Below are 70,121 nucleotides of genomic sequence, written 5' to 3' on the forward strand. Positions count from 1 at the left end.
TGGTGCAGAGGCCGACTCTGGGCACCTCAGATCCTCTGCTGTCCCAGCACAGCTGTGGTGACAGCTCCAAGTGAGGTCACTCCTGACCCTGACCCTATGGCCTCCTCTGGGACAGTGGGATACAGGTGGGGCCTGGGGGGCTGGGAGTGGCACCTGGTGGGCTGGGGGGCGGGGCGAGTCGTGTTCCCTAGTCTTTCAGGATTTCACCCGCCACCTAGGGTGCTTGACTCCAGGCCCAGACAGACTGTCTCAAGTCCCTGGACCCTGACCTCGCCTTCCTTCCCTCAAGCCTCTCTGCTCCAGGCCCCTTAAGCTGGGAGGGGAGCCCTAAATTTTCAGCAGGTCTCCCCGAAACACACACTTCTCCGTCCCAACTAATTCCTCCCTTGTCCTTTCGCACACGTTCCTGCAGCACCTCAGGCACACTCCTGCCTCCTTTGGGGCCTTTGCCTCATCACTTGCCCTTTATCTTGCCCGTGTGTTGTGTGTGTGTGTGTGTGTGTGTGTGTGTGTGTGTGTGTGTGTGTGTTTTAACGTTTTATTTTCTGAGAGAGCATAAGCAGGGGAGGGGCAGAGAAAGAGGGAGACACAGACTCAAAAGCAGGCTCCAGGCTCCGAGCTGTCAGCACAGAGCCCAGTGCGGGTCTGGAACCCACACTTGAGATCATGATCTGAGCCAAAATCGGACCCTCACCCGACTAACTCATGCAAGCACCCCTATCCTGTTTTTTTTTAATTCTTTCAATGTACTCCTGTTTCCCGAACCCCTGCCCACCTGCTCATTTACAGCCTCTTTCTCCTGCTAGGTGGGCGGCACCCTGGATGTTTTGCTCCAGCTGTAAGGCCTGGCAAGCAGAGGGCCCTCGGGAAATGTTTGTTGACTGAATGCAGGACGGAATGGAGGTGAGGAGAATTCTCCACCAGACAAGGGGCACTTTTAAGAGAGCCCTTTGGAAACTTTGATTAAAGCGTGGCCTAGATTTTTTCCTAGAGGCCAGGGAAGGCGGCCACTGCCCGGCCACGTGGTCTCGGGCAAGCTGAGTCCCTTCCCCGGGTCTCAGTTTCCCTTTCCGTGACAGACAAGGCCTCTCTGAGGCCGCCCTGGCAGTGGCCACGAGGGGCTCCGGCGGGGTGGGCGGTGCCTTTCCCAGCGGCGCAAGCCGCCCAGGCGTCCCGCCTACAAGTCCCAGAGCCACCCGCGCGCGGCCCCGCCCCGCCCCCCCCGCCCCCCCCCCCCCCCCCGCGCTCCCGGAGACCCGCCGGACAAAACCGGGAGGCACGCAGGACGGGAGCGCAGTTGCACACGGGGCGGCTGGCGTCTGTCTAGCACGTGCTGGCGCTGCGGGGGCCTGGGGTCCCGAGCCAGGGCGGGGACACAGGCTCCGAAAGGGGGAAAGCGCGGGGCTCCGGCGGGGCGTTTGTGCACCCCGGGCCAGGCGGGCTGGCTGCGTGCACCTCGCGCTCCTGCCCGGCCCCGGAAGGGGCCAGGGGGCCGCGGGCCATGTGTGTCTTACCGGGCGCTTGCCCGGGTGGGGTTTCGTTCACTCGTTCGTCCTGTGCCCCCTTATGCTTCCGCATCCCCGACCTCTCTGCCCATGGGGTGGCCGCACTTTCCCACTGCAAATAGGAGACCAACGTAACGACCCACCACCGCCCTAAGAGCTTACATTTCAGGCGGAGTAGAGAGAGGGCGAATGAATGAATGGTGAATATTAGGTTTTATATTCAGGTAAATTTTTCTGGTTAGGCTGTGAGAAGGGAGCAAAGAGGAGACAAGAGATGGCCAAGAGATAACTGTCCTTTAGAGTCAGGGAAGGCCTGTGGGAAATTGGTAAAAGCCAGAGCCACTGGAGGACAGGGAACAGAGAGAACAGAATGAAAAGGCTCAGAGCAACTAACGTTTATCCAATATGTATTTTTTTGTTTAGTTTTTATTTATTTTTGAGACAGCAAGAGAGAGAGACAGAGAGAGACAGAGGGTGAGCAGGGGAGGGGCCGAGCAAGAGGGAGACACAGAATCCAAAGCAGGCTCCAGGCTCCGAGCTGTCAGCACAGGACAGGACAAGGGGCTTGAACTCACAAATGGTGAGATCATGACCTGAGCTGAAATCGGCCGCTTAACCAACTGAGCCACCAAGGCGCCCCCACCCCCATATGTTTTTTAAAATTTTTTTAATGTTTATTTTTGAGACAGAGCACAGTGGGGGAGGGGCAAAGAGAGAAGGGACAGAGGATCCAAAGTGGGCTCTGTGCTGACAATCCGATGCAGGGCTTGAACTCATGAACTATGAGATTCCGATCTGAGCCAAAGTCAGACTCAACCAACTGACCACCCAGGTGCCCCGTACCTAATGAGTACTGGGCACTTTTATGTGGTCGATCCTCACACACCACTAATGATAAAGGTCATTTGTCCTTTTGGCATACCTGTTTGGGGTCAGGTCCTTGACTAGGTGACTTACTATTAGATGATTTAATCTTGGGGTGCCTGGGTGGCTCAGTCAGTGAAACGTCTGACTTCAGCTCAGGTCACAATCTCGTGGCTCGTGGGTTCAAGCCCCATGTCGGTCTCTGCACTGATAGCTCAGAGCCTAGGGCCTGCTTTGGATTCTGTGTCTCTCTCTCTCTCTCTCTCTCTCTGCCCCTCCCTTGCTCTCTCTCTCTCTTTCTCTCTCTCAAAAATAAATTTAAAAAAATTTAGATGATTTAACCTCAAAACAGCCTTTGTCATATGTAGGTACACCCAGTTTTAAGGCAGTGGGCACCGAGGCTCAGAGTGGCTTCCCCAGGGCCACCAAGTGAACGATGGCCAATCCATGATCCCCTTTTATTCTCCCCACAGCATTTAAGGAAGATTTGTCTCCCCACTTTGAGGGCTGGGCAGGTGAGACCTCAGAGAGGTTAAGAGAAGTGATTAAGTGGAAGTCTTAGGGGGAAGGCCCAGACTTTCAGGTCTGGAAACATTGGCCCTTGTCTGAGACCGTGCCTGGGCGTGTGCGCTTGTCATGGGTTGAGTTGCGTCTCCCCCAAAATATGTTCAAGTCCTAACCCCTGGTGCCCACGAGTGTGACCTGATTTGGAGGTAAGGTTTTCACAATCTAATCAACGTAAGAGAAAGTCACATCGGATTCGTATGGGGCCTAATACCGTGACTACTGTCCTTACAGGAAGCCCATGTGAAGGTGCAGGGAGAAGGCCGTGTGACAACAGTGGTGGAGACTGAAGAGATGTACGCACAGGCCAAGGAGCGCCGTGATCCCTGGAAGCACCAGAAGCGACGAGGAAGGCACGTGTGGAACAGATTCTCCCTTCTTCGTGCACTCGGAGGGGGTACGAGTCCTGCTGCCACCTTGAGTCTGGACCTCTGGCTCCAGAACCACGGGAGAATAACCTTCTATTGTCCTCAGCCACCCAGCGTGTGCTCCTTTGCTGCGGCAGCCCTGGGAGACTAACGCGATTGGAGAGAGGAGGAGGACAGAGCCCTGAGCAGGTGGAATCACACGGTTTGTCACGCTCGGGTCTCAGAACCGTCTTCAGAGCCACGCGGGGGTCCTGGGACTCCTGGCTGTCATTCCAGGCCCCGGGCCTGAGAAGCCGCCCTGTGCCTCCCTGGGCTTCAGCTGCTCAGCCGGGAAAGGTGGGGATCCAAGAAGGGATTCTTCTGCTTAAAACACCACCGGTTTATGTCCATTCCCGTCCTCACTGCCCAACCCCTACTGGGAACAGAACCGGCAGCCGCCTTCCCCGCGCCCCTCCCAGGTGTCTCCGGAGCCTGGGCTCTTTCCCACAGTGACAGCCAGGCTACGACCTCGCCATCCCCACCTGCGCCTCGGAGGCACCCGAGGATCGACTCAGATCTGTCTTTAGTTTTCTGCCCATCGCGGAAGGCGGTCAGCCCGGCGTTTGGATCAGTGGCCGCTGAGCTGAGTGCTCCCAGAGCCTGGGACTCAGGCTGCATCCAGGCCTCTCTTCTAGCATCCCTCAGAAGCCCGTGTCCCTGCCCCACGCCGTCCTACACCTGCATTTGCCTCTCTGTGGACCGGCGGTCTCCCCACTAGAGGTCACCTCCAAGAGGCCGCTGGCTGCTTTGTTCGCTGCCACGTGCCCAGGGCCCGGCACATGGAAAGCACACGATAAATGTGTGCCGAGGGGGGCGCCTGGCTGGCTCAGTCGGTTGAGCGTCTGACTCTTGATTTCAGATCAGGTCATGATCTCAGGGTTCATGAGTTCGAGCCCCGCGTCAGGCTCTGCCCTGAGCGCCCGGAGCCTTCTCATTCGTCATTCGTTCTCTCTCTCTCTCTCTCTAAGTAAGTAAATGAACTTAAAAAAAAATCCTTTAATAAATGTATGCCGACTGAGTGAGCAAACACACGAATGAATGAACAGAAGACTGGGATTGGAGGTGTTGGCGGGGGGGGGAGCCCCGAAGCCTGTCTATTCTAATGGAGACCCAAGCAACTCGGGCTTTCTGCGGATCCCAGCCAAGGTTGCCCCTCGTCTCCATGCCAGGCTGCAAGGTAGAAGCGTGCGGGCCACCTGCACCCACCCCACCCCCAACCAGAGGCCTGAGGAACCCTGAAAGAAAACATCAACACAGCAAATCGAAAAGGATTTGCTCAAGTCTCTCTGCGGGAGACTTGAGGCCCGCAGACTTGGACGCGTTAGCGGAGCCCCATCTACCCGCCGTTTCAGGTTTGCGAGGCTCCTTTCTGCTTCTCCTCGTCACGTGGTAAAAAGCCACCCCGTGTTCTTCGCGGAGGCAGTGGCAGGGCTGTGAGGAGAGAGCAGAGGGCAGGCCAGGAGGAGCCGGCCCTACGTTTGTGAGCCGTGCCCGTCGCACCCATCGCAAGCCTGCCGGCAGCCACCTCCCCGGGCCTCGGTTTCCTCGGCTGTGAAATGGACGTGATGGTAGCAGCTTCCTCGTGGGGCTCCTGCGGGGCCGGGAGACACAGAAAGTGCTGAGGTCAAACTCATACCGAGTAGGCGCTCAGTAAACGCAAACTCCTGCAGTTTTCGGGTTTTTACCAGCACCCCTCAGTTTCCAGCCGACACAGCAGCAGTCTGGGCCAGGTGGGGAGGTGGCGACCTTGTCAGCCCTCCCACACGTGCTCCTTCGGCGACTCCCGTTGCCTGTGGGACAGAGTCCCAAATCCCTTTGTTCGAGACCCCCCCCCCCCCCCCCCCCCCCCGCCAGTACAGAAAGGCGCCCCTCCCCGCTTCCCCCAGCCCTGTCCCCTCTCAGGGGCCCTCCCTTCTGTGTGGGCCTGGCCCTCCCCCCTCCCCCTGCAGTCTGCCAGGACCTGAGGCCTCTCCTCCGATAGATGGTTCCAAACAACAAATGGCTAGAAATGTCACGGAAAACAAGCACATTCAAAAAACGCTATTAACGTGTTTACAAATGAGCAAGTGATACAGGAACGTGTGTGCCCTTCCGTTGATGCGTAAAGTACCAAGAACGAGCGGTGGCTTGGACGATGCCAACGTTGTGGACGACCCGGCAAAATGGCCGGGACACCCGTGCTGTGCGTGTGGCTCAGAGCCGCTCAGGTTCAGGGTCATGGCGGCTGCTGAGGCTGCACGGCCTGTGGCCTGCGTCCACGGCTCGTCCGCGTCGGTCGGACTCTGCCGAGGAAGACTTTTTCCCTCGCCAAGTTCACAGGCCCTGAATTCTGTCCACGGGCCGGGTGGGTGTGGGGGCCCCAGGGAAGAACTCCTCTGCGTCAGTTCCTTCGGTCGTGGTAACGAGTTACGCACACTTCGTGGCTTCGGGTAACACAGACTTATTCTCGCATTCTGCTTACTCTGGAGGTCGGAGCCCAACAGGGGTCTCATGGGCCAGAGTCGAGGTGTCGGCAGGTCTGGCTCCTTCCGGAGGCTCTAGGGGATACATCCGTCTCCTTGCCCCTTTTCGGCTTCTGGAGGCTGCCGCCTTCCTTGGCCGGTGACCCCTTCCCTCATCTTCCAAGCCGGCTGCCGGGTGGGCTCTCCCATGCTGCATCACGGTGACACGCTCTCCCTCTGCCCCCGTCTTCCAGCTGCTGAGTGGAAGATGGTCCCCCCGCATCACCGGCATAATCGCCCCATCTCAAGGCCCAGAGCCCTGGTCACAGCTGCAAAGCCCCTTTTGCCACGTGCGGTAGCTCGGAAAGCAGCGGCCATCTGTGGGGCTAATGAGGGTGTTTCATCAGTAGACAACCTGGGGCGCTGCCTCCGTCCACCTTAGAAAAGTGGCCACTGCTGATCTGGAAACGTGGATCATAAGCAGGGCAATTCCCCCGCCGGAGGCTGCACGCTTTTTGCTTTTTGGCACTCCGCAGGCGAGCAGGCGTGTGTGCCGGGAATTTGCAGGAAGTCGCGTCCTGTAAATGGAAGCCTCTTTCCCCCCCCACCCCCACCCCCCACCCTGTGCGGCTAATCCCGGAGCTGCGAGAAACCCGTGAGAGCCAGTGCTCGGGAGAGGGCTGAGCCTCTCTGCAGTGGGAGTGAGGTGCCTGCCCCGGGGGCCGGGTTTTCCCAGTGAGCACTGGTCCCGGGACCCTGTCCCAGCAGGTGCAGCCCGGCAGGTGCATCAGAGGCTGGCTCTAGGAGCTGGGGGGTGGGGGGTGGCGGTGAAGGTACAGCACGGACGTGGAGTCTATTCTGGGGCGGTGGTGGGGGCAGGGGGTGCCGTGTCACACAGCTGGAAGGCAAACGGCTCCCTGGGAACACTGTCCTAGTCAGCTCGGGCTGCTGTGACTAAGGACCACAGACTGGGGGCCATGGATGACAGACATTTATTTCCTCACAGTTCTGGAGGCCAGAAGTTCAAGATGGAGGTGCTGGGGGGCTGGCAGGGTGATTTTTTGGGGGGAGGCCCCTGTCCTTGGCTTGCAGATGACTGTCTCCTCCCTGTGTCCTCACATGGTCTTTCCCGGGTGTCTGTGTCCTAATTTCTTCTTAGAAGGACAGCAGCCATATTGGATTAGGGTCCACCCCGGTGACCTTATTTATTTATTTACTTTTACTTTTTAATGTTTATTTATTTTTGAGAGAGGGAGACAGTGCGTGAGCACGGGAGGGGCAGAGAGAGAGGGAGACACAGAACCCAAAGCAGGCTCCGGGCTCCGAGCTGTCGGCACAGAGCCCGACGCGGGGCTCGAACTCACGGACCGCGAGATCATGACCTGAGCCGAAGTCGGACGTTCAACCGACCGAGCCACCCAGGCGGCCCCGTGGTGACCTCATTTAACTTCATCACCTCTGTAAAGACCCGGTCTTCCCGTACAGTCGCCTTTGATGCTCTGGGGGTTGGGACTAAACATAGGAATTTGGTGGTGGTAGGAGGAGGGGACACAGCTCAGGCCATAACAGGCACCTACTCTGCTTTTGCAGTTAACTCTCAATTGAACAGAATCATGCTTGGGGCCTCCCACGCTGGTCAAGGGGCCCCTGCTAAGTCCCACTGAGGCGGCCAAGAACAGGGGTCCTTGTCACACGAAGTCCCAGGAGATAAAGCGGCCCCTGGCACCGCGAAACACGCGACGAATCCGAAGACAAGGGGAAAGCCATGCAGGTTGTTCTCTCAGAAAAGTCCACTTCCATGGCACTTTGGCTTTAAAGGTCACCCCAGAATCAGAGGCGATGGCGGACGGGGCGCTGGAGGAAGGGGTGGGGCGCAGCCCTGCAGAGACGTGCGGCAGGGGCAGGCAGGGGCCCTCGGGCACAGTGTCACGGCCAGCCCCTCCGGGCCCCAGAGCAACGGTGACACCAGGGGCCATCTGTGCTGAGACTCCAAAGCCGGGGAGTGTGGCCTCTTGCTTCTGACCCGCGGTGGAGAAGAACCGGGGACGCAGGAAGCGATGCCCAGATGACCCAGAGGGCAGTGTGGGCTGGGCCCCGGGCAGTGCTGGTGGATGAGCTGCTTCTTAGCACTTTTGTTCTCTCCCCTCCGCTGCCTTCCCCCATCCCTCCCCCCGGGGAGAAACTCAAACTGGTAAAATAGCTACTTTTCTTGAGGGGCTGACTCATGTGTTAAGGAAGTATGCAACCAGCGTTTTATTTGCTTTGGAAACAGCCCTTCCCTTCGAGAGTCTTTGTCCGTATTAGCGACACAAAATTCACGACGACTTACACACGCCAGGCTGTAGAATGGTTCACTCTGCTTATGTGAGCCTCGTGGTGATGAAAAACTCTCAAAAAAAAAAAATACAACCCCAAAACCCAAAACTCTCAAAACTACAGCCGCCAGGCTCTCCTGCCTCCTCCCACCTTCTGCTGCTTGAGCTCCATGAAATCGGGGTACCCTCGCTTTGCAGGCGATCCCGCTGGGTCTCTGGGGGGTCAACCCAGCCCCTCTCTAGGGAACAGGGTGCTCTTACTGAAATTGCTTCCGATAGCCTGCAGCCAGGAGGCATTTCCCACCCACTAGCCCAGGTAGGTGGAGAGGGTTCAAAGGCACCAAAGTTAGCCTCCAAATGGCCCTTTTGGCCACCAGGGTCCATCTGGGAAGGAGATTTGCATTTCCTGCTCTTTCCTTCCCAAACCAGGGCAGAGGGATGCCAAAGGGTGAGTGGGTTCTCAGGGTCGCCCACACCGACAGGCAACAAAACCCCAATGTCCCGTAAGGGAACCACGGCGCGGAGGGTGGGGGGGGGGGGGAGGCATTGAATTTTAAAGTAGAGAAGTCAGGAATCGGACTTCTGAAAAAACATTGACTCCAGTATCTCCTAAGGAGGCCATCACTGTCGGTAAAGATAAAGTGTATAGTTTTAAAGAATATTTTTCTAACGGGGTAAATACTCCTTCAACCCCACTGACAAGCTTAACGACACCACCAAGTGGAGAGCCAACCCTCATTTCCCGGAACAAGTGCAAGGAGAACACAGAACCCCCCCCCCCCCCCCCCCGCCCCCAACACAGGCGCCGGAGTCGCTGGCGCCATCTGCCGGCCGCTTTGAAACACGCACCGGAGATCCCAAGACCGCCCAGCGTGTGACTTCCGTCCCTGTAGGGCCCCCGGGGGGGGGGGGGGGGGGGGAAGGGAAGCTTCCCACGGATGTCATCCCACCTGGAAGTTCCAGCGGTGGCAGCAAGAGTCTGAGCACGTGCCGTGGGCCTTAACTCTGAATCCTCAACGCCGGTCTTCTGGGAGCGCTGCTTTTAACGTCTCCCGTTCCGCAGATGCGGTCACCGGGGCTCAGAGAAGTAGAGATGACACGCTCGGGGCGCCAGCGCTGGGATTCGTCGCTGGGCAGCCCACGTTCCTCACTACGAACAACGCTGTGCGGACACTTCAAATCTCACGTTTTAGTCGATAGTCCCTCTCTCCCGTTTTGGGGGCAAAATGCAAGGAAACCATTACGGCTGGTACTCATGGCGGGTACTGCTTGAAGTTACTGAACCTCAAGAACTCGTCCTAAACCGTGTAAGACGTAGCAGGGAGAAAAACCCCAGCCCGGGATACGATGACCGTACAGAACGTGCATATGCGTAGACACGCGCACACACGTGTGACGGTAGCACAAGTTACGCCGAACGATACTGACCGTTACTGCGAACGACGTAGAGGAAAATAGAAAATAAATATATTTTGGGGCGCCTGGGTGGCTCAGTCGGTTGAGCGTCCGACTTCGGCTCAGGTCACGATCTCGAGGTCCGTGAGTTCGAGCCCCGCGTCGGGCTCTGTGCCGACAGCTCAGAGCCCGGAGCCTGCTTTGGGTTCTGTGTCTCCCTCTCTCTCTGCCCCTCCCCCCGTTTATGCTCTGTCTTTCTCTGTCTCAAAAATAAACATAAACATTAAAAAAAATTTTTTAAAAGAAAATAAATATATTTTAATACGGCTCCGCTACAAAAACACCAGTAGCAACAAACTCCAGTCACTTCACAACCTACGAATGGATGTTTAATTTGGAAAACGCTGGCTCACACGTTCCCTAATGTGTTTGGCTCATTTCTCACAGAACCCCCTTCTTCAAAGGAAAACCAAACTCCGGGGGCGCTGGGTAGCTCAGTCGGTTCAGCGTCCGACTTCAGCTCAGGTCACGATCTCCCGGTTCATGGGTTCGAGCCCCGCGTGGGGCTCCGTGCTGAAGGCTGGAGCCTGCTTCCGGTTCTGGGTCTCCCTCTCCCTCTTGCTCTCTCTGCCCCACCCCTGCTTGTGCCCTGTCCCTCAAAAATAAATAAATGTTTAAACAAAATCAAATTTGGGTTGAATGAAAAAAAAATGGTTTCCCAGGTCACTCCAAAAATGGCAGAGCTCCTACCAAACAGCCTAGAACATACGGAATAACGTCCCCTTGAGAGAATTTTCCAGAGCAGTACCTCGTCCCTTGAAGATGGCTTTACGTGGTACGTTTTACTTTCTGTCGTATTATTTCATGGCTCGTTTTTACTGCTTTATTTTCATTGTGTTAGTTTTTATGGTTACCTCGGGCAAAAGAGAATCGTTTTCCATAGACTTCCTTTCTTTCTTGAAATTGATGGCGGTGGCTAATTTTTTTGCAAGGCAACCATGTTTTTCAAAAGCGGATCAACTGAAAGAAGTGAACAACAGTGAAAGCGGTGACCAGAGCAGCGTGCGCCTGGGACACTGCGTGACAACCGACCCCTTCCCACACGACCAGGCACTCGAGGAGCTTCTCGCTTGGCAGAACCCCCCTGCTCCACAAGAGCAGCCGAGACGCGATGTCGTAAGCAGGGGGTTCACCTTGACCTACTGAATCCTACCCACGGCGTCCGCTCGTCCAGGCGCATGACAGACGAAGCCACCCCGAACACGGGCTGGGCAGGCAGGGGTCAGGAGACCCCCTTGGCTGCAGAGGGCTCTGAGGAGGCTCCCGGACGCAGGACACAAAGCAGGCCACGTTTTGCAGGCTGCTCCCGGCGTCTGTGCCCCCAGGACGCGGCGTCAGACCAACCGCAGCAGAAGCAGGGAGGGGTGTGGCCACCCTGTGCCTGCAGGACCCCACCTCGGACCCCCGGCCCCTCTCGTGCAAGGTCTCGCCACCAGGCCGCGTCCGCGGCTCCCGCCAAGCGCGGGGTCACACGCAGAGAGGAGAAAGGCCCAGCGAGACCAGAGGGGAACATCCGTGAAAGCAACGTACCACCTTTGGGATCTACGTGGCAGGTCCGCCTCACGGGCAAGCTCTCACCTCCGTTTGGGACTTTGTGACGATCCAATGCCGGAAAACGTTAAGTGAGCGAGACGACTGGTCCTCTCCACGAGGCCTACTCTCTCCTCGCTCAACGAAACGGGGACCTCTGGCTCGAACCGCGTGTGCGCAGCGGCCTGACACTGGTTAGAAGAGTCACGATCACACGCGTGGCTTTCTGGACTAGAAGATGCCTGCAAATCTCTTCCGCGTACCTACCGCATGCGACGCACAGCTCGGGCGCCTGCAGCGATGACGTCTAAGGTGCGGAGTTTCTCAAATACTCCGTGTGCCTTTTAGGAACCGTGAAAGCAAGCATCTTAAGTCCAGTGATTCAACAACTATTTCCTGGTGCATCAGCGAACCCCAAGCAGGCTTTAAGGCTCTAGGTTCTGGGCCCCGGCCCCGTCTGCCAGGGTTCACATCTCTGTGGGCGCCAGGGAGCCGCCCTCACTCCTGGTTCCACCACCCCACAGTAATTTCGGTAAATGGACCTTGATAACAACGTTTTAAGTTGGCCAGTGACTAAAACTACCTAGCCCCTTGGTCACGTGACAAGGCCCAGTCTTGGAAAAGAACGCTCTTCGAAGCTCACGACTCGGGCCGTTTCGAGGTCCTTTTCAAGCATCGCCAGTCACGGACATACAGAGAATGAAGAAACTCCCGGTAAACGAACACTGATAAATCTTGTCCACCTGCCGTGAGGGTCAGCCACCGAGATAAGCAAGCCGGACTCGGCAGAGCGGGCTACTTGCTGTCTCCCCCCACAGGCACAGATCATAAAGCCGCACGGCTGATTCGTGCAGCAGGGAGAGAAGGGAGGTGGAAACGATTAACTTGAAGATTCAGACTTTTTCCCCCGTGCACCTGCCTTTCTCCCTCAAAAAACGCATCTTTCAATGCAAAGAGAGCTGAAGAGTTAAAGGGCCTGAATTTGCTTGGGATCTGACTACCAAAGAATTCAAACCATTGAGCGCAGGTGATCTCTTTCAGTAGAAAACTTTATTTTCATTGCTTTTTACGAGTAGGCAAACAAGTCTTACAATATTAGGAAAGCCAGATTTCCAAACTCAGCAAGCCAGTTTACATCCCAGTCCCAGACAGTAAAGCGTAAGATGCATTTGGGATCGCAGGGTAGGAACACAACAACGGACTCAAAGGTCAAATGTCAAAGTCGAATTTCATTTCAGATACTTACCAACCAAGAATTTTCAAGTACGAGAAATAAATAAAATAAAAATTAAAAAGCCACGCCTGAAAAGAAAACAGTTACTGGGCGTGAGTTCAGAGCATGTCTCATGCAGGGGGCTCGCTCCTAACTTGAGGGCCACACAAACATCACCCGCTTGGGTCTGCACACGGAACAGGCCCCGTCCCAGCCACCAGGACGTCCGCCCGCAGAGCCAAACGACACCGGGGACGTGGAAGACGGAACGAAAGAAGCCGGTGCTTGGAGAAGCAGCGGCCGGCCCCCCGCGCACGGCTCAGGATTCCCGCCCTCCTCAGCAAGACCGCTGCTCCCCCAACGGCGTCTCACATCACAAATCAAAACCCATGATCATGCTGGGCAGGACAACCCTGTGAGAGCTTAGGGGGCAGGCCAGGGGAGAGAGAGACAAAGGGAGCTTAGGAGGCAATCTTCAAAATATTTTATTACAAAATACAGTACAGCGTCCGTAGAATGTTCCCCAATGTTCTCTAATACAGACGTGGCTGAACGAAGCGCTGAAAAATGCCTGGCAGTCGCCCACAGGAAGCTGACTTCTCTAATGACTTCAGTCCCCTCAGGGCCACAGCACAGACCTGTGACAGGCAGTCGCCGTGGCCGGCTGGGCTCCCGACTGCTGAACAATGATCGTTTTCTCCAGGGGTTGAAATCCACATCCATGGCTGACAACCTACCAAAAACTGGGACCCAAATTCGTACAAAGACGAGGCAGAGTGAGAGAGAACGACTCCCGACGGCCCAGAAGTCTCCGGCCGCTACTTCTTATTCCTGGGTTTTAGTTCTTCGGCTGCGTTACGCAGAAAGATGTAATTTTTCTTTTGGGGATTATAAAATTCATGTCCCTAAAGGGAAAAAGACACAACAAGCTTATTATGAAAAAGCAAAAGTTAGCATTTTGTGGGCACTCGGCACACGCCAGGTCCTGTGCTTTGTGCATCAAACAGAATCTCTCTGGGGGAACAAAACAGGTTTCTGGCGAGAAAGAAAAGGCAAACCAACGTTAAGCAGAAACCGGTTTCGGAGGAAAGGTTAAGGGCGTGGAGGAAGTCCGTCTTCGGTGTCCCCCTCGGACGGACCATCTTTTATGGATTTCGGCACGGAGACTCTTCAGCCCACCCCCACTCCAAGGCCCGGAGGGCCGCCCACGGGAGGAGCAGAGCCTCCCAGGAGGACGGGGGAGCACTGGCCTGGACCTGAGGCCTTGAAGCAGAGCGGACGTCTGCTCTGAGGCTTCCCGGGCACGAGGGCAGGGTCCGGGACAAGCCTCCCCACGCAGACCCATAGAGACGCGGAGGCACGCACGGCCGTCAGTGCGTCTGCTCGTGCCCGTGCTGAGGTGGAAGGAGATCGGTATGACTCTGGGGGAGCCAGAAAAATCTGGACCAGGCTGGACTCTGAAGGGCTGGGAAGGGCAGACAGGGGGGCTTTAAACATTATCCCACAGGGAAAAGGAACAGCAGCCACCAAAGTCATAAGTGGCATTAAGAGTGATACGGGGGGGCTCCCGGGTGGCTCGGTCGGTTAAGCGTCGGACTCTTGGTTTGGGCTCAGGTCGTGATCTCACAGTTCGTGAGTTCGAGCCCCACATCGGGCTCTGTACTGACAGGGCGGAGCCTGCCTGGGATTCTGTCTCCCTCTCTCTCTGCCCCTCCCCTGCTTGCTTGCGCTCTCTCAAAAATAAACCAAAAACAAAAAAAAAGAGGGAGAGACACATGACAGACCCGTTTCAGGGAGATGATGGGGGTGGGGCAAGGCAGAAAGGCAGCACTCCAGGGACCAGAAGCGTGGGAACAGGGAGGTGGGAAGGGACACTGACTGCCCTCTGCCTCCCCCGTGACGACAGGTTTTTGCTCATCCCCGGGCAGATGTGCCGAGGTGGGTCTAGAAGCTTTGCTCAGTGGTGACCATACGTTCTCATCGTAACACGCAAGGTGCAGCTCTTCTGGACAGGTACACTCGGGCAGCAAGCGGAGAGTATTAATCGTAAGCGATCACGGTCGCATCCCGGAGACAACGATCCTTAGACCAGAACAGGGTGAAATTCCCAAAGCAACTCCTTCCAAACGAGAACGAGGATATAAGCAGCGGGCGCCACGAGCTGGCGCAACCTGTTCGGACAAACTCATCCTGAGCGGCTTTCACGGCAATGAACTTTCTCACTTCCTTCCACTACCAACGTTTCCAAGCCCGAGACACACGGAGCCCCGCAGAGAAATCGAGGCCTCAGGCCACCACCTGGCTCAGGCAGAACCAGAAGTGCACACTTTGCAAAACTGAGCGTGTGGCTCCCCGGGTGGATGGACAGACACGCGGGGCACAGTCGTGCCACGGGCTGCTACATAGTGAAAAGGATGGACCAGGGATACGCTCCACGCCATGCGTGAATTCCACAATCATCACACTGAGTGAAAGATGCCAGGCAAAAAAAAGCGTGTGGTGTAGGACTCCTTTTTTTTTTTTTTATAACTGTTTATTTACTTTCAAGATAAGAGACTGTGTGAGTGGGGGAGGGGCAGACAGGAAGACGTCGAATCCGAAGCAGGCTCCAGGCTCCCAGCTGGTCAGCACAGAGCCCGACGTGGGACTCGAACCCACAGACCATGAGATCCTGACCTGAGCTGAAGTCGGACGCTTAACCCACTGAGCCACACAGGGGCCCCTCTAGGACTCCTTTTACATAAAGCTCTAGAAACTGCAAACTCATCTACAAAGACAGAAAGCAGATCACCGGTTGTGTGTGGGGAGAACGATTCCAGCAATACACACGGAAACTTCTGGGGGTGATAAAAGCACTCTCTCGACTGGGGTGAAGGCTTCACGGGCATATATACGGATGCTGAAACTGATCACTCCGCACGACGACGACTGCATTGCAGGGACACGTCAGTACAGCTGCCTGACGAAAACCAAAGGGCGGCTGCACGGCCCGCATCAGCAAACGCTCAGCCACAGGGGGCACATCTGTAGAGGCCGGGGCAGGCATCGAAAATAACGTGCTGAAGGGCGCCTGGGTGACTCAGTCGGTTAAGTGTCCGACTCTTCATTTCAGCTCAGGTCACGATCTCATGGTTTGTGGGATCAAGCCCTGCGTCGGGCTCCGTGCTGACAGTGCAGTGCCTGCTCGGGATTCTCTCTCCCCCTCTTTCTCTGCCCCTACCCCGCTCGTGCTCTCCCCCCTCAAAATAAATTAAGCTTAAAAAAAAAATTAAAAGTTACAAGAAAAAATAACAACGTGCTGAACAGGCAGGGCGGCCACAGGCAGAGCGGCCAGAGACAGTGACTTCCGGCTCTTCTGAGAAAAAGAGAGAATCGAAGCTGAGACCGAGACCTATGCCCCAAGAGAGCGGATGGTGACTGACACAGAGGTTGGACACGGGAGAGGCAGCAAGCCTGGAGGATAAAGGATGCGTGGGTGGGAGTCAGCAGGACTCTCCTCCCAAAGTGAAGGTACCCTAGGGCACCAGGTACACACATCCTGTAGGGACCATGATACCGGAAGAGCTCAGGAATCAAGTCAGAAACCGAAGGGTCACTGGTTTACGGCGGAGAACCCCGAGCAGAACCAGTCAGGCTGAGAGCTGACCAGGAGGGGCAGCATCCCAGAGGTGGCCAAAACAACAGAAGCTAGCAGGCGTTAACCTCTTCCGACAGGTCTATCGGTCAAGGGAAACACGGCTCCTGCGCGAGCTCTGGCACGGCCCCAGGCTGGAGGACAAAGGAGCTGGTGGGGAGGGAGAGAAGGCGCTGGGAGGAGAAGGGAATGGAGTGGCTTGAGGGAGTCCTGTGCCTGTCTGTGGTGGCAGGAGGGCAGAAGGAGACGGGCCAGAAGACAGACACGTGCCGATGGGAGGGAAGACACGGTGGAGAGGCTGCTGGGGGAGGGGACGAGAGAGACAAGGGTCGAACAATCCAGGAGAACCAGCAGCTGAGAAGCAAGCATGTGGGCTGGCCGAGAGACAGCAGACATCAGCCAGTGGCCCGGAACTCAAGCACCCGAGTCAGGTCCCTTCGCCACTACGCCAGGACGCCTCAAAGATGCAGCCACGATCCAGTCAGCCCCTAAACCCTCTCCCCAGATAATACACAAAAAAGCCACGCCTCCAGCCAAAGCTCAGTGACCTGGCCCCGCGGCCCCTGCCCCCTGCATGACCACTTCCTCTCTGGCCACCGCCCCAGCCATCACTGAAGGACGTGCGGCTTCCAGCTCCCCTCTGCTTCTGGGCTCACGATGACCAGACCCTGCCCAGGGGCAGGGTCCCAGGGAAAGGCTCTACAGGTATGACTTCACGGGGTCTGCACACCTGGCGAGGAGAGCCTGCCATTTCCCTTGGAGGTGACGTGATGGTGACCTGCCAAGGTCACCAGCGAGTCCAGAGAAGAGTCACAGCTCGACCCGGGCCTTCCGCCTCCAGCCTGGCGTTGTCACCCGAGAGAGCCCAGGGCAGGACTGGGAATCCTCACCTTTGACCAGTCGTAGCTGGAAGCATAGGCAAATATGTTCCCATTGTGATTGAAGCAGCAGGCCGATATGGGCTGATCTAACTGTTCCGAAGTTTTTAGCTTCGTTCTGGCATCTTTGTCCCAAAAGCTGAATCTGCCATCGGATCCCACAGTGGCAAGGGTGCCGTGAACGGGATGGAATGCGATCCCGTTTACCTGAAGGGATTGACACGCACAGTGAGAAGCGGACGACGGAGGAGAAAGCACGTCTCTACCAGGACGTGCTTCCTGCTGCACGTACGAAACAAAACGTACAGACTGTCACTTTGTGAGAGCCAGCTGCCCGCTGATCACGGAAGAAACTAGCCATGCTTCCAGAATCAACTGCCAGCCCAGAACTGAGTCACGCCTCTTGTTAGGGACACAAGTCAGCAAAAATCAACACGTATGCGGCTACCGACACTGCGGAGAGGACCCCACAGGAATGCCTTTTTCTTTCTCAGCAAACAGCAATTTCTGAGTTTTAGCTAAGCGAATCACCTGCCTACCAGCACCCAAAAGGAGGTGGATGGCCCCGAGAGCCCGAAGCGAGAGCCCGAAGCTTGCACCCGAAGCAGCAGGCGGAGACCAAAGACAGTGTGTGTCATAAAAACAGAAACCCGGGCCCTGCAGCATAAGTCATCTATCTCTGCCTGTGACCCCTAATGACTCAGCCACCCACCTCCAAGTCTAGTTTCTAGACAGGTTCTCAAGGTTAAAGTTTCTAAAAACATACCGCGTAGATGTCCTGAGGAGCTGAGGTATTGGTTCCGTTCGAGCGGTGACATTTGAAGGTGAAGTTGTCTTTGGCACTGAAAAGCAAAGGCCCAACTGAGTTTTCCTTTCTGAAAGCGTCTCCAGTGAAAATTCACAAGCTAATTGAGCCCACTTACGGATTTGGGGGGTTGATGTAGTGAATAGCAACCCTCCCCTCGATACTTCCCAGAGCGAAACCAGTCGGCTTGTTCTGTTTATCTTTGAAAATAGCCACGCATCGATGCTACCGTTTGGAGACAGAAAAAGAGAACGTTATCACAATGTAAAAGACAAGATTTCGTAACTAAGCGAAAATAAGTAATTTTCACCGTTTTTGGGTTTCAGAAGAACCAGAAACATATTATACAAATATGACACAGAGGTGACTGCTCGTCCTCCAGTAAACATCACTGTCCACCTTTTGGGAAACCACTTGTACTTGACCACGTGACTTTGCGGATAAACCGCAGACGGCACGCTTCCGTCCGTCTGGCCTCTGGCTTGGCCTCTGGCGCCACAAAGGCCTGTCACTCCCGCGGTTCGCGTGACCCCCGGAGCCCCACCACATCCTACCCCGCTGCCGCTCATCGTGGGGTGGGGGGCGCACTCGTGTCTCCGACCCACGGCCCACCACCAGTGGGCTCCCTGCGGCGACTCACCCAATGCTTCTGAATCCGCTTCCCCAGGCAGAAGAGGGAAACGGCGTCTGCCCGGCAACCACAGGGAAAACCAGGGCCGAGTGGGACAGGGGACGTGACCAGCACTTTCTAACTGTGACCACACTATGCAGGAGCAACACACCGCACCCGTCTAATGCTGGGTCTGGGGACCAAAGGAGGGTCTCCTGGACTCTACAGAAGATCCCACCAAAGAGCCCGGGACCCAGCCCCCGTGGCACAGGACCAGGGCCCGGGTCTTCGTGCCTCCTTCTATGCTTTCATCTACCTTGAGAGAAGAGCATGCTGGCGAGTGGGGGTGGCGGGGAGGAGGGGGGGAGACAGAGAGAGAGAGAGAGAGAGAGAGAGAGAGAGAGAGAGAGAGACAAAGAGGGAGAGAGAATCCCAAGCAGGCTCCGCGCCGTCAGCACAGAGTCTGACTGACGCGGGGTTCTATCTCACCGACGGTGAGATCGTGACCTGCACCAACATCAAGAGTCAGATGCTTAACCGCCTCAGCCAATCAGGCACCCCGCCACTTCCTCCTTCTAGATGTGACAACCTGGCCTACCCCCGAGAACCACCCACCCGCCCCAAACTGGACATTTCATCTTCCTAGAGGGGCTGGGGAGGCATGAGGGCAGCATCAGAGCCTGGGACGAAGCCATAGGAGAATGATGGTAAAGAGCAGTTTCTGTTGTTGTAACACTTATTAGAGCGCACAAATTTCCTAAGTAAACAGAAAAGCACATGCTAGTTCTATTTCTGTACCGTTTGCCTTTTTTTGAACAGAAAGCCCGTTACTTCTGCGAGTAGAAAAAAAATTAATATAAAGAGACAAAATCTGTAAGTTCTTAGAGGTCAGCAGGAACCATGGCTCGTCAAGCTGTGCCTCCCATGCTCAGCACAGAGCCCAGGAACTGCACACCTCTAGGGGGCACCATCTACAAGAACACAACCACACAGCAGCCCTATGCAAAGGCTGATGGCGTGCCTCAACAAATGAAAGGCCAGGGTGCCTAGAAGCAGGAAGTCAAGTCAGATCAGACTAGGTTTTGTCTGGGAATCTGGGATTTATCCAAAGGGAAATGAGAAGTCACTGCTGGCTTTTCGGCAGAGGTGTGGCAAAGTCAGACGTGCCACTAGAAGAAAGAGCCCCCCCCAACCCACGTGTGGAGAGCAGATCAAAGGAGGGCACAGACAGAACCTCTTACAGTCATTCGAGGAGATCTGGATTAGATGTGGTGGGAGGGAAGGAACAAAATGAACAGATTTTAAAACACCTGCAGAAGTGAACCTGGGGATCAGGGGGACAGGCGGAAAGGAGGGGGAGCAGATCAAGGATGCCTTTCCGATTCGCAGCATTGACAACAGCAGGTGGGTCTCATGAGATGCAGAGCACCTGGGGAGGAACACGCTGGGGGTGGGGGGCGGGAGCAGGTGAAGATCGTTGTTTTGCTCAGCAAACATCTACAGAAGCCTTCTACCCACCAGACCGGGCTGTAGCTGGGAACGAAGCAGCAACAAAAAGAAATCTCTGCTCTTACTGAGTTTACTTTCTAGTGGGCAACACAAAACGAAACACATGAAACACATCACGCGTTTATCTCTAAGGTACATACACACACGCACACACGCAGTTTGGGGGAAAACGGCCAGGGAGAAGCCTGAGGAGGGGTAACACCCAAATAAAGATCTGCAGAAAGTCGTCCCGGGTTTGGTGACGGATACTGTTGGGCGGAGACGTCGGGAGACACGTCAAGGAGCTGTCAGACTGGGGGTGTCCTGCAGGCATCCCGGAGGCGAGGTCTGTGGGGGGTCTGAGTCCCCAGCCCACAAGGTTTACCAAAATGACAGCAGGGACGGGAGAGGAGGTCCTGCTTCAGGAGAGGAGGCAGCGCGGCCAAGGGCAGACACCCGGGGAACCCGAGACGCAGCAAGCAGCAGGGAGGAAGACGAAGCAGCAACCGCGAGGCAGGTGGTAAGAGGCTGGCGTCGCGGAGAACAGGGACAGGGCGTTTGAGAACATGTAGGGACAGTGCTGAATGCTGCTGGGCTGACAGAAGAGGACGGCTGGTCAGCGTCCACCGGAATCACTGACGAGGAAGCCCTCGGTGGCCAGCCAAAAGCTGTTTCAGAGGAGTCACGGAGGCAGAAGTCTCAAGGGACTCGGGTGAGAAGTGAGTGGGAGGTAAGGAAACCAAGAAAGCGCAGGTGAGATGCTTAACTGCAGAGGAAAAAGGGGTCCGGGTGGGACCAAAGGATGTGGGCCAAGAGTGTTTTCTCGGGTGAAGAAGACTAGGGCACATGTCAGGGCCGGTTGTGACATCAGGAGGGGGTGGGAGTCCAGACAACCCCCCGCCCCCGGAGGAGATGGGGACCACCAGCACGAGGCTCCAGACCCCCTCCACACGATGGGCCTTCCCAAGGGGCACACGTCCCCCGACTGGCGGGAGAAAGCGGGGGCAAGGTGCAGGCGCAGGTAGCCTTCTAGATTCGGCGGGAGGAAGAGAAGCTCCCCACCGCTGGCCTGTATGCCGAGTAGGAGCCGAATGGATGTGCGGAGACAAAGGTAGGGGAGGGAGAGCCTAGGAGTTTCAAGTGAAGAAAATCTAAGAGTCTGTGGCAGGTGAGCTGACGAGAAAAACCCGGCAACTGGGCGGGATGAAGGCACAGCGGAGGCTGGGAGCTATGCCCACGATGGGCCCAGTCCGCGGGGGTATGCGATCTGACTCCGCGGCATCCAGCTGTCCGGGGCTCGTCTGGAGAGGACAGAGAAGTCCGGCTTGCCCGGGACGGACAGCAGGTACTCACTAAATACTTGCTTATATCCTCAACTTACCCCCCCCCTTGAAACTACTTGCCGGGGCGCCTGCGTGGCTCAGTTAGTTAGGCATCCGACTCTTCATCTCGGCTCAGGTCACGAGCTCATGATCTGGGAGTTCAAGCCCTGCATCGGGGTCCGTGTTGACAGCTCCTGCTTGGGATTCTCTCTCTCCCTCTCTCTGCCCCTCCCCTGCTCACGCTCACTTTCTGCCCAAAGAAATAAACTTTAAGAACTTTAAATAAACAAACTTTTTAAAAAAAGAAAATGCTTACAGGTGTCTGGAAGCACAGTTGTATCCCCATCGTGCGCAGTGAAGTGCGTGTGACACAGGCTCATTAAGTATGTGCGTCCTGGTCACGTGACTCACCTGATGTTTCAGCGGGGATTCTATCCTCCTGAATTCGGAGGGCTGATTCTCTAACTGGTAGACGATCAGTCCCCTCTCTGCAGTCGCCACCACGGCCATAGGGTAGATCTAGGGAATGGAGGAGGCAGCGGCGTGCTTAAAATGAAGGACTGTGGTTTTTTTACACAAAACTATTAGATCAAAATTCTTTCAGAGTCACAAAAATAAGTCTGAATTTTTTTTAATTTAAAAAAGACCACTGGTATCAACATGTTTCATGAAAATCTACAGAAACCATATCTGCAAGTAGAACGTCCATTTTTAAAAGGCTCGTTTTTTAAAACTATAAAATACAATCATTTGAAAAGTACACTGAGGAAGAGAGGAGAAATCAAAGTCACCTACACCATCCCTTCAGATGACAGCTGTTGTCACTATCACAGTGTGTTTACTCCGGTGTTTCTTTGAGCATTACGCACATATAGGCATGTACGTATGTTCCTGCATAATCCGGATCCTTCACTCGAGGTGTGTGTTCCGAGAATGCTACTGGTGACTGTGCAATATTCCCTCAAACAAACACAACACCAGGTTCGTTTAATCTCCCTGGTCCTGTTGGCCCATTAGGTCACATCCAAGGTTTCGTCGTGTTACGCAAAACAAAACCCATCTGCGTCGTTTTTCTCACAATAAATTCCTAAAAGTGCGATTACTGGTAGTTCGCACAAAACTTTAAGACTTATAACCAGATGGACAGAGAAAGTTCTTCGGTTTCTCTTCCACTCACGGTCCCCAAAGATCCGGTGCCACACCACAAAGTTGTTGCCAGTTTTTCTACAGCAACCAAAAAATGTTATAGACTGATGGCACGTGGCTTCCTGCGTATGTTCAAAACACAAGTGGCAAAAAAAACCCCGGCAGCAGGACTCAGTAATTTTGGAACAAATCCAGCACAAAAATCTCCTGATTCAAGACGACAGGAGGTCTGAACTACATCCTCTGGGAACTTATTAAAATTCGAGGGATTTTTACATTATCCTCTAATCGCAAGACGTCATCAAGTTTTGTATTTCTCATAAAAGGATACATATTAAGTCGGAAATTCCTTACCACATCGGCGCAGTAACATCTTTCAGGGAGTTGCAAAACCATCATGGGATTTGATGATCGTGTATCCCAAAACTAGAAGGAAAAAAAAAAAAAGCCAGTAACTGACCATTCAGAGCTCTAGTGCAAACAGCATGAGAAGTAAATGTCCATCCTGGTCAGGTCATGCAGTCCCCTCAGTGGCATAATCATACCTTCAAAGTCTTATCCCAGCTGCCAGTCATCACACAGCTGTAGTTTGGAGCTTTGATCCAATGGATGGTCTTAACAGGAGCGTCGTGCTTTCAAAACAAAATCAGAACAGATCAAGATGAATGTAACCATGTGCCGAACGGCCTCAGTTCTGGAAACTCAAAGAGAAGGAATGAACTTAAATATCAAGGTCGTACCAGACAAACACCAAAGGATATCCGAGCCCTTCCCAATGACCGTGACATCCAATTTTCCCCGAGAACTTATATCTACTCACCATCCTGACAAATGTCAGTTTTATTTTCCCCCTAATTAGCGAGCACGTGAGAGTAAAAGCAAGCCCCTTCCCAGGGAGGCGTTCAGAAATGACGAGTAGGGACTCCACCACTTTTGTTTATGGTAAGGTGGTACGAATCAAGAAATCAAGGAGATGCTTCTGGCACAGTCACACAGCCCCGTGATCTCGGAGTATGCGATGCCTTTCTGAAAACGTTTCCACGTCAAGGGGCCCTTCTCAAACAGGTCAGACCCTCTGGTTCTTGGCCCTCTTGCCTCCGTTACTCCTGCCTTAGCAGTCTTTCCACAAGAGCGTGCCTGCTGTCCCCGAGCAGGCTAACAGCTCCACGGGCGCGTGCAAGCGTCCTTCTTACTCGCTGCCGTGTCTCTACCCCTACGGAAAGTGCCTGGGATACAGCAGGCATTCAATAAATACTTGTCGAACGAACGAGTATCCAAATACAGCTGGGAAAAGGCAAGCCGCACGTGGGTGTCGGAATGTCAGATACGTGAATGTTGAGGCCCACGGGCACCAGCCTTTTGTGGACGGCGTTTGTTACCTGTGCAATCTGTATTGCTTGATTACTGTTGAGGTCCCACATTTTGGCAGTTTTATCACATGATGCTGTAAATACTTTGCTCCCATCCTAAAAGAAAGTGGAGAAAATTTGTCATTGGAAAAAAATAAAATTTCTATCTGTATATTAAGTTGATCATATTGAGGCAGCTTTCATTTTGCAATTTTTAAAAAATTTTTTAAATGTTTATTTTTGAGAGAGAGAGGGAAAGAGAAAGAGCACAAGTGGGGAGGGGCAGAGAGAGAGGGAGACACAGAATCCGAAGCGGGCTCCAGGCGCTAAGCGATCAGCACAGAGCCCGACGTGGGGCTCGAACTCACGGACCGCGAGATCGTGACCTGAGTCGAAGTCGGAAGCTTAACCGACTGGGCCACCAGGTGCCCCTGCAATTTTTATTTTTCTAATTATCTGGGGGCTAGTATATCATAAACTACGCTGTCATACCCAAAACGTGTTTTAGCTTCATTTCTTTATTACTGATTTATTTTTCTAAGAAATACCACATAAACAGGATGAAAACCATTCAAATAGCTCTTGAAGTTATACAGGGAAGATGAGGTCTCCCACCCCTGACCTGGCTCCTTCCTTATGGGCCACTCACTACCCTCTGGGAGTAGTTTTTGGGTATCCTCCACCTGTGTGTATTACCAGGGGACGTTTATACATTTTTTCTTGTTTTGATTAATTTTAAGCTGTTTTTTTTTTTTTAAATGAATTTCAAGCCCTCACAAAAGTTGCAGGAATAAAACCATGAACATTCGTAAACGCTTCACCTAGAATCACCAACGGTAAACACATTTACGGTATCTCTCTATGTAGACACAAATATATATCCATAATCATTACACATTTGTTCACCTATGTATCCAATAACATTCTGAAGTGCACACCCTAAGACTACACTAATTTTTATTCTTTAAATTTCTTTAATGTTTATTTATTTATGAGAGAGTGAGAGTGAGCACATGTCGGGGGGGGGGGCGCAGACAGAGAAGGAGACACAGAATCCAAAGTGGGTTCCAAGCTCTGAGTTGTCAGCACAGAGCCCGACACGGGGTTCGAAGTCACGAACCGTGAGATCCTGACCTGAGCCGAAGTTGGCACGTTTAACTGACTGAGCCACCCAGGTGCCCTTACGCTAATTTGCAAAAATCACTGGTCCTATGTAAACTATAGAACAGCTTAAAAAATTAGCAATCATGGTGTGGTGATTTTAAAAATATTCAAATACAGGGATGCCTGGGTGGCCTAGTCGGTTAAGTGTCTGACTTAGGCTCAGGTCAGGATCTCACGGTTCGGGACTTCGAACCCCGTGTCGGGCTCTGTGCTGACAGCTCAGAGCCTGGAACCCACTTCAGATTCTGTGTCTCCCTCTCTCTCTACCTTTCCCCAACTCACACTCTGTGCCTCTCTCTCTCAAAAATAAACAAACGTTTAAAAAAATTCAAATACAGAACTCATAAATTAGGTCAAATACAAAGAAGCACAAGATAAGTTTTAAAAAGTACTAAATGGAAAGTTCTAGACCAGCGGTTGGCAAATTTTTTTCTTTAAAAAACAATTTTTTTTTATGTTTTTATTTTACTTTTGAGAGAGAGAGAGAGCCACACAGTGAGAGCAGGAGAGGGGCGGAGAGCGAGGGAGACACAGAATCCGAACGGGCTCCGGGCTCTGTCAGCACAGAGCCCGACGTGGGGCTTGAACTCACAGACTGCAAGATCATGACCTGAGCTGAAGTCGGACGCCCAACTGACTGAGCCACCCAGGCGCCCCACAAATTTCTTTCTTAAAGGGCCATTTATTTAGTGAATTTTCGTCTTTATAGGTCTCCGTTCCAACTCCTGAAGTGTTACATTTGAAGGCAGCCATACACACTAGGTACATGAGGGAGTGTGGCTGTGTTCCAATAAACTTTATTCCCAAAAATAGGCAACGGGCCACAGTCTGCTGACCAGTGACCCAGATTATGTCATTTCTGGTTCCAAAGTTCCAAGATTTACTGCCATCCCTCCCCAGCAAAAGTTTCTTCCCATAGAAAGTCACCAGTTCTGCAACTGAAAGACAAGATACAACCTGCCTGTGTCAGTGACCTCGGAAGCCTCACTCTGTAAACCCTCACAAAGACACCGATGCATGCGATGGCCACCCCCAGACCGAGGGACGCGCCGGCCTCTCCATCGCACCGGCAACGCCCGTCCTACCAGCCGTGACCAGCACCATGACCAGCACCACATGGCAGCGGCACACGAGGGCCCAGTGGGCGCGCCGACCTCGAGGCTAATCTACCCGAAGGCAGGGCAGACGACAGCACTCGTGTTCCCGGCCCTGTGTTCTCCACCCAGCTGCTCTCCACGCTGCTACGGCCACGGAGCGAAAATGTCCTCAGAGGGCAAAGAATCATCTTCGCCAAGTTTGGTTTTTATGCCTCCACGGTCGCTCTGGCTCTTTCGTGCTTCCGTGCCGTTACGTATGCGGCTTCCTCTACCGGACACTCTTCCCACGCTGGCCCATTTCCCTTCCTGTAGGCCTATGAGGGAGGCGGTCAAGCACATGGGCTCTGGAGCCAGGAAGGTCTGGGTCTGGGCCTAGACTCGGCCACTCACTATGTTCCCTCAGGCAAGCCTGTCGTCTAACACCGTGCCCGTCGCTTTACGTACGTGTGGTCTAGCTGTCACAAGTTCTGCCACCTGGAATTCTTACTTGTTTCTACAGGTCTGTCCTAAGAGACCAGAAATTCCATGAATACGGTATTTGCCTACCTGGCCTACTTTGTTTTCCACTCTATCCCCAGGGCTTTAGCTTACTAGAGGAGCCTGATAGTTATTTGCTGAATTAAATATGACCCGTCGTAATTATTATCACCTTCATTTTACAAACAAGGAAACAGATGGAGAGATCAGGTAACCTGCCAAACTGAAAACACTGAAGAGTAGAGCCCAAATTTGAACCTAGGCCTGGACTGGATGACACAACGCTCAAAAAACTAGAGGTCTGTGTGCAGTTCGTTTCTCTAACTCTTGTCTCTTCAGTGAAGCCTTCACGGCACCCTCCCCAAAATTTACAGTTGCTTTCTGTGTTCCCCACTACCCAGCACCAGCACACCTTCTCAGAACTCAGAACCCTTCGTTACGGTGCTCAATCCCTCCAGCAGATGACGCACAACTCGGGAGAAAGGAAATAAGCTGTTCTCGTTTTTATACATCCCGAAGCCGCTCAATACATCCTCTACCAGTTCATTTTACTTCTTCCCTACTTTATAAGAAACTTTACATTCTGATCCATCACCAAATCAGAAAAAAAGACAGGCAAAATAAATCAAGTATTTTAAATTTACTCAAGTTATTACTTTTCCACGTGCAAATTAAAAATAAGTTGTGGGGCCCCTGGGTGGCTCAGTGGGTTTAGTGTCAGACTCTTGATTTCAGTTCAGGTCACGATCTCACAGTTCGTGAGTTCGAGCCCCACGTCAGGCTCTGTGCAGACACCGCACAGCCTGCCTGAGTTTTCGGGGTTTTTTTGGAGAGAAAGAGAGAGCATGTGCGTGAGCAGGGGAGGGGCAGAGAGGGGGACAGAGGATCCCAAGGGGGCTCTGAGCTGACAGGCCAACAGCAGAGAGACCAATGCGGGGCGTGAACTCATGAGGCTCAAACTCATGAAACTGTTAGATCATGACCTGAGCCACTCAACCGACTGAGCCACTCAGGTGCCACCCCCCCTTCCCTGGGATTCTGTTCTTCTCTGCCCCTCCCCTGCACGTGTGCTCACTCTCTCTCTTTCTCTCTCTCAAAACACAGTTAATGATGAAAACAGGAGCAACTCTGGCTCCTGACCATCCCGAAATATTGACGAGTAGCAGACTCATTTCTTAGTTAGAAACTAAGTAAGATCACGTCATTTAAAAATGACCACATAAAACAGGAGTAATTGACAGTTTCTCATAGTTAAACATACACTCACCATACGACCCAGTAATCCATTATCTGCCCAGGAGAAATGAAAACTTTTGTTCGTGGCAATTCCAGGACCCAAGTGTTTACAGCAGCCTGATTCCTGACCAAAATGGGCAACAACCCAAACGTCCTTCTCCTGGTGGCTGGGTGAGCAAACGATGACCTGGCCACGCAGTGGGCCAAACCACTGGCACGACCACCTGCACGGGGCTCAAAGGCACCACGAGGAGTGAAGGGGCACCGCGGGGCGGGGCTGTCTGCGCGACCCGGCACGGGGAGAGCCACGGGCACCAAAACCACACCAGTGGTTTCCAGGGGCTGGGATCGGAGGAGGACGTGCCCACATAAGGGCAGGGGGGGATTCTGGGGGCTAATGTTCTGTGTTTCGACCACAAGTGTCTGCAGCCTCAAAAACTGACAGAATTATACGCTAAAAAGGTTCCGTTTCATCGTCTGCAAATCATACCTAATGAATCTGACCGAACAAATGACACAGAAGGCATGGGAGGGGCCAGAAGGCCTAGCCTCCCCAGCATGGGGGTACATCTGTCTGCCCGTCAGTCAGGCCCCTGTTTTCTTGCCTCCGCTGGGCTCAGCCAACCGGGCCAGAGCGGTGGCGGGAGAGAAAGGCTGAGCTGTCAGTGCCCCAGCCCCTCATCTCCCCAGGGGACCGGCCTCTCCACAGCTGCGGCCCGCCACACCCACCTTCCCTTCTCTGCTGGGCCTTGTGAAAGATCTCTCCATTTACTCTCCCCAATCCACAGCAGAAGCTCAGAGCCACATTAACTTGGACATATTTGTTTATATGACTGATATTCAAGATTCGGAAGGAAAAACAGAATTCTAAAACCCTAAAAAAGACTTCAAATGTCTGTTAATAGAAAAAGATTATTTTTTTTCCTCTAGCATTTATTTTCTGAGATACTACATTTCCAATTTTAAAACAACATAAATTTATGGCATAAAGGTAAAAAAGGTTTCCAGAAATTATTTAATCCTTTGCCCAAGGTAACGTGTCAATAAAATGATGAAGTTGTGTTTTTGTTTTTTTAATTTTTTAAAATGTTTATTTACCTCTGAAAGAGATAGACAGACACAGTGCGAACAGGGGAGGGGCAGAGAGAAAGGGAGACACAGAATCGGAAGCGGGCTCCGGGCTCCGAGCTGTCAGCACAGAGCCCAACGCGGGGCTCGAACCCACAGACCGCGAGATCATGAACTGAGCTGAAGTCGGACACTCAACCAACTGAGCCACCCAGGCATCCCTAAAATAATGAAGTTTTTATGCAAGAAAAGCTTTCAGATTAACTAAAGCTAACGTTAACGGACCCCCTTAGGAACATCAACGCATTCAGAAACTCAGAATTTCCAACAATGTGTACAGATACCCGCTATTTGTGGTTTGGGTTATATAAAAGTTGAAACACAAACTCTGGATTACACACGATTTTACGCTGCAGAAAACACGAAAACTTGAATGAGACTCACATCACTCCAGCAGACATCTAACACCGGCCCCGTGTGCATCTGCTGGGCTTTTGGGATCGTCTGTCCGCTATCTTGAACTTCCCAGCAGCGAACCTGTAGCGATACGACAAATGAACACAAACAGCAAGCCATGGCACACTGCACGCAGTAAACACCTGATAAGGAATGGGGGCAACTTACGCATACAGAAACGTCTCCTATCAACCTCATTAACTTTAACAACAAAGCAATTGAGGGGGGCCTGGGTAGCTTACTCGGTTAAGCATCTGACTGTCTATTTTGGCTCAGGTCACGATTTCATGGTTCGCAGGATCAAGCCCGGAGTCGGGCTCTGTGCTGACAGTGCAGAGCCTGCTTGGGATTCTCTCTCTCTGCCCCGCCCCAGCTTGTGCTCTCTCAAAATAAACATTAAAAAAAAAAAAAAATGTTTGCTGTGCTGTCTTTCTATGCACACGTTGTCTTCAAGAAACTAGATTACAGGGGCGCCTGGGTGGCTCAGTCGGTTAAGCGTCCGACTTCAGCTCAGGTCACTATCTCGTGGTCCGTGAGTTCTAGCTCTGGGCTCTGGGCTGATGGCTCGGAGCCTGCTTCCGATTCTGTGTCTCCCTCTCTCTCTGACCCTCCCCCGTTCATGCTCTGTCTCTCTCTGTCTCAAAAATAAAAATAAAACGTTACAAAAATATATAAAAAAAAAAAAAAAGAAAAGAAACTAGATTACAGAGTACCTTCACTCTCGTCAGCATTTTTCTCCCTTGCATCATTAGTTGCCATTACATGTTCTTCTGACGTTTTTTAGTGACTCATTTGAAGTCTTTCCAGAAACTACATGTAGAAACCAAACCTGCTCAGCCATGGCTACCTTCCTCCCCTTGCTGTTCTCCTCTCTTCATCCCCCTGCCGCCCCACTGCCTCCCTGCTGCCGAAAAATCTTTTCCAAAACTTTTAAAATGGCAATCCAGCATACAAACATACCACAGAATACCATTATTAGCGGACTAGCACGGAGACTTCTTAAAATGAGGCGGTATCAGGTAGCGGCCAGGAGTCTAGACCCTGGGCCATATTGCGAGGGTCGGCAGCCCCGCCTCACCCCTCCCTTACATGTGGGCCCTGGGCCAGTTATTCTGCTCCTGAGCTCACGAGCTGCTTCATAAGACGGGGAGGACGGTGAAGAGACTGCTGGAGAGTCTGCAAGAGACAGCCTGGGGACGTTCCTCATGCCCCACAGGGGAATCACTAAGATGCAACGTACAAACCTAAGGATTTCTCACAGGTATGGCCGATTACCTTTCAGGAGCCCCGTAGCAATCTACACACTCAGCAGCGGTACATGTACGGTTTCGGCTTATCTTTGGCGGGACCAAGCGTTACGCTTTTCCGCTTTTAATTTTCGGTAACATGAGGGAGTCTATCACCTAAGTCTGAATTCATCTGCTCAGGAGTGTGGCCGGATGGCTCCAGTCCACACCAAGGGGCCACCTGCACTCCTTCTGTGAAGTGCCTCTTCACATCCTTTGCTTATTTTTCTACCAGGTTTTTATCTTTCTGTGTACTGTGATTTTTTGTGCCTTTCTTCTTGTACGCCACAGGCTAAGAGTAACACCTACGCACGATCTGTGCTTTGCCCGAAGTTAAACAAGTTTAACGTGTGCCTTAAGAACATTTCAGGATAAGAAAAGAAATTTATGTATACTACCACGGAAAACAGTCATTCTCAACGATACTACATTTGATCTGGGAATCCACGTCAAGTTACTGAACTAAGGCAGGAAATTTTTTTAAGGTCGTATGTATGTACGTACGTATGTATATGTACGTATGTAAAGTAATCTCCACACCCAACGCGGGGCTGGAGCTCACAACCCTGAGATCAAGAGACATGTGCTCCACTGACTGAGTCGGCCAGGCCCCCCCAGAGGAGGAAGTTTTGAGTGATGCCTATGATCATGCTTTCTTAACAAAAATCAGGGTAACAAATGATGTCAGCGCACTCAGAAGGGTCACACCCTCTAACCGATTTCTTTCTTCATTCACTTCATTTACCTGGGAAAGAACGGAGCCAAAAGGAAACCTAACCCTGTCCATACAAAGAGAGAGGACTTCTAGAACATGCACGTAAGGAGCACTTACATCATTAGCCCACGATCCTGCAATAAGAAAGTTCCCGGGCAAGGTTGGTGGGCTAAAAGACAGACAACCAATGCTATCATCAGGAGACGATGTTACTTCAATATCCTGGGGGGGAAAAGTCAGCGTTACAAAGTATGCATCATTAATTTCATTCAAAATTGTTTTCTTTCTCACTAAGCACTCAGGGTAGACTTTCCTTGTGTTCAAGAACTAAATGAACTGGACCTCTCTTACTTTGATCCCAAAGGGGAAGCTACGGGAAGGACCAGCATAGATGGGAGGGACCAGACCCAGCACCCTCTATGAAATGCCCATCATGATATCTTCCAAGCGACGGCCCACTGGTTCACTGTGGCCTCAAAATGCTTGATCAAAGTCATCGCCTGTCCCCACCCCAAAGGAAATTCTAACTCAACAGTCGTGGGCTGGGCCCTGGGAACCCACATTTTTAACAAGCACCGCGGTGACTTAAGAGATGGGGAAAGTTAGGGTGCCCGGGACACTCGTGCAGTGGACACAGCTGCCGTGCTCCCAAGTTGGAGAAAGTGGGCTAGACAGAGTTTCAGAGCTTTCGCCCCAAAGGAGGCTCCCACACTACTTCAGTGTCTCTCACTCAGGGAGGCCCTGGTGCGTGATTTCCTCCAAGTGCCGTGAAGCTTTCCGCGGTACCTTCATGGGGTTGTGGTTATCTGTGCTTGTGCTGCCAAACATGCTGGTCCCACTGGTTCCGAAACCCGAGGTTGTTCCGAACAGACTCATTTTGGCCCTGAAAAGTAACGGAAAACGTTAAGGACGGGTCCTTTCTTCAGGAATCAAGATCACTGAGAGCTAACTTAAAGCTAATTCAGCCACAGAAGAAAAAGAAGACTCTAAATGAGTTTCTCTCTTCTCAAGACATCTAAACATGTGATAAGCAGGTACTTTTTAAAGATGAACTTTCTGGGGCACCTGGGTGGCGCAGTCGGTTAAGCGTCCGACTTCAGCCAGGTCACGATCTCGCGGTCCGTGAGTTCGAGCCCCGCGTCGGGCTCTGGGCTGATGGCTCAGAGCCTGGAGCTTGTTTCCGATTCTGTGTCTCCCTCTCTCTCTGCCCCTCCCCCGTTCATGATCTGTCTCTCTCTGTCCCAAAAATAAATAAACGTTGAAGATGAACTTTCTACTTTAGGACTGTTTTTGACTTACAGGGAATTGTCAAGACAGAGTTCCCACACACCGCCCAGCCAGCTTCCCCGTTTCCCTCGCACGTTTGCCACCGTTAGTAAACTAAGACACTACAGCCGAGTGCTTTTCGGTCACCAGCCAGAAAATAAATGCACCCATGTTTTACGTAGTTTGAGACGCTGCCCTTGGCACCAGGAACACAACAGTAAACCAGCAAAAGGCCCCACTCTCCAGGTCACCACTCAGTGGGCGTTTCCTGTCTTCTTACTAACTTCTACGCTGCTTTAGGTCAGCATCTCCGAACGAAGTCACTAAGACAAGCAACCAGTCCCGGCAAAGTTCAGCAACTTCTCCGTACAAGAAGTTTTAAACAGTACTCCATCGGGTCTGCTCAAGTACCCAAAGGTCTGGTATTACATCCTGGACAACACAGAATGGGGAGACCGCTAGGGATTCTGGAAAGGCACCTGGGCTTCCCGACTTCATGAAGCAAGTGGGCGCCCAGCGACTCGGTCAAAGCAACGGCTATGATCCCGTCGGCATCTGAGAACAACTCTGTGAGAGGACGTTAAATGTGAGCAGTGCCCGGGCAACGCCAGCTCACTGCCTGAGAACAAAGGAATAACAAGGCTTCTGCAGGCAGAGTCCAGGAACCAGTGGCTACGCGGCTTGGGGCAGGCGACTTAGCCTCGATTTTCTCATCCCCGAAAACAGAGCCACGAATGCCCACTTCACAGAATCACAAAAAACAAGGGAGGCCACGCACACACACGCACGGCGCCTGAAAATCCTCTGTTCCTTCCCTCTCTGCAGCTCTCCTGTTGGGAGAGAACGTTTCTGCCACGTGGAACCCGGGGAAGGAGCAGGGGTCACGCAAGCATTAACCAGGCTACGTGGACCGCGTGTCATACAGGACGCTGGGACCCCTCAAGTTCGGAGGACCCGCGTACAACTCAACCGCACCTCCCCGCCTGCGCCACCCGCTGCGTTCCAGCCAGGTGGCTCTGCTGACGCGCTTCCTGCGCGTGGACACAGCAAGGTCCACCCGGCCTTGGAACATTGCCGCTATCTGTTCCTTCCGCCTGGGGTGACTCACCCTCCCCCATCCTCCCCACGTCTCAGGCTGAATCTTCAGACCCCCAATTCAAAAGCCGTCTCCCGAGCACTTTTGGGGGGCGATGGAAACGTTCTAAAACTGGACCGTGGTGATGTTGACACAACCGTAGGCAACTTCCCAAACCCATCGAAAAGGTCCGCTTTAAAAGGGTTACAGTAGAAGGCTGCTAGACCCGTCTGTTGCCAAAAGGTCACCTCCTCAGAGGCGTCCCTGTTTTCCTCATCTGACATCTCCAACCTCGGAAGACATCACCCTGTTTTCTGGACGGCACCTGTCAGGATCTGATACTGTTTGCAACCAGGCTCTTCCCCAAGAGAAGGTCAGCTCCGGGAGGACAGAGGGCTGTCTGGATTCTTCCCTGGCACACGCCTGACCCTCAGCACAGTGCCTTGGGCACGGCGGCTGGGACTGGACAGATACTTGCCTGGGGGACGCGCGTCTCCGTGTGTACCAGCAAACACTTGGCAGAGAAGGCCGGAAACAAAGAGACAGATCAGTTTCAGACAGTGGTCAGTGCAACGAAGAGAGGTTAAGGCGGGAGAAGACTAAAGGGGATGGATGCCCTTCTACACTGGTCGGGGAAGGCTCCTCCGAGGAGGTAGCATGCATCTGATAAGCCAGACCTGTAACCGGGGAGGGCAGAGGCGACAGACGCTGCCATCAACTCTGCGACCCTTCCCAGTGCCTCAGTTTCCCCACAAGAAGGACGAGGGGGTTAGACCCGAGATGACTCCGAGGCCCCTTCCAGCTCTGGCGTCCCTCCCAGGGGCCGGTAACGAAGCCCGCTAACCGGCCGGCTCGCGCCCCGGCACCTCGCTGCGGGGCTCACTCCGCCGGGGGACCCGGCCTCGGAGGCGCCATGGCCGCGGGGAGCGAGGGAGGCGGCACGGGGCCTACCTGAGTCGCGCCGCGGCGGGGGGGCAGGTGGCGGGGAGCGGGAGGAACTCGGGGGCCTGCGAGCCCACCCGGGCGAGGAGGAGGCGAAGGCGAGGTGGCGCGAACAGGAAACCCAAAGGCCGAAACACCCTCACGCTGGTGGACGAAACTGCCCCAATTACCGCGGAGCCACGGCGCCTGCGCCCCGGGGCCACTTCCTGTGTCGCCCGGAAGGCAGCGAAGAAAGAAAAAAAAGCCTTCCCCCTCTCGCGAGACGATGACGCATGCGCAGAAGCGTTATTGACGCCGAGAAGCAGTCTCCGTGCCAGCAACATGCGGATTGGTCGTAAGTTGGTGTGGCCCGCCTGCAAGTTGCCAAGCAACCGTTTTAATAAATTCGCCGCTGCCGCTCCCGCCCACGGAGGATAGTTAGTATCTTCTCTCGAGAATTAAATGTCTAGCAGAATTCTGATTGCCGCCAATTCAAGTCCAAGGCCATCCTCGGAGAAGCTGATGGAATGCTGCCTCGGGCTGCGGTGAAGTCCGCCAGCCTGGGGCCCTGCCCTGGCCTCCTGTCTGCCGTCCGGGGCTCTTGGGGCCTCAGTTTCCTTTTGTAAAATTGGCATAACGATGCCTGACTTCAGGAAAGTTCTTAATTGGGATCGAGTGAAGTAACACACATGAAAGACTTTTGCGAAGTGTAAGATTCCATGAGAATGCTAAGGGGTTGTTAGGACACACACATGGACGCGTGCCAACTCCAAAGATTTCAGCTGGTGGCTGAATTTCTGAAGGAAAAGGAGAGGGATCTCCTGACTCTGTGGGACATACACTGAACCTTCTCCTTTGCTATTCAGTGTGGTCTGCGAACCAGGAGCCTTAATATCTGCAGGGGACTTTCAGACCCACAAGACCTTTTTATAAAATGCAGATAGAGAAGGTCCAGGGGGTGCTGAGCAAATTCCCAGCTGAGCTGGCCGCACCGAGTCTAGATGAGGTATTTGGAGTCATTTGGGGTACCTTTTGTAAAGTTGTGCTGCCTGGGCCTCCCTCTCAGAGATTTCTGATTTAGTTGATCTGTGGTGGCACAGGGGGTTAATAGTTTTTATAAGCTTCCCAAGTGATCCTAAGGAGCAGACAAGATTGAGAACCTCTAGTCTAGATCGTGATAATAAGAGCTCTTTATCTCCTATAATTTCCAGAGCAGCCCTATAAAGTAAGTACTGTAATCCCATTTTATAGAAAGGAAAGTGAGGCTGAGCGAAGCAACCTCCTTGTCAAGACATCATACAGCCGTTAAGCAGCAGAGCCAGTGAAGCCTGTCTGGTACCGAAGTCCCCCAGCATAATCTTGGAATCATCTCTGACAAGTACTCCCTCCTCAAGGACACCTCTCCTCATTCTTTCCCAAATGGATCATCTCATACCATCGCTTCTTGAGGACTGCTTCTCATATTCTGCCTCATAAAACGGCAGGCATTTGCCTCGTCTTGCTTGCTAGACTTTAAACTGTGTCTCACTCCCGTGCGTATCCTTTGCAGCACCAAGCTCTCAGTGTCTTACACACAGCTGGCGTGAAATCAGCGTTTGTTGAATTCTATTTCCCACACCTGAGGAATACTCCAGAAACCTCTATCACGATACAGAGTCTTGCACAATCCTGGTGCTTCATCATATTTTTAAAACGATCTTTCTGCTGTTTCGGGGGAACTAATTGACAAGCTGCTTTTGCATCGACCACCCGGGGAAGAATAAAAGCATGTGCACGCAAATGGAGCAACAGCGAACATTCCTTGACTTTTCTAAAGTGTCATTCCAACAGTTTACGGGAATTATCTCATTTAGTCCTCACAATGAGACTACGGGGATATTATTCTTGTTATCTCCAATTCGCCGTTGACAAAACCAAGGCCAGCCACACAAGAAGCGAGTAGAAGGGGGAGCTGAGATGCAAGCCGCGTGCCCCCCAAATCCGACTCTGCAGATGGCAGATAGCAGCAAATCACTGCCACTAGCAGTGGCATCTTTTCCACTGGCAACAAGAAGGGGGATCAAAACAATCTAAAAGCAGGGATAGAATTATCGAGCCATAAAGTATAGGCAAAACATCATTAAAAATGAAACAATTAAAATTAAATTTCAGCTATGGCTATCATTCACATTGGTAAACACTTGCGCGGTTATTACACAAAACAGGCTTTATGAAGGACCACACAGTTTAGATTACATTTCTAGGTGAATACAAACTAAACAGGCTTATGATTTTAGTATCAATTCCTTTTCATTTAAGGTGACCTTTAATTTTGAAATTTAATTATGGATTTTTTTTCATGTTTGTTTATGTTTGAGAGAGAGCGCGCACGCGCAGGCAGGAGAGGGGCAGAGAGAGAGGGAGACCCAGAATCCGAAGCGGGCTCCAGGCTCCGAACTGTCAGCACAGAGCCCGACGGGGGGCTCGAACTCAAGAACCGCAAGATCCTGACCTGAGTCGAAGTTGGACGCTTGACCGGCTGAGCCACCCAGGCGCCCCTGATTATAAAGTTCTAATGTGTTGTTTAAGGTTTTGTAAACAGCTCGGTTGCCAAGAAGCACAAAGTGCAGCTTCACAAGGAATCGGAAGCATCCAGAGCTGATGACACAGAATGAATTTTTGTCAAGTAGTACTCAGCCTCACACAGGAATCTTCGTGGTTTCCTCAACTTCTTTTGTCGCGTCTCAGACTCTTCTGCTCCATTCCTTCAAACGCTGACTTGAAGATATTTTAAAGAAACATCCATCCAAAAGAGTGGAAGGATCTGAGAGAACAGTAGAGTTTCTGCCAGCAGAGGACGCCCTTGGCTCGTGTTTACAGGACTGTTCCCCCGGGGTAACAGATTTTACCGGTGCACAAAAGTCCAAACAGAAGTAATGTTTCTCGATACTTTACTGCAAAAACATTCTGTTGCAAATATCTTTTAGTGCACATGTACATGTGGTTTAGCTTTGAGAGCAACCGTTCTTTTCGGCACCAATAAACAGGTGTCTACATCCAACAGTTCAACTGAGATGCTCTCATTAAAGGAAGGAAGTCATAGATGGAAATCCCAGAATGATTTTGCTTATTCTGCAGAAACTGCAATATTCTCTCCTCCCATTTTCTTTTCCCAAATAACTGAAAATTATTTTAAGTAAATTTCCAATCATAAACTTGAAATGACTGTAATTGTCTAAACTGAATGTATCTGCAAGCCCCTTTCAAATTTATTTTCCAACTTTTTTAAAGTTTACTTATTTTGAGAGAGAGAGAGCATGAATGTGCAGGGAAAGGGCAGAGGGAAAGGCAGAGAGAGAGAGAGAGAGAGAGAGAGAGAGAGAGAGAGAGAGAGAGAGAGAATCACAAGCAGGCTCCGCACTGTCGGCGTGGAGCCCGACATGGGGCTCCACCTCACAAACCGCAAGATCACGACCTGAGCCGACATCAAGAGTTGTCCACTTAATCGACTGAGCCACCCAGGCGCCCCTATTTTCAAACTTTAATTAGACTACTGTAGATGTTTCATTCCTTGATAGTCTATCCGAACAAATCCAGACATCGTGCAGCTTGACCATGTATTTCTAGGTTAGTAATGTTCTCCTTTACACGACATGTCAAAGTTCAGCGATATGAGATGTAAAGGAAGGAAGTAGGGTATAAATTCAAAGCAAAATTTGTGATTTATAAAAATGTCTTTACAATTTGCGATAGTCTCACAAGTCAGTTTGGTAGCCTCACAGAATATTCTCAAAATGAAATACCTGGTTCTGAGGCGACCAGGGAAAATCACATGATTTTTGACATTACAGGCTTGGCATCAGGAGGACCTGACCTGGCCCCCAGCCAACAAGAACTGTGGACCCTCTCCGAGCAGCGTGCACACTCGTGCTCCACACGTGGAGCCCTTCACATGTACTGGTGTCGTGATGAGAGCAGGAGCCTCGGAGCCAGACTCTGGCGTTAGGTCCCAGCTCTGCTGCTTAGTCGTTGTGTGACTTTGGGAAAAGCTATGAGCATCTCTGTACCTTTGTTCTCTTATCTGTAAAGTGGGGCTGATAAAAGTACCTAGCTCATAGAGTTTCTGTGAAGATGACGTTAATGTTCAAAAGCACCTAGAAAAATACCTGGTGCGTCAGTGCTATACAAGTACTTAATTTTATTATATTACCTCATTTAATATGTACCAGAACCTCTTGAGTAGGGCCAGCTTCGTGGGTGTGCAGTCACGCAGGCCCCAAGGGCGCTTTAATTCCCTGCTGCTGATAACTTTTGAACGAGGACCCTACAATTACATTTTGCCCGGGGCCCCACATATTCGGTAGCTGGTCCTACTCTTGAGGTAAACAGTGTCACTGTCCCCTCTCTGCCATGTCCTGGCTATGTGTCCCGGGAGAAGCAACATCCCCCGTGTTCTCACCTGTAAACTACAGATGTAATTAACTACAGACCTGACGGGGCTCTTGGAAGCCTTAAGTAAGATCACGTGTAAGCAGTGATCAGCACATGTAAGTTCTCAGAAATGGTGTCTACTACTATCATCGATAAAACATCATCACTTGATAAAATCACCAACATTTCTGTTCTCCTACAAATCTATATTCTTGCTTATAATTACAAGCAGTTCTTCAATACAGGGAAAAGCTTGCTGAAAGTAGAGAATAAAGTCATAAAACCCAACTCTGGAAAAATTAAGATAGGGTTAGGAGGGGAGAAGATCAAATCTTTACTGTCACAGAGAGAGCTTATTAAAATTCGAGGCTTCTGCAAATCTTGAACATGTTCTATGTTTCATAAACACGGGCTACAGGAGAAGTCAGGGGACTTGATTTGGGGTGAGAACGGATAAAGCCCTGGAGAAATTTTCAAACAAATTATTACTAATAAGAGGCATACTCAGAAACGAAATTAAGTGCTTCGGTCTGCATCAACCCAAATATTTATTCATAATAAATTTTACCACTTTCACAAGTGAATGAATGGGCTATAGCCCCTACACCAGGAAGGAAAAAGAAAAAACAAAACAAAACAAAAAGCAGCTAAAAAGGAAATGCCGGACACTGTGATTCATTTGCAACCTCTCAAATCTAGGTTATTATTTGTTTTGATACTGAAAAGATACTTTGTGCCCTAACATTAGTCGTACTGTAGAAAGTAAATAAGGTATCTCTGTAGACCTTGATGACATGTACACATTTTTTTTCAAGTAAAATTTAAAAGTCAAAATAACTTCTATTTCTTTTATAATTTACTTTAGAACATAAGATAGAACTCAATCTCTACAGAGAAGGCCAAAACAAAGACTTCTAGAGAAAACTGTTTTGACAAAAAATATAACTAACGTAAAATTATTTTACCTCTACAGAGTTAAGAATATACATTCTTTCCACAACAGTATCTACTACTGAAAACTAATGAAAAGCCTCTTGGAATCACAAGGTATATTCTGATACGTTTTATATCCATCCTCCAAATTTTAATTTGTTAGGTAAGTACACTCTGGAAAGGTAATCTGATGAAAGGAAGGTCAAAGCTTGAATTTCTGCCTTCATTTTAGAGTCCGCCATTATTTCCATCTGCCAATAAAAGTAAAGTACAGCCGTAACAGGGTCCCGTGTGACACTTCTGTTGACTCAAACTAGTAAGTCTAGACTTGTTTTATTCTCCAAAACCGTGGGCAATAGCTTTCGAATCAGCCAGAATATTCCAGAGCTGTCACAGCAAAAAATGTCAGAAGAATACCCAGTATGGCTGTGTGTGATAACTAGGAATGGTCTGGGGTCTTTCTGATTTCTTTCTCTTCTTCCCCCACATCCCCATAAGCTATGGTAAAGCCATAGACAATGGGTATATAACTATGATGAGGATAAATAGATCAGCTCCATCCAGCTGATCTTATCTATTGGCATTCCTAATTCAGTGTTTCAACAACCATTTACCGCCACACAACACCTATGCTAGCGTTGGTAATATAAAATTTCAAGGAGGATATTTTCAACGTTTATTTATTTTTGGGACAGAGAGAGACAGAGCATGAACGGGGGAGGGGCAGAGAGAGAGGGAGACACAGAATCGGAAACAGGCTCCAGGCTCTGAGCCATCAGCCCAGAGCCTGACGCGGGGCTCGAACTCACGGACCGCGAGATCGTGACCTGGCTGAAGTCGGACGCTTAACCGACTGCGCCACCCAGGCGCCCCTCAAGGAGGATATTTTCAAAATATTATGTGAATAGCCACTATGGAAGTTAAAGGCAATAAAACATACAACACTTGAACTTTAGAAAAAAAAACCTACTTCTTTTCTCCAAAATGGTTGGCAAGTAACATAAGGTCTTTTCAGGACACTGTCCAGTTTCATCTGGTCCCGTTTTGTCAGTGGAATTAAAGAATCTCTAGGTATATTTAATCTGGAAAAATATATGAAAAAAATCAGCAAAAACAAAGTGTTCCTATAACTTGAAAAACACATATTTGTTTGCATTTATTATACTATTTCAAGAAACTCTAAAATAACAGAGAAGCAAGTTATTTTAAATTCGGAATTTGGGGGATCTGGCATGTCCTAGACCAGCAAGTATTCGGGTTCACAGTGGAAGTCTGCTCTAAATTGTTTTTCTTCACATCACACTCACACGACAGTGAGAAGAAGAACACAGACACTGGTTACAGACCCTAACGCCAACAGCGCTCACATCAAGTGTGTGGACACCAGTGTGGATCCCAGAGCACTACGGCCTTGAAGCAGTGAGCTATTTAATGTGTGTGGCCAGCAGCAAGATTCACTGTGGGATCTTAGGCTCCACTGAGCGCTTCATTCTTTGCCATTCATCGAGAATTTTCTGGGCCAAGGAAGTTAGTCTATCACTCACTTCTTTTCACATGTGTGCACACACACACACGCGCGCATCTAGTTTTAAATTTTCGAGAAGTAGGTTGTAATTTTTTTTCTCGGTGTGTGTTTTAAAAACAGAACATGAGGAGTCCAGGATTTATGGTATAGACTAACTTTTGAAGTGACAAATCCTGGATTTCCCAGAAGAGCTCCAGTTTCAAACAGTCGTTTTCAATGTCCCCACAATTATGATCATTTGCCAATGGCAGCTCCCGGATAGGGTGACAATTTGATTAGAAAGGGGGGCCTAGAGGATTTCCCATGAAGCTGTTTACATAGCTATCACATTTTTCCCCTTACTTCGTTGTACATTTATTTGGAGTGGCTTTGAGGGCACTGATGGAATTTAGGAGACGCAGCTACGGTTTCTGCAAGGCCTTCACCTTAGTAATTATCAGATCATTTGTCCTGAATTCGTTCAGAAAGCTTTTCATACAGGCAGATCACCCCGAAGGGATTTTGACCATACACGTACACCAAACTGAACAAAACTTTGAGTCACTGGAGTGTAACTATTCAAAAATCAAAAACTGAATGTTTTATGCCCTCATTTTTGAAGAAGTGGCAATCACCCAAAACCTGTTCGTGTTCCAAACTTAGGAAATAAGGAGCAGTTACCAAGGTTTGCCCACTGCTTAAAGAAATCCGATAAACATGTTCTCAAGTTCATTCATGCCGGCCAATTAAAACAATAAAATATTTTTAAATATCACATTAAGCAGAGATGAATAAAAGTGATGATGTCCTATGCTGAGGGACAGGCGGGCTCTTCCTCTCCAGGGAAAACAATTAACCTATCCAGAGGGCAGTCAACGTCTTAAAAATGTGCATACCCTTTGACCCAGCAATTCTGGGAATTCAGCCTTCGGGAGTAAGGGACTAATTAAAGATGTGGGCAGAGATTCAGTTACAGCAGGGTCCATCAAAGCACTATTTATCAGATTATTTGGAAACCACCCAAATGTCTGACTATGAGGCACTGGCTGAATAAACACTGGTACATCCAGAATTGGAACTCAGTAATGGAGGACATTAAAATGAGGTCACGGAACTGTATTTATTGATACGGAAAAGTGATTTCATTGTGTTGTTGTGTGAAAAGAGAAGATTACAAAATAACAGGGTATGATCCCATTTTTGTGAAAAAGTGATGGCTATGTACAGAGAGCAATAATAACGTACAAGGGTGAATAATAACGTACAGATGAACGAACACCGTTCATCTGTAGGTGATTTTTATCTTGTTACATAATGACATTTTTCCTATAGTGAACATGTTATGTTCAACTCGCCAAAATTGAGGCTCCCAAACTTTAAGTAATCTTAAAATGAGATTTTCTTATGAAATTAAAAAATTTACATCTATGGTAAAATGGATTCAGGTGCAACCAATGATGTTGTCAATTATTACCATTTAACTACATGCGATGTCTTATACTTTCTGAGTATAAAAATGCCACAAAATCTCTTAACCATAAAGGTAAAACAAAAAATATGTTCCAGCTGAGAGTTCAATTAACCAAATTCATTGAAGTTTTAGAAATTGAAACAGACATGGTGACTTTAACTCCTGATTCTCTAATCCTGAGTCACAGCGAACAACATAAAGACGACACACGAAGAGCTTTTTAGGCTCGTTGTTACATATTATGATGAGTCATCATTTCAAACACCCTGATTTTACTAAAACCATCTAACCGTTTAATATCAGAAGGGAGGAGACCAAGCCATCTAATAGCTGGAACTGTGAGATTATGGGCTTCAAAAGACATCGCCTAAAATAAAGAACAAAAGTACATTGGGTGAGGCTAAAATGCAGAAAGCTGGCATACTTGTTTGTGTAGCCTAATTTTTTACACATTAAGAAAGACGAGTACTAAAGACTTCACATGCCCCGAGCCTATGGAACTAAGGAAATCACCAAGAGTTTTGCTAAACTGGGCTTTCAGTGAAGGTTTTAAAACTGCTCTAGTATTTCCACATTGCTTTTATATAAAGTGAAACCATAAATAACCTCTCTGACCTGCATTTATTGTTGTTTGTGGTTCTATATTTTAACATCTTGCTTCACTATCCCTTTTATCTCAATATGTAGGTCATATACGTCAGGGATACTCCACATGCATACCAGTGGTTCCCAAACTTTATCATGCAACAGAATCACTTGGGGCCCAACCCTAGACATTCCAATTCAGGAGGCCTGGATGGGGACTGAGATACGCATTTCTAGCAAGTTCCCCGGTAATGCTAACACTGCTTGTCTGGGACCGTACATTGAGAACCACTGATATATGGTAGCTGGGGACTCCGGGGGTGGAATTTGGGGATGTTTTCATTTTACCATCTGGTGGGAGTGAAGGGAATGGGCAACGTCAGAATTCAAGGCTGTATATAACTTCCAGAGTTTATTTGGCAATGAGACGTTGTTGTTACGGTGAGGCCCACAGTCACTAGAACAGGCTGGGAGAGCGGGAGATAATAAGGCCTCTTGCCCACAGCTAATCCCATTCTGTCATCTGTGGTCACGTTTGGCATGCCAGAAGCTGGAATCACAGCCACTGAAACAGAATGGCCTCAGACTAGGAGAGTAGCTCCCCTGTACATTTTGGGGGTCCTCAGCTAACAAGGGGCCAATACGTGGATACAACAATCACTCTGATGACTATGAACTACCTCAACAGTAGGAGAGGAAAAATACTTCTCTCTACTCACCATAGATCCATACTTATAGATGCACATTATTTCTATGCCTGTTAAAAGAAAGTTACCTTTACAATTAGTTTCTTTGTATACTGCAGGTTAGATCATCATCAACGCTATATGTAACATCTATAATTCTTATTTTCACAGATACTACCAATAAAAAACTTACAGTTTGGCTTGCTGTGGCAAAAATAGCAAGAAATTGCCTCACGTGATTAGAGTCATTAATTTTACTCTAATAACCGTATTCTTTTACAATAATCTACGGAAGTGTTCTAAGAGCAGAAGAGCACAACTATGAATATTGTAAACAGGATTTAGTTAAGACAACTGCTTCCAATCATCCCCAACGATAAGTCACCATGTGGGTCGGCGTCCACAAGAGTGAAAACAGGAATGTGAAACGTATCCCACAGCTTCTTGACTAAAAGTCTCGTGTTCAGATCAGGTACCCCCTTTCCCTAAAAGATTGAAATGACGCAACTTTAGTTCCAGCAGAAGAAAATGACAAAATCTTTTCCTTATTTTATTAATGATTTAAAAGTTAAAAAGTTAGAGTACTTTAAATTTCAGGTGGAAGACTGGTGTAGACTGTGAAAAAAATGCAGTCTACACAACAGAGGGAAAAAGGCCCACGTACGTTCCTAACTATGACTCTACTATCCCAGTCCTGGGAAATAATCCTAAGGCAACATTTCGGCAGAAACAGGAATAATAACAAGTCGGACACATATAAAGATGTTCACTGAGGTCTTATTCAAGATGACAAAAACTACCGCGAGTAGCCGAAACAGGTAACAACAGGGACACGGGGAGGCAGCGCTGCACACACCTCACGCTGCCTTAGTCCAGCAGGTGTCATGGATTACGCCAGTTTTGGTTTTTTTTTAAGTTGACTCATTTTTGAGAGAGAGAGAGAGAGAAAGTGAGCAGGGGAGAGTCAGAGAGAGAGAGAGAGAGAGAGACAGAGAGAATCCCAAGCAGGCTCTGCAGTGTCAGCACAGAGCCCTACACAGGGCTCGAACCCATGAACCCCGAGATCATGACCTGAGCTTAACTCAAGGGTTGAACACTCAACTGACTGAGCCACCCGGGGGGCCCTGATTATACCAGTTTCATCAACTTCTCCCACACTACCCTGTAGCAGGAAGCTTACCACCCTCTGCTAACTGATGCCTGTGGCCACCTGTGTGTCATCTCAATGTATACTTCTGCGTTCTCAGTCATTTGGGGCGCATATATATATGTATGCATATATATGTATATAGAATTAGGCTCCCTTTGATGGAATTAATGCAATTACATGATATGCAAACCCACGGGAGGCAGAACAGAGCAGCTCTTGTGCGTTCAGTCCTCTCTTCCCCGAAGCCCCAGTGTTACCATATCACAGTTGACGCCAGCGGTGGTAGGGGAACGGCGAGTAGGTGACTGAGAGCCTGTGTAAACTCGCTGTGATATTGGAAAATCACTGGTATTTAAGAACTGGGAGCACCACCTTGCTTTTAGTCAGATTTGAGGATGCTTAAATAAACACACTGGGGTGCACCTGGGTGGCTCAGGTCCCCATCTCATGGTTGGTGCGTTCCAGCCCCACGTGGGGCTCTGGGCTGACAGCTCGGAGCCTGAAGCCTGCTTCGGAGTCTGTGTCTCCCTCTCTCTCTGCCCCTCCCCCACTCATGCTCTGTCTCTCTCAGAAATAAACATTGAAAAAATCTTTTAAAAAATGAAAAAAAAAATAAACACCTTGGAAATTTTTACTCTACAACCATAAAAGATACACCATATTGCTGACAGAACATTGAGCAAGCCGCACAGATGTTATAAACCCCTCTGGCCAGTCCCCAAAGTAGCGTGCTAGCCTTGGAATTGAGGTCAAGGTAGGTAACATACCGTAACCATAATGCACGGAGACATCCTGTTGCAAAAGTTGTCATCCAGGAGTCGCTGAAAGGTCGCATCTTTTTCCACAATTAACAGAAATTTTGCATCTGTAATTATATCTGTGACATTAAGGCTGATAATTTGAAGGCAGGAGTATTGCAATTTAATCAACTTAATAATGATGCCACATAAATCCATTCAAAAGCAGCTATAGATACAGTATTTTCCTTTTTACCCTCAACTATATAGGCCTATTCACATATTTAGATATCTGTCTCTCCTACTAGTTGGGGATCTCCTAAAAGAATCGTAAAGCAGAAACCATGTGTGTTCATCTTGACCACGATAGGGTCTAGCTTGATGGTTACACATTATGAAGGCTTGGTCTATCGAATGAATGAATGAATGCTCTATGAGCTTAACTAGTTTCCCCACTCAAAGGATACTTCGAATACCTTGAATATTAGATGGCACGGCAACAGCCTAAATAACAAAACAAGATAGCTTTTATTTTAAATAAAAAGCAAGTATAACCACATTCAAAAAATTTATCACAGAAGCCCTACATTTTCATTTTCCTCTGGATATACCAGGCATCAGAGGTTTACTCCTCAGAAAAGAAACAGTAGGAAACAGATATACTCCTCAGTAAGAAAACAGACACGCCACTCAAACTACTTCCTTGCAGGTGAGAATCTTGGAAGCTTTGTGGAGATCTGGCTTAGGCAGCAGAAAGGGATGAAATTTAAGGCCTCCTTCTCTTAGAGCGCATGAGTGTCGTCTTGTGTGTTTCTAGACTGCTGTGCATGCTAGTGCTGTGGGCTTTCTAGGTGCCCAAGCCTAACAAATAGTTTAGCATTAAAGGTATCAATTTCAGAACCAGAAAACTGTGTAAAGATTACATAAAGAATCATGCTAAGATAGCCAAGCTACGTTCTACCTGAAAACAAAGGTATATTTTTTTTGAAGGAAAGCGTATCTTTGTTTATTTCACTATGACATTGGACAATTGGCGTATTCTGAAACTATGTAATGTGCAGGCCCAGAAAGCATATGGCTACTCACCATTCAGTTTTATTTGAAAATCTTAAACTCCAAACTACATAAGAAAGCAGGAAATAAAGCACATTTCAAAAACAAAGGATCTGCAAGGGAGTTAAAGCATGTGAAAACATCAATATGCTTACTGTTGTACCACAGGTACAGTGCACTTTGGTTCCGTCTTCCTCGATATACCTTAAGTTGCCAGCAATTAAACCTTTTGACGTGGATGACTGAAAAAATAATAGCCATACTTGAACACTTTTTCACTAACATATTTTATACTGCTAAGTCAATCCTCATGCTCACCCACCTGACTACATGTGTTTTAGCTCTGATTGGAATTTAAGACGTGAAGGAGAAAATACATAAGGTGTTTAGGCATAAAAAATATTTAGTAATTCACCTGTTTTGGTCCATTCATCCAAGGAAATATATTGAGAGTCGATCATTTAAATTCATAGTGAGAAAAATATAGTACCAAATAATATCAGAAAAAGGCACAGATTACATTTATTTTTCTATTATAATTTTACACAAACTTTTATTTTTTTAAGTTTATTTACTTATTTTGAGAGGGGGAGGGACAGCGAGAGAGGGAGAGAGAGAATCCCAAACAGGTTCCATGCTGTCAGCACAGAGCCTGACATGGGGCTCGATCCCACAACCAGTGAGATCATGACCTGAGCTGATACCAAGAGCTGGACGCTTAACCAACTGAGCCACCCAGTGCCCCGCAAATCTTCTATTTAAAAAAAAAAGTTTTGTATTTAATGGTACTTACTATATGTAGACTCATCCTCGGCACTTTTAACATACAAGAAATGTCGTTGATAATATTGTCCACAACCGTCTGGTTACCAAAAAGTTGGCTGTCAGTATAATATATGTCTCTATGAAAATTAAATATATATTTTTAATTAGCCATGTTCTCTTTGGAGTATTGGAGTATTATTTGCAGGAAGCCTTAATTGGATGAAACACAACATATAAAGAAAGTAATTTTTTACCCACAGTAGACTGTGGCTCTTATGTACCATTTCAAAACATAATAGGAGTTAATCTAAACTAACTCTCACATTGTGTCTTAGCAATTTACCAAAACAAGTATTTACCTTTTGGTTGCGTGAGTGTTGCTCTGTACCAATTTATAAATTATGGACAATATTTTAAGAATGAGAGCTGCAAGATAAGATGCAACAAACAAGTTACTCATCATTTCTCTTATTAATTCAAAACATACTGCTATCAAAGATTTCAACTGCCCCCTGTCACTATCCATGACATTAAAAAAACTGTCATTCCAAAATAGAAGTATTGAATACAGAATAATAATTTCCTGAAGGATCAGATAAAATGAATTGCTCTCTGAACAGCAAAACCAAGAGAACACTTTTTCACTGATTCATGTACCTTGTAAATCTATTTGGAAATTATAATCTATTTCCATGGTTATTGGCAATGCTAGCTTCGGTAACTCTACTTCAGGTGTAAGGGTGGTCTATGAAAGAACAACTAAAATTATTCAACTAGGAACAACTGAAACCCAGAAAACAACCAAACTTATTTATGACTAAAAGCTAAGAAAGATTAATTTACCAAAATTTTTAACTGATTTTGGTGAATCACTTTTGATTTTTCTCCTGGTACAATGAGGGACCATCTGAAGACCCACAGAATCTTCAAACCTGTCATTTTGTTGAAAGGTAATAAAATAAAAAAAAAAAATAATTAACTTCTAATCACCAAACAATATACACTTAGTGTCCTCTTCGCACATAATCTAAATCTTTATTTCTTCTCAGCAGAAGCTTTAGGACAACTTCATTTATAACCTTAGAGAATTCCAGGTGTTAATTAGGTAATTAGCTTTGCGACACACAGGGGTACTAAAATAAAGTGTTTAAAATACGTGAATTAAGTACCTTAAGTATAATGTGTGTATTTCTTTCCTGGGAAGACATCAACTGTATGTAAACTATTTTCAAATATTTCACAATTTTATTAGCATTTTTGCTTATTTTGCCCATTTAATAATTTTGCTCAATTTAACAAGTTTTGAAATATTGTATTCCTGATTTATCTCCAAAGTTACACTAAATGAAATGACAATTTGTGTTAGGTGGTTACACTGAACTGCCAGGCCTGTCCTAAAGGTGGCAGAAGGGCACCAGGCAAATAGGCCAGGTCTCCGCTGCTTCTGGACTCGATGAAACCTCTCTTGCAAAATGATGTAGAATGTGATTCAGAAGTTTACAGTTTGTATTAATTAATGACTGTAAACGAGCATTTAGTGAGTAAGGGGACCCCAAATTACTTTTATTCTGTTTCTGTAACCCTTATGAGAGCTACTACAGTGCTTTTTGCTATTTAGATTCTACAGGCTGAGCCCCTGAAAAAAAAAAACAAGCTATGTGAGTAGGTCAGAAGGCTTTGACAAAATTGTTTGCTCATTTTAACCTCTCGGACACGTGACTTAGCAGGGGGGAGATCAACCAGGAGGAAGAGCCTCTGAAGTGTGCTCTATGTTCCAGATACATTTATTTTCATTTCAGTATCAGGATTGGTTGTAGCTCCCCTGAGCAAGCAGTTCACTTTTACAGTATTTTTGCAGAATCCCCCTGGTGGTGTTTCCCGGCTTTGAGTGCTAGAAAAGCTTAGATCCAAGTTTGGAGCCTATTTTTAGCAGGACTGAAAGACTTCATCATATGCGTTTTGACTTCTAGCCTCTTTTGGTGCTTCCTTCATGGTTCCTAGCATTGTTTCCCTTTGCCTTACCTTCCACTCTACTTCTGGTTTAAATGACCTGCCTACGACGTACGTGTTTTTGTAAGCACCCTTAAATCCTTCCAGGAAGGGTAAACGCGGTAAAAAGAATGAAACCGGACTAGAACTCTAACTCGAATAAATTAAAATAATGACATAGATAACTGTATTTAAAAATTAAAAAGGCAACATGCCCACTTTATATTTTCCCAGCTTGATCTGTTGTCTATTGTGAACACGGGAGCTTTATTTCTTGCCAGGCTGGTGATGACGTCTTGAATAACACTTTCTATAGATGCAAGAACCTCAGAACTGAAACAAGAAACATATTATGATTCAATCTTAATTCTAAATTAGGCCTTTTACAACATGTACCATTCCCCCAGATCAACACTAAAGTAAGTTCTTGTCTCCTTGATTGTTTTTTAAGACTAGGTAATTTCCCCTCTATACCGCTCTCTCCCGCTTTTGACATCAGCATTGCATTAAAACAACTGTATGGATAGCGGTTACTTACAGAGAAATTTCATTTGCTTGTAATTTTACTTCCCAAATAGTTACAACTGAACTAAAATCTCCCTTTTAGACAGTGTTAATGACTAGACAATAGAATTTATAAATATATTTTACATCTCGTCATATTAACCTACTTAAATCCAAACTCGTTGGCTTGAAATACTGCTGATAACTGTTTTAATTAAAAATGATGGAATATTGGCTTTGAGTTGAATTTCTTCCCCAAAAAATGCAATGCAAAAACATTCCAAAAGCAATATTTGTTGTAGCACATCGCCCTGATTGATCTCATGCCTTAAATCTGCCCTTTTGAATTTTAGTGATAGAAAGAGAAAAAAGTTTAATCACTACCATGAAAAGACTTGGCAAAACCATTACACCACTTTACAGCAAAATATTAAGACTTAGCCCAGTTTTCTGTGAGCTGACTTTTAATTTCACAAGCCATCAGCTTCAAAAAATGTCGTTCAGTTATAAATACCATTAGCGTGCTGCCTAAGAAGGGAGATCAGATTAAATGTAGAAAATGGGCAAAATGTAGAATGTTCTAGTTTCCACAGAAACTTCAAAGCTTGCTTTGAAAATGCACAAATCAGAAAGTAAGTTTCAAAAGAATCAGTATTTTCTAACATGGGGAGAGAAAAACGGACTCACATATCTCATTCATCTTTCCAGTTTGGGGAAAAAAAAAGTTGCAAGATTAACACTGTGACAAACCTGAAAATACAATTAGATTACTTTACATCGGAACCGTAAACACGGGACTTCCGTGCCCTCCTTCCCCTCACCCTCATCACTTCTCTCCCAAACTAGTTTCATAAAAATTGGTTTGCTTGTAGGTATTCCACTTTTGTTGTTGTTCGTTTTGTTTTGTTCTGTTTTTCTTTTGGTAGTCGGTTTAGTCTCAAAAATACGCCGGTAATTTGTTTAGGCTGAAAAACTTTGCGGAGGGGGGCCTGGACGGCTCAGTGGGTTAAGACTCTGACTCTTGATTTCGGCTGGGGTGGTAACCTCATGCTTCATGGGATCTACCCGTGCGGTGGGATCTGCGTTGCCAGCATCGAGCCTGCTCGGGACTCTCTCTCCCTCTCTCTCTGCCCCTCCCCCTCCTCTCAAAACAAGTAAACATCGAAAAACAAAAACAAAACAAACTTTGCCAATAAACCAGAAAAGCCGACCTAGGAAAAGAACAACAGAGCATTTTAGGCAAAAACGATCCAGAACATAGTCTCTATAGTTCATTCCAAGTTGAGTAGCTGGAGACGCTCCGTAATGATTTCATCAACACCTCACGCTAACCAACTAAGCCAAGCCGCCAACTGCTTTGATTTTCATTGAGGCGCGAACATCCCCTCCACTTCCAAGTTAAGTAAATCCTTGTCGTAGCGTAAACACCTTCTCGTTCACTTTGCTAAAACCCCCTAATTGAGCGGCAACTCCCAACATTCATGTTCCCTTTCTCTTCCCCACCCCCACCTCCACCCCCACAATCCTGAAAGCTTTTTAGGTTAAAATGCTCTCCAAAAAAAAAAAAAAAAAAAAAAAAAAAATTTTTTTTCCTAACAAAGACAAAGCCAAAGTTTAGGTCAGCCTAAACTCCTCGAATACAGAGAATCTTAGGAAACCTGCGAGCCTAGCTGTGGGGACGCTCCTGGAACATTCTAGATGGCGAACATTCTAGAAAACAAGGGGGGAGGGGCTCTGTCACGAGCTTTTTTGAGTTCAAAATGAGAGCTGAGAGCCGAGGAGATGGAGCGCTGCCGAAGGACTTCTGTCAGGGTTCATGGGTGGCCTGTGAAAGAGGTCGTCCTGCGGCCTCAACACCTCAGCATCTCAAGGGAGAAGGGAAGGGGCACCAGCCACGTCCCTCCGGAGCGCCTCACGCCCCCACCCCGGGGCGACTGGGGACCCCCGGGGACCCCGCTGCTAACCGCCCGGCCTGCGCGCCCCGCAAGGAGCCCTTCTACCTCGAGGCCAGGCGCGTCCCCCCGTCCGCGGGCTCCCCACCGCCTCTCCTCAGGGCGGCCAGCAGCGAAGCCCTGTGTTGGTCCAAAACCTCGAAGAACGAAGCCTCAGGCCCCACCGGCGCAAAGGCCATGGCGGCCGACAGCGACAGTAAGCGCCAAGGCAGGAACCCCACCAGCGCCCGCGACGGCCCTCCCTGGTGCTTGCTGCGCATGCTCCCTGGCGGCGCGTGCCCTTGGTTGGCTTGCTGGCTGGGACTGCGCATGCGCACTGCCCAGGCAGGCGTGTAACGACTCTCGCATGCGCATAACGACTCTCACCGAGTTGAATTCGCAGGCGAGCAGGGCTCGATCGGGTGCGGTCCCACCTCGGGAGGCAAAGTGATGGGCCCGGTAGGGACCCGTGTTTGGACTGTTGGACCCGGTTTTCCTTGAAATGGATTTATGGGTTATTTGGGGGGAGGGTGGTATCTAGGGAAAATCGTACCAGCAGTTTTCATTAAAAGAAATAGTGCTAGGCACTGGGTTCAGCTGTGATCAGGGCAAACAAATCTCCTGGCCTTACTAACATTCATAGAGCAGCCTCTTTCTTAATTCTCCTAACCATCCCAGGAGGTTCCTGATGTGGTCATGGCGCTTTAGCAGGCGAGGAGGGAGTGAGGTTCACAGCTCAGTCGGGCTATGGTAACATCCCAGCTCGATCACTTGCAAGGATCGCCAGGTTTAGCAAATTGAAATACAGGACGCTCCGTTAAATCTGAATTTCAGATAAACAACAAATACTTTTTTTTTTTTTTTTAAAGGATAACTACGTCCCATGCCATCTTTGGGACATACTCTTACTAAAAGTTTTCCGACATCCAGTATTTCATCTAGCAATCCTCACATTGGACCACACCCTTGCCTGGCAGATTGGAGATTGGTGAGTTGTGTCTCTCCCCCCCCCCATCCCCCCACCCTCTTGAAACCTTTGAGCAGAAGGACTCTTGATTCAGGGGGAATGGTGCCTTTGAGAGAGAGGACTATGGGGAGAGACCCTAAAGCAAGGTAGGTCCCAGGCCTCTGGGGGCCTGGTCCTACATGGATGGGAGCCTGAGGGCTTTGCCACGGAAGAGCCACCTGACGGCAGGCCCGCTCCAGAAAACACTTTATTCCCTCACTTGCTGGGTATTTGATAGTTTTGAAACTAAAACTGCTTTGCTGTCAGAAATGACAATGAACCCCCTCTGTTCATAATGGGCACTGAACTGAGGGCCTTTGTTATTCTTATTATCACAAATACTTCCTTACTGCCTGCCCTGAGCTAGGAATTGTCGGGAACTGAGGACACTGCTGTGAACAAGGCAGGCAGAGTCCTTGCCCTTTGGGCGCTCACCATCTAAGGAGAGGATAAATAAGTGAACGTTGAGTAATCAAGTTGGCAGGGTGCGTTGAAATCAACAACGCTAAGAGGTAAAAATCATTACCCCCATTTCACTGAGGAAGAAACCGAGGTTTGGGGAGCCATCAGTTTGTGCAAGATTGCACTCTGATATGTAACAGGGGTGAGAGCGAAATCGTGACCCCGAATTCAAGCTTTTTATCATGGGGACAGGAGGCACCACTACAGGTCTGGCTGGGGAATGTGTAGTGTAATTTGTAGAGGCTTCTCTGGTGATAGAATTACCCCTCTGGCCTCAGTTTTCTCCACTTTGAGATGAGGGCGGTGCCACAGGTGGGCTCTAATTTATCATCCCCAAACTAGGAAGAAACAAAAGGCCTTTGAAGGGAGAGGGCAAGTCAGTGACACCAGCTAGGCTTGTCTGCTGGGAAGTGCCTCTCTCCTGGGACTAGAACCATCTGTCCAGCTGTCTCTGGCTCTCGTGAGGACAGGCCGTTCTGTATCACAGAGCGCTAGGCTCAGCCAGGAGCCGGCGGCCTCACCAGATCTATGAAAAGTCCTGAGCTGGGCAGGGGCACGGGGAGGGGAGGGGATCGACACGGAGAAGGGAACAACCCATAATAAACTTGGCATTCCTGCAGGGAGAAACCACAAGGGGCAGACTTGAAAGGCCTCGCTGCGTTCCCACCGCGGCAGACCAAAGCGGGAGGCCTTAGCTGTCTTTGCAGGAGACTTTCAGGTATCCAGCCTGCACTCGGGCGACTTGCCCTGTGCCCACCACCTCCACATCAAAGTCACCTAGCCCAGCCCCGGGGCCCTGCGAGGAAACCAGAAGAACAGATTCCGCCCCTAGCAACGGATCGCAAATGAAACCGGGCAAATGCCCTTTGTGCTTTGCGGGGCAGTCTTGGTATGGGGTTCTGCCTACCTGCTGGCCAGCTGTGCTCGGCACAGGGACAGAGAAGGGTCACAAAGCCGCACTCAAGCTGCTCTTGGATACACCCTACTGGTGGGCCTTTCCTCCGAACCCAGCCTGACATCCGGAAGCTTGTCTGAGGGCCAGAACCTCCGAGTGGGCTGTAAAGGAGCATTATTTAAGTTAGGCACAATGATTGTAGGGAAGGATGGGGAGGCCTTTCTAGCAAAGTGGACAGGAGACGATGCCCCACTTGTTACGTTTAAGCAAGGTGGCTTCTTCAGCAGCTGTAAGTGGACTTTAACATCATATAGAGTGTTGAGGGAAAAAAAAGTAAATACCACAATAATGTCTTTATTTGGGGGGCTTTATCAGGTGTTTTTATTTTATATGTATGGGTTTTTTTTGCTTTTAAAAAAATTATAAGAAGGATATATGCTTTTCGTAAAATGTTTACATAATTCAGAAATTACAAAATGAGAAGGGTTTTCTTTTTTTTATTTTTTTTATTAAATTTTTTTTTAACGTTTATTTATTTTTGAGACAGAGACAGAGCATGAACGGGGGAGGGTCAGAGAGAGAGAGGGAGGCACAGAATCTGAAACAGGCTCCAGGCTCTGAGCTGTCAGCACAGAGCCTGACGTGGGGCTCGAACTCACGAACCGTGAGATCATGACCTGAGCCGAAGTCGGACACTTAACCGACTGAGCCACCCAGGCATCCCTGAGAACGGTTTTCAATTAGCAATCATTGCGCCTTGGATAAACATCATTGGCTACAATACTGCCCCCGCACAGAGCCTGAAGGTATGAGATGAAAGTGAAAGGAAGCCCCTCTCCCAGCATCTACTCACTGCGGTACCTTCATTTGTCCTACTCCGCACTCTGCCCTCCTCCAGACCCTGGAAGGATTCCTTCTCGCCCCGGGGGCCTTTGCACATGCTCTCTAGCAGTTTGGAATGTTTTGTCTTCTTTCTCTCCTACTCTCCGCCCTCCCTCCCCTAAAGCCAGCTTTGCTAATTCTCCTGTATCCTTCAGATCTCCGTCTAGATCTCCCTGGACCACCCCCAAGTCTTGACCCTTGGTGCCCCCTGTCTCCACATGCCTGCATTCCTCTACCCTGTCAACCCCAGGGACTGAGCTCATCCGGTACCCCACAGTCCCACTGTGCCTGGCACACAGAAGGCACTCTGCAGTATTTGTGGAGCGAATGAATGAATGACCCCTTGCGGGATTCTGTCTGTTATCTGCTTGTAGTATTTCTGTACATCTTTCTGCACATGCCCACATAAGCATCGTTTTTTATATGAATAAGACCCTACATTCTCCTGGGATTCTGCCACCGGCCATAATAATAACTGCGGTTTGCTGATGCTCAGACCCTGAGCTGAACTCCATGCACGAAATCTCATTTACTGCCTTTCATTGTATGGGGAGAAAGTCGAGGCTCAAAGAAGTACAATCCGAACTCCTGGCTTCACAGAGAGGCATCTGGCAAAGCTGTGATCCGACGAGAACAGTGTCTGTGCTGTGAGCTACTATATGCTATTGCCTCAAAGTCAAGGTAATTTGGTGCTGATGAACGGATCCGTTCATTTTTCGTAGGCAGGGTGATTCTAGAACAGGATATATGATGTCAAGCCGATCAATACAAGGAAGATGATGCAAATAAGATCAGCAAAATATTCGTGAGCATGTGGGTTATCTTACTGATGAAGGCCTCGAAGTTGTTTGTTTCAGAAAGAGAGTATGCTGTAATATGTACCCCCAGGGACCCAGCATGAGCTCCTGTGACTCTGGCCAAACCTTTCCATCTACGTCCACCCCCTTCCCAACCCTCCCTCCAGATTCTTTGGAAGCAAATCCTAGGCATCGTATTATTTCATCTTAAGTATTTGAATGCGCATCTCTAAAAAATAAGGACTCTTTTAAAAATAACTAGAATCCTGGGGTGACTGGGTGGCTCAGTTGGTTAAGCATCTGACTTCTGCTCAGGTCACGGTTTCATGGTTTGTGGGTTCGAGCCCCGCGTCGGGCTCTGTGGTGACAGCTCGGAGCCTGGAGCTGCTTCGGATTCTGTGTCTCCTCTCTCTGGCCCTCCCCCGCTCAAGTGCACTGGCTCTCTCCCTCTCTCTCTCTTTCTCTCTCTGTCTCAAAAATAATAAATAAACATTTAAAAACTAAAAAAAAAATCATAATCCCATTTTCATACCAAAAAGAACATATTTTACAATCATCCTTTAATACTTCCTAATATTCTGTCACTGCTAAAATGTCCCCAGTTACTCCACGAATTGTTTTTATAGTTTCTTCTCATCAAGGTGCAGATAAGGCCCATCCCTTCATGGCCGTTGGCTGATACAGCTCTTAAATTTCCTTAATTCTACACCTTCCCCCCCCCCTTTTCCTTCTTTGCCATTTATTTGTTGAAGATACCGAGTCATTTGTCCCAGAGAGTTTCACACAATTAATAGTTTGTGGATCGCACCCCTGTGGTGTCATTTAACATGTTTTTCTGTCCCTGGTATTTCCTGTAAGTTGGAAACTAGATTTAGGGGCTTGACTGGTCTTGCTTGGACCTTCCTTTCCCCCTTCCCTCCCTCCCTTCCTTCCTTCCTTCCTTCCTTCCTTCCTTCCTTCCTCCCTCCCTCCCTCCCTCCCTCCCTCCCTCCCTCCCTCCCTCCCTCCTTCCTTCCTTCCTTCCTTCCTTCTTCCTTCCTTCCCTGTATATATCATAGGTAGTTTGAAATGTGTATATTTCACTATATTTCACTATATTTCACTCCACTATAACCTCCTAGGCCGTCTATGGCTGGAGCTTCCAGGTTGAGAAGCTCAGAGCTGGCCTGAGCCTCTCATTAACAGAAGGAGAAGCCCAGCCCAGGAGGCAAAGTCACGCTCAGCAAAGACCCTGCCGGGTTCAGAATCCCTCCACAGAAGACCAACCCAGAGGAGGAGATCCGGGGAGCGATTTTGCAGCCACAGTTTCCCTCCACTTCATGGAAGCGTCCTATGGATTTGCAGGGAAGGCTCTGCAACCTGGCTCCCTCCTGGCTTGCCAGCTCGCAGAGTGGCTTCTGGCCACGGCCCAGCCTGACTCATCCTCTCTGCTTTTTATTTCTTTCTGCCTCACACCCCAACTGGGCTGCTAATCACTCCCCTCCACCCACTAGTGTGTGTGTGTGTGTGTGTGTGTGTGTGTGTGAGTGTGTGTGTGAATTGCTGTAGCCATGGCCTAGAGACACCCCACCGCAACTGTTTCCCAGCCCTCCTCCAGCCTCTAGTCTCTGCTTCATTTGAAAAATCAGTTGACACTAAACAGCGCCTTGCTTTGATTTAAGGAGACTTAAAAACAATTTTAAAGTAGTTCTCATCGTCCCTCTCTGCCACTCCTTTTTCTTCTTTTATTGTTTGTGTTTCATTCTAAAGCCCTCTTGGCAACTGGTTTTGACAGAAAGAGAGCTTTTACCAAAGACCAGAAGGCACATTCAGTGCCCAACACCAAAGTGATAAAACTCCTAAGGTGTTTTCTCCTCCAGCTCCCTCTTTACTACGCCCAAGTCCATACCAGAGGGCTTCCGGATTTACATATTGACCTGGATCATCACACACACGCAGACAAGCGCCTCCCTGGTGCCCAGGGCCCCTCTTGACACGAAGATTACAAAGAGGAAGATCCCTGGGGCACCTGGGTGGCTCAGCCGGTCGGGCGTCCAAGTCCGACTTCAGCTCGGGTCATGATCTCACGGTTCGTGAGTTCGAGCCCCGAGTCAGGCCCTGTGCTGACAGCTCAGAGCCTGGAGCCTGCTTCGGATTCTGCGTCTCCCTCTCTCTCTGCCCCTCCCCTGCTCACACTCGGTCTCCCTCTCTCAAAAATAAATAAACATTTAAGAAAATTAAAAAAAGAAAAAAAGCACGATCACCAAGTGCCATGCGCGTGTTGCTGGTATTTTGGTGGGGAAGACAGATCATAAAGAGAAAAACAAACACACGACATAGAGTCAATAATGCTGTGTTGCCTGGAAAAGAAATGCCAGTGTTTGGACGGGAAAGAGTGAAGACGTGAACACAGAGAAGCTGAATACTAAGGAAGGGCCAGCCGCAGGCTGGGGGAGCAGTACACGCCAAGCCCCTCAGGTCAGATGGGATCAGAGAGCAAGGCAGTGTTGGTGGAGGGTGAGAAGGACAGGAAGGTGGTGGAGAGGAGGGGCTGAGGGCCAGACCATCAGAGGCCTGTCCGCCAGCAGGAGGAGTTGGGACTTTGCTATAAGGCAATGATTCCAACTGGGGCAATTTGCTTCCACGGGACATTTGGCAATGTTGGGAGGTGTTTTTGGCTGTCACAACCTGGGGGGGGGGGAGGTGGGGGGGTGGCTACTGGCGTATGGTAGGAAGAGGGAGGCGTTAAACATCCTGCAGGGCACAGGGCAGCCCCCACAGCAGAGAATGAACCTGTCCCTGATGTTAATAGTGCCAAGGCTGAGAAAGCCTGCTGGAAAGGCAGGCGGAGGTCATCAGAGGGTTTAGAGCAAGGGAATGACATAAACTGAATCAAGAAGGGAGAATGGATCCCGGGGAGTGAGGGTGGAGGCAGCCAGACCGGGGATAGGAATTGCATCTGTGCAGGCGAGAGGTTCTCCTGGACCAGGACGCTGTCCTCCAAGGTGGAGAGAAGGCACGGGCTTGGGGATGCCTTTCAATCAAAGAAAGCCATGGTCACACATGTTTTGGAAATGCTGCATACTCCACCAAGATAGCAGTCTGGCGTGAATCCCACAGCGAGATTGGTTGGGTTCCAACCTTGGCCTTGCCACCTGCCCAGGCTGTGTGATCTTGAGTAAGTGTCTCAACCTCTCTGTGCTTCAGTTTTTTCCACTTCTAAAATAAGAATAAGAATAGTACCTACCTCCCAGGGTAGATTGTTAGTATGCGGGTTGATTTGTTAGTATGTGTAAATGAGTTCGTATACGCCTGGCACATCGTGGACACTCGACAGACTTTACCTGTTATTCGAGCGCATCCCCGTTAAGGGTGCCACCACGTGTGTCCACAAATGCAAGGCTGTGCATAAAAATCTTACTGAACCTGTATAACCCACATTTGCCAAACTTCCGTTTTTCGTGCCTCTTCCTCAGCGACACGCAGAAAACCAGAAATCCATAGAACATTTTAAAATCTGTAGAAACTTTAAAAAACAGCTATCCCGAGATGTAAGTCACCCGGCATGAAATCCACCCTCCCAAAGTTCACAGGGTGCATTCACAGAGCTGTGCAGCCATCATCCCGATCTACTCGGAGAACATTTTCGTGTCCCTCCACCCGCCCCCCAAGAAACCCCCTGTTAGTCACTTCTCTCTCGTTGCCCCCAGCAACCTTCCGTCTTTATAGATCTGCGTGTTCTGGACAATTCACATAAATGCAATCCTACAACAAGGGGCCTCGTGTGACTGGCTTCCTTCACTCAGCGTGTTTTCAAGGTTCATCTACGTGTATCTGTGCTTTTTCTTTTTCCTGGCCAAGTAAATATCCCACTGTATGGAGAGCACCATTTTGGTTTGCCCGTTCCTTACTTGGTGGGCGTTTAGGTGGTTTCCACCTTTAGGAATGACGTCGCCACAAACATTCCCGTACAAGTTTTCACATGGATGTATGTTTGCATCGCTCTTGGGTCCAGACCTCGGACTGAAGTGGCTGGTGCGTGTGCGGCATCTTGCAGAAGAGGGCACTCTCAGAGATGGGTAGGTGCCGTCATTTTTGTCTGCTCTGCCAATTTCCTTCCTCCTCCTTCCTTCCTGCGCCCCCTCGCCCCGCTCCCCTCACCCCCTCCACTCTCTTCACCATCCCGGGCGCGGGTCAGAACTTTGCCACTTCCCAGATGTGTGGTCTTGAGCAAGTGATTTGCGCTTCACTAAGCCTCCGTTTTTTCCTCTGTAAAGTGGGAATCGGACGAAAGGAGGCGGTTTGTGGAAAGCGCTTGCTCTGGTGTCTGAAGCCGGTATTGTGAGACTTACTGAGAGAAGTTTCCTAGCTTGGTAGACGTGGTTGCAAACGTGTAAAGGGTTCCTGGGCTTGTCTCTGAACAGGACACAGGACGTGCACGTCCTCACCTCTGCCAGCTTTTGCCAAACGAATCTCTGAAGTGACCACCCCGATGCCACTCCCCTCCTTGTCCGTGTCCTTGTCTTTTTTCCTTTTTGCCTTTCGGAGGGTGTGAAAAGGTGTGACTACGATTTTGATTTGGGTGCCTGCCACTTCCCTGGGACTGTTCAGCACCTGCAGACACCCTGTGAGGCAGGCGCTGATCTCCTCCCCATCCTGCAGATGAAGAAACCAGCTTTGAGAGGTGAAGGGCTGGCCCGCGAGTTTGGAGCTCAGGCGGGCGGTCTGGCTCCGATGCCTGGGCTCCCTGCCTCTGCTTCACTGGGCCTCCTGTGGAGCCCGGCGCTGGCAGATAAACACGAGCGAGACCTCGCGGTGACTAAGACCGTTAAGAAATCTAAGAAACATGTGCATCCTTTCATTCGACAAATATTTATTGAGCATTTACTCGGTGCCAGGCTCTGCAAACAAAATAAAGTCCCTGTCGCCAGGGCCGGCGGTCCAGCGGGGGAGGGAGAGAGAATAAGTCTGTACCGTCACGTAAGCTCTGCGAAGAAAAACAAAGCAGCGTTAAGGAGCTGGAGAGGGAGAGGGGCGCGGTTTCTGTCGGGAGGTCGAGGAAGTCTCGTCAAGGAGGTAGCATTCGTACAGAAACACGATGAAGTGGGTCGTGAGCCACACGGGCACCGGCCAGGAGAGCTGTTTGGGGGGAGGGGACGGCACCTTCGGGCTTCGAAGGAGAACGCGGTTGGGATGTTGAAGGAGCTCGAGAATCCTCCAGCTGGCCTCCCGAGATCCCCGCCCTCTGCTTATTCATCCAAACATGAATCTAGGTGCTGCCGTGCGCGGACTTTGTGTTTGTAATTAAAGCCCCAAGTCAGTTGACCTTGGGATACAGAGGTAAGATGGGCACATCTGACCGCGTCAGGGGAGCCCCTCGGAGGCAGAAAGTCGGCCCTCTGCGGCTGGAGGCCGGGGGAAATGTCAGAGGGCCTGGAAGCCGAGAGGATTTGATGTGCTGTGGCTGGCTGAGGTACAGGGGACCGTGACATGGTGGCCTCTGGGAGCTGGGAGCTTCCCCGGGGCTGAAAGCCGCCAAGGAGATGGGGGCTGCAGTCCTGCAACCACGAGGAACAGATTCTGCCAATGACAGGAATGAGCTTGGTGGGGCGCCTGGGGGGCTCAGTCGGTTAAGCGTCCGGCTTTTGATTTTGACTCAGGCCATGATCTCACCGTTCACGAGTTTGAGCCCCATGTCGGGCTCTGTGCTGACAGCTCGGAGCTTCCTTGGGATTCTCTCTCCCACTTTACCCCTTCCCTGCTCAAGCTCACACACTCTCTCTCTCAAAGTAACTAAATAAACTTTTTTTTTTTTTTTAAGGAATGAGCTTGTAAGAGAACCCTCGGCTCCAGGAGAGAGTGCAGCTGCCAACACCTTCCCTGCAGCCTGAGCGAAGGACCAGCCACGCTGTGCCGCACTTCCAAGCCACACAACCGTGAGCTCGTAAAAAGGTGTTGTTTTAAGCTCCTGAATTTGAGTCGTTCGTCACGTGGCACAGAAAACGGATACAGAGGTCGCGTAACTACCACCGGGTGAAGCCCGGGAGGTAACAGGCCAGACCCTGCAGGGCCATCGGCCGCGGGGAGGACTTTGCATTTGTGCTGAAGGACCCAGAAAACCACGCCAAGTGTGTAACTCTCACATCCTCGCCCTCTGTTCCCCCTCGCCCTTCTCTCATTTTCCATCCTGCCCGGTTTTCATTCCATCGCCACCCCCTACCTCCTTATATCTGTCTACCGAGGTGTGTTTGCGGATCGCCCGGGGCACTGTTGATTGTGAGTGACGGGAAATCTCACAAATTACTTAACCCCCAAATCCGGGACTTCAGGAATGGCTAGATCCAGGAGCTCAAGGATTACTTTAAGAAGTCTGCGTCTTTCCCTCCCTCTGCGTTGCTGTCTTCTGCCTTGTCTTCTGCCTCGCCTTCATTCTCTGGCAGGCCCTCCCCACGTGGTGGCTGAGATGACCACCAGCAGTTGGGAGTCGCAGCCTGTCACCTTAACAATCCAGTCAGAGACCCCACCTTTCCACATGGCTCCCCTAAGAGTCCTGGGATGACCCGGAAAGGCGCAGCTTGGGTCACATGACCGATGCAGAACCAATCACAAAGGGCGGGGGAAGGGGACCTGCAGAGGAGAGGCCTCAGCCCCATACCTGTTCCTGGAAAGGGAGTGGGGGTGTTGCGGGGTGGGGAGCAAGGGGCCTGCAGGGCTACCTTGAAAGCCCCCGGACTGAGAAAGGGGAGGGAGGGATGGTCCTTTGGGGCCTTTCGGGGGGGGGGGGTCACTGGGGTGCTGTGGATAGCGAAGGGGGGGGAGACGCTGGTGGGGCAGAGCCAGCACCCAGCACCCACTGGCGCCCAGCTCCGCCCACGTCTCTGGGCGCCGCGGGGGCCCGGGTGCCGTGGGCGATACGGCTTCTGCAGGGAGACTCCAGCCCACCCTGTGTTCGCTCCCGCTCCGGTCGTGGGGCCCTCGCTTCCCCCCTCGTTATCTCTGCATCCTATTAGATCTTGGCACAGGCAGCGGGCGGAGGTGGAAACGCCACACCAGCCTGCCTTTGCCCCGGTTGTTTACTGGGGAAATAAATAGAGAAAGAAACGCGGCAGAACAGATGCTTGGACCGACGCAGAGGCCCTGGGAGGCTCGTGCGGCGGAGTCGTCTTCATAAACAGACGCCGAGAGGAGCAGCCCGGAAAGTCTGTCCAAGCTCCAAACAAACGAGGACCCGGAGCCAAGCGTGAGGCCAGCCGGAAGGTCCCAGCCAGGGAGGGAGAGCCCCGGGGTGGGGGCGGTCCACCAGGACGCCCAGCCCTTTGCTCGCGCGTGGGGGCGGGGAGGGGGGGAGGGGCGCCAACGTCGCTGCTTTTTAAACGCAGTGTTGGAAACAGGGCTGGGAGGACAGGTGTGCTGGTTGGCTCGGAGACCTTCCCCTCCCCAGACACCGGCATGCACTGTGCTTGGAGGACGTGATGGGTGCCCCTCCCCCTGCCCCCCAACCCCATTCTGCTGCTGCAGCTACACCAGCCTCCAGGGCCTCCTTGGCTGTTCCGGAAATACACCAGTTCGCTCCTGCCTCAGGGCCCTTGCACCTGCTGCTCCCCCCACCCCCACCCCCAGCAACACTCTTCCCACACACTGTCCTGTGCCTTGCTCCCTCACTTCCTTTAAGCTTCTGCCCTCTTAAGTCATAGGACTTTGGATGAGGCTTAGTTATGCGGCAATTAGCAACCCCAGACCCTCCAAGTCTGCGCACGGTGAAGGGTCACCTCTCACACACACTACACATCCCGTGTCATGGCCTGGGGGGCGCTGTTGGTCACTCAGAGCCCCAGGCTGACCCAGGCGCCTCTATTTGTATTTTCATGGTCACCGGAGCTGTGGGAAGTCACGCAGCGGCTCTGCAGTTCCTCCCAGAACTGGCACCTGTCACGTGTCTTTGGCCAAAGCAAGTCACAAGGGTCCGGAAGACATTTGGGGAACAGCTCCGTGTTACCCTGTTCCTGAGACACCCTGTGTCTGTGCCCCCCGCCCCCCGCCGTGCCCTGGTTCTCTGCTGCGCCCCTCCCTACGTGAGGTTGGCTACAGCTGGTTGCTTATTATTTCCTTCTCCCCCTAAAATCTAGGCCCCCGGAGGGCGGGCTCTGTCTGCTTCTGTTCGCTACTATACTGCAGCACTTAGAACACTGCCTGGTATACAGTAGGCACTCAAATAACATTTAGTCGCGTCGATCATAGTAGGATGGAGAGTTAATGTCTAAGGATGCTTACTGGGGGTGGGCACCATGCTGAGTGCTGTTCGTGGATTGACTCCTTCATCCCTATCTCGGGCCTAGGGGGAGGCAGGGCTGCCGTGACCCCCGTTTTCCACACGTGGACACTGAGGCTCAGAGGGGTCAAGACACTTGCCCGAGGCCACACAGCAAGTTAGTGGGCAGAGCCAGCCTCCTGACCTCTGAGAGGTCCTGCTGGGCCCAACTCCATGTGATGGGGTCGGAGAGTCACCGCACCAGCTGGATGTCCTGTGTGTGCGGGGGCCGGGGCCGCGGGAGCACGTGCAGAAGGCAGGGTCACAGTGGCAGTGGCTTCGTCTTTATCGCTCGCCGGGTACTGCGCTTAGTGGGACACATCCCATTTCATGCTTACGAATCCCCCCTCCGCTCCTTCCTGGCCCCTCTCACCTGTGTGAGACTGACTAGGAGCCTCCGTTTGCCCATCTGTAGAGTGGGGTGGGGGGTGACCATCGTAGCTGCCTGACGGGGTTGTGAGGCTAAAATGCACTGACAGCGTGAAGTGTTCAATACACGGGAGGAATCCTGGTTTCTAAGACCTCTTAGTGGCACCGAGCGTCTGTCCTAAAACATTCGGCGTCTGCAGGAGTCGGCACGTTCATCGCCTCGCTGTTTGCAAAAGCAAGAACGTTGCAAACACTCAAATATTCTCCGGTACTTGGTGGACTCGACCAGCGTTTTGCAGACACACAGCGGAAACCCGGGAGGCCGATGGTGGGAACGGGTACCAGCCGGGTACGCTTTGGGGGGAAAGCCGCGTGTGTCCCATAATCCCACTTCAGTAGATCATACTTTTGCCTTCTGTATTATACATTTTTGAAATGTTTAAACAATTTATTTTATTTCTTTTTTTCACAGAGAGAGAGAGAGAGAGAGAGTGAGCTGGGGGGTGGGGGAACAGAGGGAAGGAGAGGAAGAGAATCCCAAGCAGGCTCCCCACTCAGCACAGAGCGCGACCCCGGGAATCACGACCTGAGCCGAAATCAAGAGTCGGACGCTCAACAGACTGAACCTCCCAGCCGCCCCTGTTTGGGTTTTTTGTTTTGTTTTTTTTTTTAAGGTAGGGATTATTTTGTAGTGAGGGCAAATGGGAAAGTGTTGTGAGCCTCACATCATGCAAGTCAGTGAGGACCTGGGTATTGAAACTACCTTGAAAACTACCTCTCTTTATTAGGGCGGGAAGCCTTTCCCGAAAGCGGACGGTACGCAGGCCCCTGAGTCTCATCTGCCAGGATGGGGCATAAGCCAGACCGGAGTCTGAGTTTGTGCTCATGTTGACCTACATTCTCATCACAACTCAAAGATGATGATATTAATATTCACAGTGAAAGCAGTAGTAATAATAACGACAGTTAACGTTTACCGAGTGCTCACCCTGTGCCAGGACCTGTTCTCAACCCTTTAGATGCATCATCTCATTTAATGCTTCAACAGCCTATGAGGTAGGTAGGTAGCCACGCCCATCTTACAGATAGAGAAACTGAGGCCCAGAGAGATTGATAATTTGCCCGAGGTCACACAGCTAATAAGCGGCAGAAGTTGGTGAGGACGCAGGCATTCCAGCCACAGAGCCTTTGCGAGGAGCCCCCAGACCTGGAGTGAACCGTGTCTGCATCTGGGAGGCTGGGCTACTCTGAGGGAGGTTTTCTTGTTTCTGCTCCCATCTGCCGCATCTTGAATGGATCTTTTATTTACTTATTCATTTGTTTTCATGTTTATTTATTTATTTTTGAGAAAGAGAGGACAGGGGAGGGGCAGAGAGAGAAGGAAAGGCGGAATCCCAAGCAGGTTCTGCACCGTCCGCGCAGAGCCCGACTCGGGGCTCGAACCCACGAACCGTGAGATCATGACCTGAGCCGTACTTAAGAGTCGGATGCCCAACCGACTGGGCAACCCAGGCTCCCCTTGAATGAATCTGTTAAACGAGATGCCACATCCACCCCTTATCCGACGCAGCAGCAACGGAAGCCGTTGGTCACCGGAAGGCTCGTGGTTGTGGGGCCATCACCTGCGAGGTTGTCCACCCACATGTGATGACTGCTCTCCTCGGCCTGCCGCCCTGCTGCTCTCTTTCCAGAATCTACCTTGTCTGGACCACATGCTAATGAGCTAACTGAGAAGGTCTGACTTACTGGCAGCGTTTCTTGATGAAACCCACTTGCTCCATAGAAGAGCTGGCACGGGCAAAGAGACCTGAGTGACAGGACCGTGTGTGGATGCCAAGCGGCGTTGGGACCATTTAGTTCAAGGGGTTGTCCGGGTGCCGGCACCACCTCCACACGTGCGACTAGCGACCGCGCCAAAGCGTGTGGGCGTGGTTTTCGAGGTCGTCGGGAGACGCGGCGTGGGAGGCAGGGACGAGGGGCCGACTCCCCTCGGGCCACGGGGACGGCCGCACCCCACGCGGACGAAGCGCCAGTGGGCTCAGCACCGGCCCGCGAGCGAGGGGAGCCTGGCGATGCCCTTACGAGGGGACCACGGTCAGACCTCCAAGACCCACTTGTGCTGCTTCTGTTCGGCAGCGAATCAAGAGTTGCCCAAAACAGCAGGAACGAAGACTTTAAGAACCCACCCCTCCCCCCCACCCCCAGCTCCCTGAAGGAAGTTGTCACATCTGTGTGTGACGCCTAGAGCTGCAGCAGCATCTTGTGACCGCGAGGGGACAGCCCCATCTGCGGTCGATGGGGGAGAGCAAAAAGAGCCCGGACCCTTGGAGAGTTCCCAGGGACGCTGGTCCCAGGTGGGACCGCCTACCAGCGGCCGTCACATTCGGCGAGAAAAAGCCACTCTCTCATTGTTCGGTCCACTTCTACTTATGTATTCTTTTAATGTTTATTTTTGAGAGAGAGAGAGAGAGAGCAAGAGAGAGAGCGCGTGATTGGGGAAGAGGCAGAGAGAGAGGGAGACAGAGCATCCCAAGCAGGTTTCTCGCTGTCAGCACAGGGCCCGACACGGGGCTCAGTCCCACGAACAGTGAGATCGTGGGCTGAGCCGAAATCAAGAGTCAGACGCTCAACCGACTGAGCCATCCAGGCCCCCTGTTTGATCCACCTTTAATCGACTGCCCCGGGCCCTCTTGTCAGACGTACTCTCGCCTCCGGAACGGTCCCCGTGTCGCAGACCCACTGCGAGAATTAAGTGAGGCGAGGAGGCTTGTGAAGCTCCGAGCCAGTCCCCCCCCCGTCCTGTGGTGTCGGATACGCGTCAGCCCCACGTGGCTGGAACACGAAGCCCTTCCACATCGCCACCGCGATGACACGAGGGTAAGTCAGAGGCCCTCACGGAGCACGGGCCACGTTCAAGGCTCTGGTTCGCACGCGAGGTTGGCACTCCGTCCCCGTCCCCATCCCCGTCCCCGTACGGGGACATCGGAGGTGCTGGCTGATAATCTTCATCTTACACACCAGGAAGCTGAGGCACAGGGAGGGTGAGGAACCTGCCCCAGGCCCCCAGCAAGAACACACTGTAGCTGGGGCTCGAACCAGGCCTGCGTCCCGAGCTCCAGTGCGAGACCGCCCTGCCCGGCCCCGGCCCCGGTGGAGGCACTCCTGTAGGACCCACGAGCCCTGCACAGGGACCTCGCCCTCCGCTCCTGGACGTCCCCAGCTCAGACAGAGCTTCCACTCCCGTGTGTCGCCTCCTCCCTGTGTCTGCTTGGTCCCGAGGCGCTCCCCGGGGAGGCGGGCAGAGCCAAAAAACCCTGGCTCGCCTGCCTTGCTAATAGAACTAGAATGTTCTTGTCGAGATGGGTTTCTTTTGGGGATGGCCAAGCAAGCCACGTACTCAGCTGCTGGAGGCAGAGGACAAACACGATGTGTCATCGGGGACTCGGCCACGGCAGCTGACACTTGTCCCTCGCTCTTCGGGGCCGGCTGTGCGAGGAGGAGACTGTTCTTAGGCCAAATCCAGCATCGCCGAGGGAGTTTTCATAATTGCTGATCACTCCAGGCTTCCCTCCCACGTTCCTGTCACTTCCCTTCTTCTCCCGAGGGGACTCGCAGGGTCAGCTTGCGGACCTCAGTCGCTGGGACGTCGCAGCCCCTCACCCTGTGGGGAGGGGGCCCTGGCGGTCTTCTCTGATCCCTTGACATCTCCTGCTTCAGGGAATCCCACAGACTGGGCGGAATCTGAGTCAGAAACCGTTTCTGGTTGCTCTTGAACATGATCCCCGGCTCTCCGTGGGTTTCCTTGGCCGGCGTCAACCTGGACGGCCGGTTCCCTCTGGAGCGCTAGACCCCAACACTAGTAACATCGCCTCCGAGCTCCCCGGGGGCTGCAGCGAAGGGAGAGAAGCCGGGAGGCGGCCGCTGGGTCCCATCAGCCACGGCGCCGCGGCCCGCGGGTGCGGGTGCGGGTGACAGCATCCTGCAGGACGCGGCTCGTGTGCCTTATGACTCAGTGCGGGAGATAATTGCACACAGATCTGTTTTCTTTTTGTTCCTATCTGGTTATCTGCAGCTCCAAGATACCCACCCTTCCCTGCACGATTTGCCATCAGGCAAATGTCTGTTCTGTTGTGTGCTTGTAAATCCTTGTCTTGATTTTCTCACCGTGTCCGGCCGCTGTGGCTTGTGGTGGGGAGGGGCCCGTCTGCATCTTGGCCCCCTTGGACATCCCATCTTGGGGGTCTAGCTTCTTGCGTGCTAGTCGCAGATGGATGGCGTCGTGGTTGGGGCTGTGCCGATCTTTTGGTGACTCGAGAGTAGGCGGAATACAGGGTGCCAGGTGGGCTGCTGGGGGCTGGGGGTCCCCGTCCTCACGTGGTGCCTTAGGCTGTGAAAGCCAGAGCGAGCAGGTGTGGTCTAAGGGTTCTGCCTCCGGGGTCAGCCCCATCAACCGTCTCTCTCTCTCTCTCTCTATCGCCATCGCAAGCCCCCTCGTGTAACTTTCCCTGCTACGAGATGGCATTGAATTTGACCAGAGTGTGACCAAGTCACAAATACATTCCCTTTGGAAATGTCCTCACGGTGCCTCTCCTTCTAGAGGGTCCACGTTTTCAAGCAAACTAGAAGTCATTCCCTCTCCAGCTCCTGTCTTTCTCCCGTCCTTCGGGCTGTTGGTTCGTTTTTTTCTTCCTACTGCCAGTTGGCATTAGATCCCATCTGATCGTGCATCTGACTTTCGGTTTGCTGCGGTTTCCTCCCACCGCGATGGCAGCATCGGGACAGATGCAAACCTGATGGGTGCTCCGCCCTCTGTGTCGAGAACTGTACCCCGGGCCGTGCAGGAACTCAACTGGTACTTGGGGATCGATTGCATGGAGCCACTCACTAAATACGAATCAGTGACAGTCCCGTGGTGCATGTGGGGCACCGAGGTCAACTGTGACGAGTTGGGGACGGCTGGGTGAGGCGCTGTGCCGTACACATGTTGCACGCCCGTGACCGTGTTGAACGGGGGGGGAGCGGGCAGCGGGGCAGTCAGCGAGCAGGGCTCTGCGGTCCCTCCGTCTGGGTTCAATTCTGGCCCCAGTTCTCGGTACATCCCTGCCCTTGGGCAGGTTGCTCAGGCTCCTCTGGGTCAATTTCCTCATCTGTAAATCCCCCCCGTCTGGGGAGGATGTTAGTACCTATCTCACCGGGACGTTGTCCAGATTAAATAAGGTAATGCGTGCAGCGCACTTAAAAGGTGCTCCGTGCAGGGTGTGGGCTCAGCAAAGACAGCCGTTACTAATCCTTACAGCAGCCCTACTAAGCGGGCACCACTATGATCCCGAGTTAGCAGACTGGGAAACTAAGCGAGCTCATAAGCAGACAGAGCGAAACAACACCCACCCTGTGCTCAGCGAGTCTGCATTCAAAAAA

At 50.6% G+C, this 70,121-nt stretch overlaps 2 protein-coding genes and 1 non-coding gene across 5 annotated transcripts; all 3 read right to left on the bottom strand.

The window, feature by feature from the left end:
- Positions 1-12,111: 12,111 nt before the first annotated feature.
- Positions 12,112-34,503, bottom strand: RAE1 (ribonucleic acid export 1). Of its 3 annotated transcripts, XM_030309335.1 has the most exons (13): positions 34,318-34,494; positions 33,845-33,880; positions 31,812-31,908; positions 31,143-31,247; positions 29,013-29,105; positions 23,557-23,643; positions 22,723-22,809; positions 22,532-22,603; positions 21,443-21,550; positions 17,730-17,836; positions 17,573-17,648; positions 16,819-17,013; positions 12,112-13,199 (listed from the first exon to the last, which is right to left on the bottom strand). In XM_030309335.1, the coding sequence occupies exons 3-13, from the start codon at positions 31,899-31,901 to the stop codon at positions 13,113-13,115; spliced, it is 1,107 nt and encodes a 368-aa protein (XP_030165195.1). In that variant the 5' UTR covers positions 31,902-31,908; positions 33,845-33,880; positions 34,318-34,494; the 3' UTR covers positions 12,112-13,112. The 3 variants fall into 3 exon arrangements, with proteins under 3 accessions (XP_030165195.1, XP_030165194.1, XP_030165196.1); XM_030309334.2 differs by lacking the exon at positions 33,845-33,880 and having other exon boundaries at positions 34,318-34,503; XM_030309336.1 differs by lacking the exons at positions 33,845-33,880; positions 34,318-34,494 and adding an exon at positions 32,771-33,802.
- Positions 34,504-39,700: 5,197 nt separating this feature from the next.
- Positions 39,701-52,205, bottom strand: SPO11 (SPO11 initiator of meiotic double stranded breaks). The gene is made up of 13 exons (XM_030308949.1): positions 52,075-52,205; positions 49,790-49,903; positions 48,425-48,513; positions 47,941-48,007; positions 47,610-47,718; positions 46,972-47,058; positions 46,231-46,267; positions 45,794-45,903; positions 44,262-44,361; positions 43,910-43,947; positions 42,896-42,972; positions 40,601-40,712; positions 39,701-39,881 (listed from the first exon to the last, which is right to left on the bottom strand). The coding sequence occupies exons 1-13, from the start codon at positions 52,203-52,205 to the stop codon at positions 39,762-39,764; spliced, it is 1,191 nt and encodes a 396-aa protein (XP_030164809.1). The 3' UTR covers positions 39,701-39,761.
- A 2,830-nt stretch (positions 52,206-55,035) lies between these two features.
- LOC115511407 lies at positions 55,036-55,169 on the bottom strand. Its single transcript, XR_003968050.1, has one exon. It is a non-coding gene; the product is annotated as a U4 spliceosomal RNA (small nuclear RNA).
- Between the last annotated feature and the right edge of the window lie 14,952 nt (positions 55,170-70,121).

The sequence above is a fragment of the Lynx canadensis genome, chromosome A3 (assembly GCF_007474595.2).
Source record: "Lynx canadensis isolate LIC74 chromosome A3, mLynCan4.pri.v2, whole genome shotgun sequence".
NCBI classification, from domain to species: Eukaryota; Metazoa; Chordata; class Mammalia; order Carnivora; family Felidae; genus Lynx; species Lynx canadensis.

What these genes read in the sequence shown, in the direction of transcription:
- RAE1 (XM_030309334.2), bottom strand. Translation starts at nt 31,901, where the DNA reads ATGAGTCTGTTCGGAACAACCTCGGGTTTCGGAACCAGTGGGACCAGC. An exon ending in TAGATGTCTGCTGGAGTGAT is followed by an intron (nt 23,644 to 29,012) that starts GTGAGTCTCATT and finishes ACTTTCTTTTAG; the next exon opens with GATGGGAGCAAAGTATTTAC. An exon ending in CCAGCTACGACTGGTCAAAG is followed by an intron (nt 13,200 to 16,818) that starts GTGAGGATTCCC and finishes TTTTCCCTTTAG; the next exon opens with GGACATGAATTTTATAATCC.
- SPO11 (XM_030308949.1), bottom strand. Translation starts at nt 52,205, where the DNA reads ATGGCCTTTGCGCCGGTGGGGCCTGAGGCTTCGTTCTTCGAGGTTTTG. An exon ending in TGTGGACGCCGACCCACATG is followed by an intron (nt 43,948 to 44,261) that starts GTGACTTATCGT and finishes TTCTTTTAACAG; the next exon opens with GCATAGAAATAATGTGCATC. An exon ending in CTCCCTTCTGATATTAAACG is followed by an intron (nt 40,713 to 42,895) that starts GTTAGATGGTTT and finishes ATATTTTTCCAG; the next exon opens with ATTAAATATACCTAGAGATT.